Source organism: Chlorocebus sabaeus, chromosome 3 (genome assembly GCF_047675955.1).
Source record: "Chlorocebus sabaeus isolate Y175 chromosome 3, mChlSab1.0.hap1, whole genome shotgun sequence".
Lineage (NCBI taxonomy): Eukaryota > Metazoa > Chordata > Mammalia > Primates > Cercopithecidae > Chlorocebus > Chlorocebus sabaeus.
Window position 1 is genome coordinate 10,105,212 of NC_132906.1, and position 61,957 is coordinate 10,167,168.

At 41.4% G+C, this 61,957-nt stretch overlaps 1 protein-coding gene across 3 annotated transcripts; it reads right to left on the reverse strand.

The window, feature by feature from the left end:
* Nucleotides 1-13,748: 13,748 nt before the first annotated feature.
* HSPH1 (heat shock protein family H (Hsp110) member 1) lies at nucleotides 13,749-40,450 on the reverse strand. Of its 3 annotated transcripts, none has more exons than XM_073013200.1 (18): nucleotides 40,323-40,450; nucleotides 37,162-37,219; nucleotides 32,975-33,115; nucleotides 32,072-32,194; nucleotides 29,995-30,094; nucleotides 28,751-28,884; nucleotides 28,091-28,335; nucleotides 27,093-27,321; nucleotides 25,528-25,634; nucleotides 25,138-25,271; nucleotides 22,705-22,910; nucleotides 20,954-21,085; nucleotides 18,285-18,422; nucleotides 17,303-17,428; nucleotides 16,113-16,220; nucleotides 15,893-16,012; nucleotides 15,525-15,686; nucleotides 13,749-14,646 (listed from the first exon to the last, which is right to left on the reverse strand). In XM_073013200.1, the coding sequence occupies exons 1-18, from the start codon at nucleotides 40,433-40,435 to the stop codon at nucleotides 14,440-14,442; spliced, it is 2,583 nt and encodes an 860-aa protein (XP_072869301.1). In that variant the 5' UTR covers nucleotides 40,436-40,450; the 3' UTR covers nucleotides 13,749-14,439. The 3 variants fall into 3 exon arrangements, with proteins under 3 accessions (XP_072869301.1, XP_007958255.1, XP_007958256.1); XM_007960064.3 differs by lacking the exon at nucleotides 40,323-40,450 and adding an exon at nucleotides 39,825-40,245; XM_007960065.3 differs by lacking the exons at nucleotides 20,954-21,085; nucleotides 40,323-40,450 and adding an exon at nucleotides 39,825-40,245.
* Between the last annotated feature and the right edge of the window lie 21,507 nt (nucleotides 40,451-61,957).

The window sequence follows — 61,957 nt, forward strand, 5'->3', positions numbered from 1 at the left end:
AAGAGCTTAGATGTATTTGCATTTATTCCTAATAACATCTTTGGGACTAGATACTGTTAGCATCTCATTTTACCAACCAGGAAACTGAGGCTCCCGGAAGTTAAGTGACTCACCAATGGTTAACAATTAAATGACCCAGGAGATTCTAGAGCCCGTGCTCTTAACTACCAGACTCCAAAGTGGAGGGAAATCGGCTCTGGGAATAAAATTAGGAGGCCAGTTGCCCTCTTCTTTCCAAGGAGGGTCCCAGAGCAGCCACTTTAAAGCTGTAAGCGAGTAACCTCAGAAAGAACAATAGTGTGGCTGCCAGTTCCCAAGCACGTCCTGTGCTGATCTCTTCACCAACATCGTGGAATCCTCACCGCAGCCTAGAAAGGGAACATCCGATTTCACAGATGAGAAAGCTGGTCCTCAGAGAGATGAAGGTTTTGCCCAAAGTCACACAAACGAAAAAATTCACAATTCAAACCTTTGTTCCCAAACACTGAGCTGTGAACCTCCACCTATAATTCAAACCCATCACTTTGCAAATGGAGACCACAAGGGGCAGAGAGCCCCTAACTGCAAAGCTAGACAGTCTCTTGGCCCCTCCTCCAGTCCAACACTTTCCAGTACCCGCTCCATGCTGTCTGGTCTGTCCATGACCAGTACGCCTCCTGGAGCAGGGCAAGGGGACCCCTGCCCTGGCCATGCCCCTATCTAACCACACCTCCTTCTCCAGGTCATGGAACCAGGAAATCCCATGCCCAGATGGCCCCAAGTCCATGTTCAGAGTCTGCACAGCCTCCTCCCACATCCATCAATCCCAAGAAGAGCCACATAGTCCCAAGCCCAGAGAAGTGGTTAAGGGGCCAGGGTTTGTTGGGGTGCCAGACCTATATTGGACATGTTAGCTGGGGTGGGGATATCCATTCATATGCACATGCTCTCTTTTCCTCTCCCTACTTTTCTTCTTTCATTCCCTCCTTTCCTTCCTTCCTTCCTTCTTTCCTTCCTTCCTTCCTTCCTCCCTTCTTTTCCTCCTCCTTCCCTTCTTTCCTCCTTTCTCTCCTCCCTTCCCTCCTCCCTTCCTTTCTCCTTCCTGACCTGGATTTGAATTCAGAGTTTTCTCTTTTCCAAGCTCCAGAGGCGTAGAGGAGACCAGGTCCTAGCTCTGCCATGTTTGCTGATGGGTCTGGACAGCTTTCTTTCTCCCTTGAGCCTTTATTTCCTCAGCTGTTAGTGGGGGGCATTTCACACCCCCACAGTTTTTGCCCCTCTGTTGCTGAGCCTTTGAGCCTCCTAAACAATCAGTCTCACTAGTCCAGACTCCTTGTTCCACCCTGCTTTTTATAAATCTTTCAATGGTGGATTTCTGTCTCTCCTCAGTGAAGTGTTCCTTTTTCATCCTTGATTTTGGACTGCAGCATTTTGAGTTCAATCTTGGGGTCATGGCCTGTCTACTCAGTACTATTTTAAGTTGAGAGCTCTGTGTTGATGCTGTTTCTCTGAGAGCAGTATTCCCTCCATTAACTAATCCCTTGAGGAAATAATACCATTATATGAAGCCAACAGTGTTCAAAACAAAACCCACCTCTATAAATCATGCCAAGCAGGTTTCCAGATACCTCCAGGTGCAGCTTCCCATTGGTCCGACCTGGATGGAAGAAAATGGAGCCAAGTAGTGACACATCTGACATTTTCCTGACCCAGCTCCTCTTTCTGCCCCCTTCCCACTCCCTCCTGCCTCCGCAGCCAGCATCCTGCTTTCCCATCTCCCTCGGGTCCATCACAGCAGGGGCAGGGACAAGTGTAACCAGTACCCTCGGTTCCCTGTGTTAAAGTGGGGGCATGTCAGGTAGGGGAGTGGTTCCTGAAGAAATGAGTTTGGGAAATGCTGGATTAAAGACAGTTCAATGGGTCTGTTAACCTCAGTACTTTTCTGAGCTCTTAATATTTTCAAGCACCTGGTAAATCCCCAGGAAAGGAACAGTTTCCCAAACTTACTTGACCAAGGAGCCCCTTATTCAAGCTACATTTTTTGGGATGAGTGTTCCAAGCAATATCCTTTGAGAAATGCTGTCTGAACTGCAACTCATCGGCGTTAAGGCACTCCTCCGTTCAACCTCTTATACATTGTTTTCTGTTTAATCGTCAATTTCTTTTGCTTTGACTTTGCTGAAGAGCTTCCACATCTCATCTTTCAATTCTCCCTCCCAACAATCCTGTGAGACAAATGCTATTCCTCAGAATTTACAGATGAAGAAACTGGAGCTCAAAGGAGTCTCCTTGTCCCAGGTCTCACCTCCAGGAAGCCCAGAACCTGGCTGGGCAAATGTGATGACTCCTGGTGAAAACATAAGGAAATCAAGGCACAGAGAGGTACCCTGTTCCAGTTTGCAAGCAAGCCAGGGATCAATGTTTCTGGCTTCCTGGATCTGTCGTCTTTCACTCTCCATAAAGAAAAGCATGAGGCTTTTCAGCCAGCAGGCAGGGAGGATGGGACTGGGATGTTGTCGGAAGAGGGGATCAGATGGGATTCAGCATGCTGATGGCTGGCATTGGAGCTAGGGTCCTGGCAGAGTCTGAATCTGCCCTGCCATTACCCTCTTCTCCTGGTGAGATCCCAGAGGAAGACATGCAATGAGGAACAGTGGAAATATGGAACCAAGGCACAATTTTATTGTGAGCTGGGATGCCTGGTAGTCCCCCAAAGCTGGAGGTTATCTTGGGCTCAGAGCCTGGGCAGGGTCTTTCCCTCCTCCTTACCCAAATCTACAAGAGGCCGAAGACCCTGGTATAAGAGACCCCACACACTGGTAAATGAAGTGTAGTCAGGATCCTGGTCTCTAATCAGTGGTACTCGAGGAATGGAGCTGCCTTCTCTCCTGTCTACATCAACTCAAAGTAGCACCACTTGGCCAACTCTCAGGCAAACGTTTGTTTGCTTTTCTAGGATGCTTTGGTAAAAGTAGGGGTCCATCAAGGAGGGACCATGCTTCTCACGCCCTACTAACAGCTGAGGAAATAAAGGCTCAGGGGAGAAAGAAAGATGTCCAGATCCATCGGCAAGCATGGCAGAGCTGCGATCTGGTCTCCTCTTGGCTCCAGTACTCAGAGGAGCCTGGCTACAGCTCCTAGAAGCTTGGTCAGGTCCTTCTGTTATCAGGACAGGGGCTAGGATCATTCTTCTCGACCCTGGAGGTCACTCTGTCTCATCTTAACCATGACTACTCCCCCTCACTCAGACCTTCTTCCATCTCCTGTTCCTCATCCCATTCCTCCTTTTAGGAGCTAAGGTTAAGCCTGGGCCTGCCTTCCCCTTGCCATCAGTCCCAAGATCCCAAAGACTCTATTTTGTGGCTTAGATGCTAGTCTGAAATAATTTGGCCGGTTTGACATATTGCACCTTCCCCTGCCTCTCATCCTGAAGCACACCCTTCTGTCTCCCTTTTCACTTCTGCCCTTGGTGGAGATTCTCATTAAAAGCTGTCATTTTTGTGCACCTTTTATTATCAACAGAGGTGTGATTGAAGGATTACAAATTTGATCGCTGGTTGGATGTTCCTGGACAATGACAAAGCAAGCACATCTTGTCCAGGAGATTCCTCTCTGGTGAAACACAGGAAAACTTTGCAAGAAAGATTTAGGCAATATTTTTTCTCATCCACTTGGGAGCTCCATAGCATGCTGAGTAACGGCCACCCAAAGATCCAAGTTCTAGTCTCTGGAGCCCGTGAATGTGACCTCATTTGGAAAGGGGTTTTGCAGACGTGATTAAGTTTAGGATCGTGGGGTGGGGAGATTACCCTGGATTTCCTGGGTGGGCCCTAAATGTCATAAGTGTCCTTACAAGACAGAGGCAAAAGAAGGTAACAGAAATACAAGAAATACATATAGAAAAGTAATGGAAAGAAGAAATAAGGAGATGTGGCTGCAAGCCAAGCAATGCAGGGCAGCACCAGAAGCCGGAAGGCAAGGACGGATTCTCCTCTAGAGTCCTGCTGACACCTTGGCTTCAGACATCTGGCCTCCAGAACTGAGAGAGAATAAATTTTCGTTGTTTCAAGCCACTTGGCCTGTGGTCATTAGTTATGGCAGCCCTAGAAAGCTGATACAGACACTAAGGCTTCTGGAATGGGACACAGTTTTCTCAGGCATGTGGAATCTGGCCAGTGCTTATCCATCAATTATTTCTTTTGCTCACATTTCTTTAGTTCACATTTCGCTTATGTGTCAGGCTCTGTGCTAAGCTCTGGGGACACGAATAGGACTAGGAACCTATTCCTGTCCTCAAGGAACACACAGTCTAGCATCAGAGTTACAAACAGATTATAAAGTAATGCTTTAAATACAAAAGGAGAGACACAAAGAAATCTCCATGGAGGGGTTGGCGACCAACTGGAACATTGTCAGGAGGTCTGGCCAGCGATTCCTGGGGAGGGGGAGGCCTGAGCAGAGGGAAGATGGATAAGTGAAGGCTGGCGGAGGGTGGGGTTGGGTGGTATGTGTGGTGCGGTGTGCCTGTGTGTGTGTGTGTACATATGCATTGGGTATGTATGGTGCAGTGTGTATGTGTTAGAGAGTGTATGCACATGTATGTACACCTGAGGGTGGGAGGTTGGGTGGGTTTGTGCAGGGCTGCCATGGCCAGGGATATAGGATTTGGGGTGCACAGTATCCCTTGGGGGTAACTCCTTCCTCCTTGAAGCCATAGTCCTGCTCCAACATCACCATGTCTGAGGAAGGGCTGATTACCATTTTTAGGGACACTTTTCAACCAGTGCAGGACCTCCCCACAACCACAGAGGATAGTTTCAGACTGAGGACTGCTCTTCCTTGGTTGCCAAAACTCGCTGTGATGCCCCCACCTCTCTTCCTAAAAACAAGAGGTTTATGAGCTTGTGTAGGAAAGATGCACTGTGTTAGCAATCTGAGCTCTGCACATGTCACTCCTGGGTAGGTCTCATTGACCTTAGAGCCCCTGGCCTGCAGACCTGCTTTCATGGGCCAGGGGGAGCCCCCAGACCAGTGTGTGCCCTCCAGTCCCCACTGCCATGAAACAAACAGAGTCTGCCATGGATGGCAGTCTACATTGGGCCACTGTAGACTCCTATTTCCAAGCCTATTATCTCAAAAAGTTGTTGTGTCAGGGAATTTTTTAGCTTCTGTGAGGAATGGTTTTATAGTTCATTATTGGCTAAAACTCTGAGGAGCATGGGAAGGGGGAGGCTGAGTGAGTGGCTGCAGTTGAGATCTCCCAGAGACTCCTGATACGGTTTGGCTGTGTCCCCACCCAAATCTCATCTTGAATTGTAGCTCCCATAATTCCCACATCATGAGAGGGACCTGGTGGGAGGTCATTGAATCATGGGGGCAGATCTTTCCCATGCTGTTGTCATGATAGTGAATAAGTCTCATGAGATCTGATGGTTTTATAAATGGGAGTTCCCCTGCACAAGCTCTCTCTTGCCTTCTGCCCTGTAAGACATGCTCTGCTCCTCCTTTGCCTTCCACCATGGTTGTGAGGGCTCCCCAGCCACATGGAACTCTGAGTCTGTTACACCTCTTTTTATTTATAAATTAACTCAGTCACGGGTATGTCTTTATTGGCAGCATAAGAACAGACTAATCCAGGTCCCAAGTAGAAAATGGGAAGAGGGGAATGCGCCAGCACTGGGTGAGACCAGATGGACAGAAGGGAGGATCCAGGACACCCCGTGGGTTCTTTCCATTTTGACAGTGGCTGAAACAGGTGCCTCTGACTTCCAGGCTCTGTTGATTCAGTGGGACCAAAGCCAAGCATATGAAGACCATGGTAAAGTTGAACAAGGAGAGAACCATCTTCCTCTGACCCCAGAGCATTCACCACCCAAACTCCACCCCAGACTCTAGTGGAATGCATTTATTGTTCCAGTTTCCCACTCAATTTTCTAATTTTACACCGGGAAGAGCATTCTCCAAATGCAATGTCCTTTGCTTCCGCACACTCATTCAGCTGCAACTGCTCTCTGAAATCGCCAGGGAACTCTGCGCTTCAGTCTAGTGCACATTTTGGTCTTCATCTCCTTTGGCCACTTTGTAGCACTCGTCCCTCTCCATCGCTTCCTCCTTTCTCTCCCTTGGCTTCTGTGACCTCTACCACCTGTTTCCTTCCAGCCCTCTCACCACTGTTTCCTCAGATGCTCTTCTGCCCTGATTCTTAACATAGGCCTCCTGAGCGTTTCTGTTTCGAACCTCAGTTCTTTGACAAATCCTGACTGAGTAAATGCAAACCCTGTGCTAGGCACTTGGGCTATTAAACAATGAATAGAACTGAGCCTCTTCCCTCTCACATGTGTAGATGAGGCTGAAAGCTCAGTAGAGGAGGGTGCATGTGACTCGGGCGCATGGGGGGCACACACAGGACGAACAGTCCTTCACTTGGGCTGCGTGCACAGCTGGCTTGTGTGTCCGCACCCAGAGCCTGGCTGTCCACTCCAACTGCAGTCTGTATTTCAGCTCCGCTCTCTACCGAGTTCCACACCCGGGAGCCTCTGCTCACTGGCTGGCTGTTGGCTCTGCAGACACCTCAAATTCAACATGTGTCGAGGTAAACCTAGCTCTCCCTCACCTTCTTCTCTGGCTGGCTGGCTGCGTGTTCTCCTTCAAGGAAGGACGCCATTTTTCACCTTGAAAAGAGAGAGACCAAAGTCAGAGAGACCTGGGAGTCAGCCTGGACTCCCCACTCCCTCTCCCTGTATTCAGAACCACACAGTACCAGGGCAGGAGGAGCCATGCACAACATAGATGAGGACAACAGGGTCTGGGGGTTGGAGGATGAGCTTTCTAGGCAAACTGTGAGGGCCAAAGAGCCCTGCTCAGAGCAACAGCTTGGTGAATTGCTTGGGCTACTAGGCATGATTCCCAGTGGTGGGAAAGGAGTCATGAGTCCCCACATCCGTCCTTGGGAGCTGGGAGGTTCTCAGCATCTTGGGCCACCCTCACTTTGTGCAACCTCAGGGTCAGCTGGTTACACATGAGGTCGTAGTGCCTATGGACTCAGCACTGAAGAACCACTTCCTGGCCAGTCTCCTCTGTGCCACAATGGGAGAATGCATGTGCCCTAGGATGCAGGGGAGAACGAGAAAAACTAGGTTACGTGCCGGGCAGACGTGCAACTGGGTCTACCCAGCATCCTCCATTCTCCTGGAAGCAGCATCCCACTTGTTTTGATAAATGTTCTTCCCTCTACCTACTCATGGTTAGAATGGCAGTAGTCGTGTTCTTGCAGAGCTCACTCTGGGCACAGTTTCATCCCCAGGAGGGACGGAAGTTTCCCCCTGGGACTTCTTGCCCCTGGGAGGTGTGTTAGTGGTGTCTGCTGGGGACTGCTGTTGCAGCTGTGCTTCCCAACCTCCCCTAGAAGCAAGTTATCAGCAAGGATAGTGGAGAGGAGTCCCAGTGTTCCAAAAGCCCGGCTGCCCTGAGTTATGCACAGACTGGTTAGTTAATGCTTTCTTTCATTACCTGCCATCCTTCTGCTTATAAATCCCCTTTGAACCAAAGTACTTTTAGGTGGGTTTCGGACATTTTACAACTGAATGGCCTGACAAGTACGGTGAAGGCAATGCCCCTTCTCAGAGGACCAGGACTAACACCTGTAGGGAGGAACTCCAGATGGGCAGGCAGGCAGTCATGGGGAGTATAACCAGAACACATCGGCTGTGTGTGGAAAATACATCACCCCACCTGTGTGCAGGACACAGAGTATATGTGCCATAAACACATGAAAGCCATAGCAACTGTAGAGTCAATACCTGCTATTCTAGATTCTATTCTTGTGGCTGTGAAGCAGTGGGAATCGTTTATTCCCAGACTTGTATCGCCCGATCATGGAGGAACAGTTATGACTCTGATCACTAGACCACTCCAGTAGTTTTTATTAAGGTTAGGTCAACAAATACATTCAAGATAATTTATGGCAGCCTTTTGGTTGGTGGGCCACATTTAATAATGCTTTTTGATATAAGTGGTTACAAGTAACGCCTAAAAACAACTATTAAAGAAACATCATCTAATTCCTCTAATAAAGTCATCCTTTGGGCAACATGCTTATGTATAGTAGCTATAAAATCTCCAAAATTCTCAAACAAAATTTGTATCATTTTAAAAGTGTTGGGCTGACCATGGCTACCAACCGAAGTATATAATCTTTGTATCCTGGATCCAAAAATACAGTTGTAAAGGACATTTTTGATGCACCGTTGGACCTGGTAATACGATTGTGTCAATGAGATTTCTCGGGTTTGATGATGGCCTGTGTTTCAGGAGAAGGTCCCTGTCCCAAGAAGGAACATGGTGAGAAGTGTCACAGTAATCAGTCACATGTTCACTGTGCTATTATTCTTTCAACTTTTCTAAATCAAAAGGTGGGAGCATTTTTTTTTTAAAATGCTGGTCTGGTATTTGTCATTGTTAGAAGGGAAAGAGGTATTATTAAAAGACTTGAGATATTTTATTAGGAAACCGAACAGCTTACACACTCTGGCAATAGTTTGTGTCTCTGGGACTGGGAAAATGCTGTCCTCTGCTTATGGACTGTAAAGTCTCAATTCTCCAGAGACACTTTTGGCACCCTTCGGCTTTTGAACATCGCCAAACGCTCAGACACCGGCAGTCAAGATGAGCCACAGGCACCTCAGCAATCATAAATAGACTCCTGAGTTTCCACTAAACCCACAGCAGCCACTTGGTTCACCAAGCAGGAAGCAAGCCCTGCTCTGACTGCCTGGCAACGTCTATTTAAAAAGCCACACTTTCACAGAAAACACGAATTGGGGAACTAAAACATCAGCGTGTGTGTACGCAGCGGGCGCAAGGAGAAGTAAAAAGTGAATGCTGACACCGGAGAAGACAGCTGACACTGAAGAGGTAAATGAGGGAGCACCTCCCCAGCCAACATAACTTGTGGAACTTCCTGGGTGCCCACTCGGTGCCAAGATCACTCAACACATCAATGTGCACAAATTCCTTTAATCTTCAACAACCACCTTGTGGAGGTAGAAACTGAGTTTACAGAGGAAACCAGCTGGGGAGGTTAATGCCAAGGCCATGTGGATTGTGGAAAGTGCAGCCAGAATGTAAACCCAAGTCCGTTTGACTTAAAAGCCAAACAACCACTTAATATACTTTCCAGTGCTCCTTCCCTGCTCAGCTGGGCCAGTACTGAGTGCAAGAAGTGGTTATTTCCCAATTATTCATGCTTTTCTGTATGTTATTAATAATAAAAGTCAGAAGCAACTAAAAGGAACACATTGATAGGAAACCCCTAGGATGGTGTGTGTGTCCGTGTAGAGGATGTTGGCAGGTGAGGGGTGGTGGTGATGCAGGGAAGAAGCCCCTGAAAGCACCAGTCCAATAGTAGAGAATTACAGCGAGATACTCAACTGCCTTCATTCACTTGGCTGCAGAGCTCATTCTCAGTAGGACTCAAGGCTTCAGTGATTAATGCCGAAGCCAGCTAAACATGTACAAAAACCTATGGAAAGGTGCAGAAGTCATTTTGCATCAATCCCGAAATTCCTCCTGTGAGAAGCGGGAGAGGTATAAGGAAGTTTAGTATATGTTAAGTGATACTTGAACATCTATAGCCAATGTGAAAAGGCTAATTACAGAAAAAATGTAAATGGATGAGCCTATCATCCGTTTATCTACAGAATAGATCATCAGAGCTTAGAAAAGGAAACTTCAAATTCTTAACACTGAGACATCAGTTATCAAACAGGCCACCCCACATACAGTCAACAGCCCTGTGGTTGTACCTTGCACTCACCTGGGAAGCTTTTAAAATCCTGATGCCCAGGTCCCATCCCAGACCAATTAAATCAATCTCTGAGGGTATGTGTCAGTATTTTGTACAATTAGCCCCTGAGAAATTCTAATATGCAACCAGGGTTAAGAGTCAGTTTCTAGTCCAATGCTCAATGAAAAGGTATGCTTTGGGTGTTTTTGTTTTCTTTTTTTAATGAATAATTGCAATTGTCTAAGCCAGTCTCTCTCAAACATTCTGGGACACAATCTTCAGTAAGCCTGTACCTAATTTATGCCTAACAGATAAAGGCATCAAGAAACAATCCTTGGCTGGGTGCGGTGGCTTATGCCTGTAATCCCAGCACTTTGGGAGTCCAAGGCAGGAGGATCACTTGAGGTCAGGAGTTTGAGACCAGCCTGGCCAACATGATGAAACCCTGTCTCTATTAAAAATACATAAATTAGCCAGACGTGGTGGTGCGCACCTGTGATCCCAGCTACTCAGGAGGCTGAGGCAGAATCGCTTGAACCTGGGAGGTGGAGATTGCAGTGAGACGGATTGTGCTATTGCACTCCAGCCGAGGCAGCAAGAGCAAGACTCCGTCTCAAAAAAAACCAAAAACCAAAAAACAGAAACCCCAATCCTCACCTTAACTCCTTATGATGCATTGGTATTTTGTTTCATTAAATTTTCTTTTTTTAAAAAAAATTTTTTTAATACTGGTCTTGATCGGCTTTACAAAACACTGGACTAAGAATCTGCATTTTGTAAAGAAAAGCTTCAGTGTTTGATATAATTATACATGGGTTTAGAAAACCGGATATAGCCTGGTGAAAAAACAGCAAATCTTAACGTGGTTGAATTTTATGGCTAATTTCAGAGAAGAGATTTTGAGTCCTCCCACGGAGTTTTCAATGATGATACAAGTGCATTTTCACAGTGCTGGTCAACTTTCATCCTTGGCTATGTGCATGCCGACTTTGATCACTCCACCGGACAGAACATGGGCTTTAGAGTTAGATCTAAGTTCTAATCAACATATATTTTAGCTTCGTCAGAGTGTCACCCCATTTTCCCACCAGGAATTCGGGGAAACAATGCCTTTCTGAGAAGATCATTATGAAGCCTGAGTGAAGACACCTGGCACAGGGCCGGATTGCTGAAAGATACTCAGAAGGGGCCAGTTTACTTCCTTCTCTTCGATTATTTTGAAGTTCAAAGTCACTTTCCCTGTAACTGAAGGACAAGGGACATGGTTGGTTGTCACAACTGAGGTAGAGAGATGCTACTGGCATCTGATGGGTAGAGGCTAGGGATGCTGTTAAACATCCCACAAGGCAGAGGACAGCCCCCACAATTGATTAGCCAGCCCCAAATGTTAATGTGCCAAACCAGCACCAGAGGAATCCACCACGGCAGAGACTGGCCCAATCAAGGTTATATAGATTTGGATGAGGAAACGGGGATTCACAGAAATTGGGTTACCTAAAAACCACAGCACTTGAGGGGCCAGCATGAACTCTTCAACATGAAACAAAATCCTTTCCAACCCCAAAAGATCTTCTTTCCACTACACCATACTGCCTGCCACCTGCCCTAAAGCAGTATAAGAACTGTGAAGAGGCCCATGCTATGCAGTTCTAAGAAAACCAAACCACAGGTGACTGTTAGCCTAGAGCTTTCAAGTATGCCCCTGTTCTTATGTCATTTCCGAATCACATGCTAATACGGACTCAAAGATAACTGTTTCGACTGGTTGTCTTTTAGGAAGTCTCTAAGGCTAACAGCCTGGACCACTACAAGAAAACCACAGCACACATGCCAGAGCAAACAGGGGAACACTTCTCATCATTCTGCCCACTTAGAAGAGCTTAACCATACCAAAATTACTCAGAACTTGGAGAAAGTCAACCTCTCTGCAAATATTTGTAAAGACTCCATCTTCCCAGAAAAGCTGCTATCATTGTTTGGTGCTATGAAAACGTATGATAGATGGCAAGACATATTACTCCACAGCAATCAAACACCACAGGCAAAATAGAAGTCTGGATATAAATTGACAAGTGGTAATAATGTAGAAAAAAAGAATCTTGAATGCTGCTTACAAAACCAAGTCATTAATCACAGTAGCTGAAGATTTTGGCTCTTCAGAAACTAACTTCCAATAGGCTATTTTGTAGAGGCAGGTTACACTAGTCAAATTAATTGCACTATTCTTTTTGATGAATAATCAAAGATAATAATCAAGCAAACGTTGGAGATTTTACCCAAGAAAAGTAAATCATCGCTCAGACATAACCAATATTCATGACAAAGGAAACTCAAAATTCAACTGCTATTAAAAATGGACATTGTTTAGAAATATTGTCACAAAGTGGCAATTTAAAGTGAAATGTAAAATTTAATCCTGAAACAGCATTTATTCAAACTGGTGCGTATCTTTGAGACCCTAGATGATTACTAGGTATATATCACAACTGTTTGAGCCAATGATATTAATATGTATTATAATCAACATGACAATACTTTTGCCCGCATCCAAAAACGCAGCTCACTGATTTAGGCCAGACTGATGCTCCCTCCCATCATCAGGTTCTATTTTAGGACAGGAGGAAAAACGTGTTTTCCCATAGTTTTTAAAAATCTTTTTTAGTGGACTTCCTAATTGTACACAGAACACAAACCTATCTTCACTTCTCAATGTGTAAATGTGTATCTACTAAGTATACATTAATGTGCATTAAAGACATTCAGAAAACATAAAAACCACAAAGAAACAGATTAACTGCATAAAAATTTAAAGTTGCTAAATGGTAAAGCAGCTAGAAATTATAAAGTAGGGAAATGTTGAATAGCTGACACAGCTATAAGCTGATCCTTAGTAAGAACATTTTACATTCCAATATTACAAATGAGTACAATATGCAATTCATGAAAAATAAGCTGATTCTGAGATGCTGAAAGCACCTATCAGACGTACAAATGACAAGCTACCTGGTCTAGATGGAATGAAGTGTTATCTTTAAAATTTGAGTTAATTTAATAACTTACATCATGACCCAGGAAGCATCAGAGCTGAGGAAATACACCTCAGCAGTCAAGTGTTATTAAACCTCATAGTTTGAAGGTATTACTCCATGTGATATGTGGAGCAGAGTAGCTAAATAGTACTTATAATAAATTGGCTATAGATTTAAGATTAATCCTTTGTGGAAGAGGGAAAGTTGGCCCTCATCAAGAACATAAATGGCTGGGCATGGTGGCTCACGCATGTAATCCCAGCACTTTGGGAGGCTGAGGCAGACAGATCGCTTGAACCCAGGAGTTCAACACTAACTTGGGCAACATAGCGAAACCCCATCTCTACCGAAAAAAAAATCTACTGTTGCACCCTAGTGAGCAGCTGGTTACTTGTCACCTATCCTAAGTGCATGTGTCTTCTCCCCTACCTCCGACACTACTTCAATTTTGTGCTTACAAAATAACCAGATAGATTCATTGCAGCATTATTTAGAACAGCAAAAATGAGACTAAACACTTAAATCTACCAATAGCAAGATTGGTATTTTTAAGTATGTCTTTATAATGAACTCACTACATGTATGCAGTTACAACACCTGACTTTACTGATTTCCCTGGTATAGAGTTTTAAAAATAGCCTACAGCACTGTAACATAGACACCCAGAAAGATACACCCCCATCATTAGGGGGAAAAGGCTCCAACGATGTATAACAAAGTGTTAACAATTTTTTTTCTGGGTGGCGAGATTTTAAGTTTTATTCACTTTACAGTATTTTTTAAATGCTTTAATGTAATAGACATATGCTATTTTTCTGTCAGGAGAAAAACATTTTCACTTAGAAAAGAGATAACAGAAGCAGTAAAAAAGAAAAACTGGACACTAACTTCATTTCTGCTAGAATAATTCATATTCTCCCCCATCTCATTTTTTAAATTAGTGACAAAATCAACAGTTTAGAAATGACAACATAAGATGAACTTTATTTTAAAGCTCATAGAAGTGTTCACAATCAGTTACAACAGGATTGACATTTCTTCCATTCCACACTTTCACATGACAATATACTGTATAGTGAGAGATAAATTTTAAGGTTTTTGTTCTGCATGCTGCTAACACATTTGACTAGCTTTTGTTTTACTCATTGATCTTTAATATCAAAGCAAAAAGTCATTTTCTATTGGACAGAAATGGTTTTAGAAAGCCCTTATGAAGTCAGACTTAGTCTTGTTTATAAACATCCACACCCACACACATGCTGAATGGAGAGCAAAATGCAAGAAAACTACCTTGGCAGGAACAAATGCTTAAAGATTTTAATCACAGCCCTCTTGAACAAGCAGTACAGTTTTTTTCTCCAAAAGACAAAAGTCAGTTTCATCCTCAGTGATGCAAATGGTGAGACTGCACAGAAAGCTTAGTATGAATTCACAATTCCACAGGAATCTGAAAGTTACCAAGGCAATTTTCCCTTTTAGGATCATAAAGACTACAGACTTAAGCTTTTTGTCTTTTTCCATATAATACACAAAATTTCTAAACATCCTTAAAAAAGAAAATATAAATAGTTTCAGTATGTTATGTAGAGTCACATACTATGGCAAAAATATTTTATTAATTGAAGGAATAAGCCAATTTAATGTTATCTAGTCCAAGTCCATATTAACAGAATTTTTCTCATTAGGGTAACATTCACCATTCTGATGTGGAGGTTCAGCACCAAAATTGTTTTTGTCTTCTAAATCTTCTTCCTTTTTATCAATATTTGGGCCATTTGGAGTTCTTTCCAGCTTGGGTGATTCAATTTTTGGTTTCGGTTGTGTTACAACGGGTTCACATGTGTTGTTCAATTCCTATAAGAAAATAGTTATCAGATTAACTCAGATCCATCCAGTTCATTTTCAACTGCTTTTCCACATACCTGACCCACTATTTTTCTACCAACTCCAATTATACATCAAATAATTACATTTTCTCAAAAAATTACACTTGCCCCAAACCACAGTTTACAGTCTGGCCAAAAGAGAGTATTAATATTCTTCCATGATGTGTTAGGACTATGTACTTACATATATTACTTCCTTCAATCCTCACAACAGTGTTAAAAGACAGAAATTATAATCCCCACTTCATGGAAGACAATGGTTCAAAGAGGTTAAGTAACTTCAGGAAAACTAGTGAGGAAAGAGCTAGAATTCAAGTTTATAGCTTGAAACTGACAGTGCTTAAAAGGGTCACTTTTCCTTGACCTTCACTGTGTTTGAACATTATTCCAGAAGAACACTTTTCCCAGTTTCCTTCCAGCCTCACACACAAGACCTAGAATTTCCTAAGCCCTTTTTCCTTAGTTTGTTCCCCTAGAGCACTTAACATCTCTGATAGACGACCAGACTTGTTTACTGTCGGTCTCCCTCCCATTACAAGATGAGTTCCACAGGGTCAGAGACTACACTTTGCACACTTAATTGTTTAATCCTGAGAACAAGGACTGGCACATGACAGGCTCAACAAATACACTTGTTGAAATGAATGAATAAATGGAGAAGTGGAAAATTTAACAAACTTATGAGGTCTTCTGTATTTTGTGACAGAATAATAAACTAAGAAAAGCTGGTCTCAGTCAGGATGAGGTAAAAAATGTATAGGAAAAATGGCTATGTTGAAGGTTCAAATGACTGCAACTTGAGTCTGTAAGCGAACCCAGCAGTAAACATGAGACAGTAACACTCACCTTGATTTTTATTTTAATTTCCTGAGCACGTACAACTGGATCCTGATCAAGACTCTTTTTAGCCTGAGCATTCATGACATTATTCATCCATTCCATCACTTCATTGACAGACTTCTCAACTTTTTTCATTTCAGACTCATCGATATGGTTGTATTTCTCATCCTGAACAGAAATAACATGGTCATTCTGTAGAATTTATTGAACAATAACATTTCATTTGACCCAACTTTCCAGGAAGTTCAAATCTACCTCTAACCTCAAATACCAAAATTTCAAAGTTAAGACTATTCATGATGATTCCCAGCTTAAATGTTAGCTTATTAAAATCTAGGTTAACTTCTTCCCTATGTACAAAAAGACTGACTCACCTTATTTCTGAAGTCAGCTGCTATCTTGGCATAGTGCTGCAGCCTCTGTCCTAGTTCTTCAAACATTTTTGGCCGTTCTTCAGCTTCCTGAAACCGAACTTTAACAGGAGTGCCAATTTTCTAAAATAAAGTGTAATAAATTAATAGTTATCATAATTTTATTTTAAAGTCTATAGTTTAAAACACAAGTACCACCTTTCAGGGGGAGAAAACGACCTACCATTAATTCTTCCAACTTGTCAACATATGCTTGTTTAGCTTGGTCCTCCCCTTCTTCATACAGCCAGTCTTCAGTTTCTGTGAGGAGTCTCAAAAAATTTTGATGATCCTTAACACAAAATATGACAATATTAGTGGCACTCATACTTCAGAATTTTTCACAACAAAACAAAGGGGCATTCTCAGAGGTATTCTCACACTAGGTAGCTAATCGTATCTAGGAAGGCACTCTGATTTGGCTTCTCTGCCTTGTTACATAGAGACATCAAAAATGGCTCTCATTGACTTAAAATATTTATCTTAGAAGCCCAATCTGTACAATGAAATGTGGTTTAGAGAAGAGCAATTATTTTCTTACTTTCCAAAAAAAAACCTGGGTCTTAGTAATTTTTTGTTGACTTACACAACTATCAAATACTGAAGGGGAAGCTATACAAGTTGCCAATCACTGAACACATGAAAAAATCATTCCTAACCAGTTCATGTATGGTATGAACTTCTACTCTAGCCCTGGGAGGTCCTGCCTGATTCAGTCATCTCGACTTTAGAGTCCCCACCATAAGAAATTCAGAGAATGTCAGGACAGAGCTAAAACTGAAGTATGTTACAAGGTAGCACAGAGGCCTTAGAACTATTAATAAAACAGACTCCAAATTTCACTTTAAATGACACTTAACTAAATTCTACATTTTTATCCAGTCAGTTTCTTTTTTCTAAGTCCTATCTTTCATAGTTATGCTTCTGGGATTTTCTCAGAGCCATACCAACTGGGAGTCAAGAAAAGGGATAAGGGGAATAACGGGGCTTAGTAAGCCCTGGGAATGACACGTTATGAGATGAAACAATGACAGGAAAGCTACCAAGGCAGCAGTGTCACTTCATTTGGGGTCTCTAAAAGCAAAGATTTTTCTCATATTTATCCTAGACCCTAAGACAGTAATACCATGGACTCTACATAAATATTTGACAGGTTCTCTCTTCTAGATGGTAAAAATGAAGAGTTTTAGGGGTAGGCTAGTACAAAATAAAACTGCTCATCACCAATGAGCCTCTATCTCCATTACTTTTGTTTTCTGTTTCCAAAAAGTTCAAGTCATCTAACTGAGTAAAGGCTTAAGCCTCAACTGTCAATTTTGATATTAAACACTTTATATGAGACTACCTGAACAAAAACAGAGCTCTAAAACATACCTGCTCACATATAAATTTTTCATATGGTCCACACAGCTTGTCTCTGAACTCATACACATATTCCTCAACTGCATTTTTAGCATCGTTCCTTTCTTTTTCCAATTTATCTTGCATTATCATCTTACCCTGTCAGGAAACAGGAAAGGTTAATTCCGGTCTTCTAGTTAACTCAAACTAAATTGTAAACGTGTAGACTCTGGGGTTTTAAAAACCATGATACAAAACAAACTAGTGTTAACACAGTTCCAATTTACACCTCGTCAAACTCTTCCTACAAACCCAAAAGACATTTCCGTTTTAAATACTCAGGCTGAACTTTGATTTTTTTAACATTGTAACAGATTACACAGACTTCATATTTAATGCTAAAAAAAAAAAAAAAAAAAAAACAAGCTACCGCTTAAATGTAATTTTGTTTTCTTGTATATAAATGGTTGTCCATATTCGGATTAATACTGGCCAATGTATAACAGCCACACCACTTTGCCACATTTTAAAATCAAAGATAAATCCATGGACTACAGTTTATTGTTAAATAAACTCCTAAATACAACGTTCCCACCTCAGTATGGAAAAACCAAATCTCAATTATTTCACATATTATTCTAGAATTTCAGACTACTAAAAAACACAATGTATTTTAATAGAAATATTTAGTGTGCCATGAAATTCCAACTGTACTGTGCTCTGTTATGATTTACTGCCATCCAATTTCTTCACAAGAACTCAGCCAATCATGTTATATCAAGCATAATTATCTATGGCATAGATCTCTCTAATATGAATACAAAAAAAATTTCAACAAACTTGTTAAAAAAAATTAAACTGCAAAATTCATTAGTTTTGGCTTCATCCTATCCCTAAAACTATATAAAACTTGGGATGAGAAAGAATTATGGCCATTTATCTACTAGAAATATAGGTAACAGGGCCAAGAAACTAAACATATTTCAAAATAAAAATATTTAATTGAAGTACTTACCTCTGTCTCAATATACATGTTAAGAAGGTCTTTCCCTAACTGCCAGACCAAGTTGGCTTCAATAGGCAGCTCGACATTCACCACCTTTATTTTGGGCTTTTTAGCTTCTGGAGGCTGGTCAACTTTTTTTTCATTTGCCTTAGAAAGGGGAATAAAAAAAAGGAAAAAATTTTAACCCACTTGGAAAAACACAAAAAAGATGATCTCATACTTACTGATGACTTGGGCAAAAATAAAATCTCTAAAAATCATAAAGTTGGAAGGGTCTACAGAATCACCTAGTTCCCACTATTTTAAATCAGGGCTGCTATTAAATATGCCATACCTTCCTTCGCGAATTCACCGGGATAGTTTTCTCTTTTCGTATTGAACAATCTCTCCTGCTAAAGCTTTTCTTCACAAGTCTTTACTTTCTAACCCCTTTAAATATTCTTGTAAATCCCATGAGTCAAAAAGTGAAAATTGCTAAATTATTCTTATCTTTACAGATTCTAGAACCTGTCACCTAAGGATAAGCTTCAACCAATGCAAAACAGGTTAGGATCATCTTAATTCCTATAATATTGTAGGCCCTATATGCTACTATGCCTGCTTCAATTACAACTAGCACTATACTGATGAGTGCCTTTTAAAATTTCCTTATGGACTTGGAGTAAATATCTCTCTCTCTACCCCATACACACACACACACACACACACACACACATACACACACATTATTCTTACTATCCACCTTTGAATTGTATCATTTCTCATAAGCAACTTTGCACGGTAAAAAGAGATAACAGTCTTAAAGTAGCAAATGGACTGATGTGACACATGCCAATGATTTATGTAGTTTTTTCAAAATATGTAAATACAGGGCTAAAGAAGTAAGTATCTCCTGTGGCCTTCAATTTTCCAAGCCTTTGCTATGCATTTCCATTTCTGCAGGTTCCTACTAATATAAATGACAAAGAACACAACTGAGCAGACTCAGTTCTATGACAGATCACATGACAACCACAGGGTTTAAACATGTATCCTGTAGGTAGGATGGTAAAATGGGAAGAGACTAGCCCATGAGGCACAATAATCATAGCCACAGATAATTCTGAGGAGTTATAATGGATTAAAAATCTTAGGCACTTTATCGAAGAAAGTGGGTCTAGAAAGTTCAATGACTTGCCTAAAATTAAAGAGATGGAACTAGATCCCATGTTTCAGAGACTGATCTCAGTGTTCCTTAGAAATCACCTATCAAGTGCTATAAGCTGTATCACTATGGATGAACTAGGCAGGCAGCCTGCAGTCCTCCACACATCATTTTCCTTCTAATGCACACAACCCTTCAATACATTATGCATGCTCTGAGGGCATGAGCCACAGGAAAGAAAAATGAATCCAATCAAACATACACCTAGGAAGACAAGAGCAACAGATGCTAGGAAACAAATGGATAACAGTACATGTATGGAAGTTAAATCAAGACAAGACAACCTGATAGTACCCAATTAAACCAACTACTGACAAAACCAGCATCACAAAATGGCATTTCAACACGGAATGGATGAGGAACCCTCTTCAAAGGGGTAATAATGCTCCAAAAGGCTTCAGACTAGTGGTCACACCTACAACTAAGGAGCATGAGATCCTACCCAACGTCATGTTCTAGACAGGTACTAAGACTCTCAGCAAGAGCTGATGTGTATGCTCATCCCAAGTCAAGGGGTGTGCTGTTGAAACTAAGCAGCTATTTTTCCAAATAACCACCATCATCATACAACTTAACAGCAGAAAACAGAGAGCAGCTTTCAGAAATCAGAGTCAGGACCCATAGCTCACACTGGAGCCCCCAGGATCAATGAGGGTACGGAAAAATTAAAAACTGGAAACTTTTACATAGTATAAAAACCTATCCTGACCCAATGAAAGATTCTGTAATTTGCCTGAGGGTAAAAAAACTCTACCCTCAGAATGTAAGAGAAGCCAAACAACCAAGAGCAGGCTAATTATTTACATGTAACTTGTACAGAAAATAATAAAGTTCTACAAAACATACGGTGATTCACAGTTAACAACAGAAATTTTTCAATATCCATCTGACCATGACTCTTAAAGGTCTGATTACTGTCATTTTCCAAGGGACACAACACCACTATTTAAGTTAGCTTCCAATACCTACTGTGGAAGCAGGACAAAAAAATAATTACCTTGAAATGCAATCTGGTTATTACCAGACCACCATAATTAATTTACTTAAATTTGACCGATGGCTTGAGAGGAGAAAGAAGTTTACTAGACTCCTATAGCCCATGTATTTATCAACTGATTAGTTCAAGTGAAAACTAATCATGTAGCCCTGGGAAATATCAAGTTCTGCCTTTGGTATTAGAAGATACCTCTGCTCTTTGAAAGACAACAAACAGTATACATTGGTCTCTTGTTACTTCGAGTGGCAGTTAATCAAGAGAAGCTTTTAGGTTTAAAGCAGGATATTCAATTCCCTTAATTGAACTTAAATACCTCTAACTGGTTTTAGTTGAGAAATACATAGAAAATCAACAGAAAAAAATCCTACACAGAATGAAATTATTTGGTGCTTGCTCTTGAAACTGCAATTTAATGATATCATTAATGATTACATGTTGCAACATTGTCTAATGGAATGAACTAGAAGAGTCACTCACTTTGTCAGCATCTGGGATTTTGTTTTCTTCTGAGGTAAGTTCAGGTGAAGGGGGAGACTGTGAGGTTTGTTGAGCATCAGTTTGTACCTGGGGCTGTGTTCCAGCTTCACTGTTGTCTTGCTGGACATTTTTCTGAAATGAAAGCCCAGGCACAAAGGATGTAGAAAGCAGGTGTACTTGTATAAATTTTTAAAGTTATAGGGCACCAAAGACAGTACACTCAATTTCTGAAATCTTAACAGGTGGGGAGAAAAGGTACTGAATAAAAACAAAATGAACACAAAGTACTTGAAAACTTCTGTAGATATTCTAAACCTGTAAAAAATTCTTTGAATGACAGCAGTTAATATGGTTAAATAACACAAGTAAGCATTTAATTGATGTGGTAAGAATCAAGAACTCTCCCTTAGGAAGCTCATCTAAGCTTGTACAGATATTAATTCTCTAAGGCACTGGAAATAGATTACTCCAGGCCTCTTTCCTAGAAACAAGCTTCCAAACCTATTTTACCAGCAGCCATCATGGATCTCAACATATCTCCATTTTCAATATACTAAACAGTTACATAAAATGGGAAATTATCAGTTATTTCGGAATTCATCACTTCAGTTTATAGATACCCAAGACTCACTCTGTCCCCAATTTTTGTGATCCAGCTATATCCAGTAAAGAATAAATGTTACATATTAACAACCCTAATTAAAAATTTGGTAAAGAAAAAGAAGAATGAACCCTAAGAGTTTCCTAATTTTCTTTTTTAGTAGCCCTCAATCCCTAATAAATTAGTGCTTGCTTGATCTTTACCCATCTTTGGAAGAGGGTGGAAATATTCTAGGTTAACTACTTTCTGCTCACACTGAACTCTTCTCATATTTTTCTTCTCTTAGCTTCAAGATTCTAAGATAGACACTGAAGTATTTAGAAACGAGGCATTCCTGATATCCAAAAGGTACTAAAGAGATTGAGAAAGTATACGGCACTCATCATTTAACCAACTACTGTACATTAGAATTTTTCTAGATGAGAATAAAACTAAGGTTCAGAATGTTTATGTTCCTTAGATGGTCTAGAAAGGTAACACAGTAATCACTAGATAATGCACTTTCTCACATCTTTACTAAAACACCACACTGCCTCCCTCTTAAGCTATTTCTAATTATTCCCTAGAAATAAACTGTAATTACTGTAATACTTTAGCTTCCTGAAATTCTTCTGTTGACCACACAGAACTAGCACTCATGCCAATGATAACAACTCTTACTATACGCTACACAGACACTTCTCGTCCTTCCTCCCACAATACAGAAAACCATGTAAAAACAAAAACAAGTTCTAAAATATCAAAGCCAATTTTGTCATACAATTTTAAGAACTTTAATATTTGGTAGCTATTTCAAACAGTTTTTGTAGCAGTCTGTTTTTTAAGTTTCTTAAACGTCAGTCAACATTTGACTTCTCAATGTGTGGTCTACATCTTCAAAAAACCAAAAAAATCCCAACTCAGTGAAGTATCACCTACTCTGTCATATACTAGTTACTTCAAATTAAGTTACACAGAATTTAGTCACAATTCACCAAATTTCAAGCTGTATATTACCACTAACTGGCAAGTGCTATTATCATTACCTAAAATTCTGATCAAAATTATTTATGAAGGAAAACATTCATTTTAACCCTTCCCTACCCACTTCTCCTATCGCTTACAACTAAGTCAACTCTACTCAAACACAAGGGTTTATCCACAAACTTACATCAGTGTCTGTGTTTTCTGGTGGTCTCTGATTCAGACACTCCATGTCAGCTTCAGAAGACATTTCATTCTCCTCAGTTGGGACTTTCTCCACCATAGATGCCGTAGAGATGGTGAAAATGCCATGGGTGTTGACACGCACTTTGACTTTTACCCTAGATTTTTCTCCATCTTTCTGTGCAGAAACATTCTGAACTACAAAGCGGCCTACAACAACAACAACAACAACAACAATCACAGAATCACAATTTTAGAATTAAATCTAAATCTCTGTAAAGGAGGCCAGGTAAGGTGGTTCATGCCTGTAATCCCAGCACTTTGGGAGACCCACTTTGGTGGGTCACTTGAGCCCAAGAGTTTGAGACCAGCCTGGGCAAGATAGTGAGATCCGTGTCTACTAAAAAAAAAATAAAATAAAAAATAAAAAAATTAATAATAAATTAGCCGAGCTCAGTGGCATGCACCTGTAGTCCCAGCTACTCAGGAGTCTGAGGCAGGAGGACCCCTTGAGCCCAAGACTTCAAGGTGGCATTGAGCTGTGATCACATCACTGCACTTCAGCCTGGTGACAAAGTGAGAACTTGTCTCTTAATAAATCAGTAAAAATCTATCTGTGTAAAGGAGACAGATAAGAAATATACAAAGGCTAAAAAAATAACACCTGCGAACTACTGCTGTTTTAAAATTTTCTACCCAGTCTTTACCAAATTGAAGTCCTCTAATATATAACTATGACCTCTTAAAATGTATATACTTGAAATTAATCTTAGTATGCCATAAAAGCTTTCAAAGATAAGGGCACCCTTATAACTATTTTATTTAACACTAGGCAAACACTGAGTGTAAGATACTGATAACAAGCAGTTCTTGCCTCCTTCTACCCTACTTCTCCAGATGGGTGAGCACAAACTAGACATGAAAATCTGTTTGAAAGCATAAGGAAAATGATAGCAAGCACATGCTGAATTTTAATCCTATAACCTTTTAAAGAATACCATTCTTTTGGTTGAATACCATTCTTTTGGTTAAATAATCAAAACATTTGAGCTGTTTTAAATAAGGGAGGTGAGCCAAAATCTGTATGAAAGTCTGAAATTATTATGTATAATACAATGGGGTTCCAGAACATTACTAATGGTTAAAAGTGTAGACTTTAATCCAGACTATCTGGGCTTGAATCCTGGCTGTGTGACCTGTTACAAAAGTTACCTAACTTTTCTATGCTTCTGAGGATTGAGTACAGTGAGCACTTACTACAGAAGCAAGTGCTAGGTTTAAGTTATAGCCACAAATAAGTACTTTTACTCTAGAGACCACTGAGTCAAAAGTAAGTACTCTGAACCTGTTATGTGCGAAGCTCTAAATGAGATTTAACTGCCTAGTACTTAAAGTGCTGTCTATATAAACACACAGAGCTGCAGATTTAATTACAATGTCACTGAAAGATGAAAGAATATACCTTAATTGTCAAATCAGTAGTTGAGGAAATATTTGCCAAAACATCCATCTATCTAAAGAAACAGCATTTATTCTGGAAAGTGGGATGTAAGATGGCTCAAGTATGTGTGACGTTTTCAGTTTCAATCAAACATGAAAAATTAGATGCCATGCCAAAAAGGTGGGATTTTATCTTCCACACAGAATTAATGCACAGATTCCAATTTATCAAAATCTTGTAAGTCTACATGCAATATTCTTTTCCTAACAATAAATTCATGAAAACTGTTTTAAAAACAATACACCACAACTCTGGGTCAGAACATTTTAGCCTTTAAAGTAGTAAGAAAGAAAACACAATTGATCAGGTTCGACTCCTTCAAACAATTTATTTATGAAAAGGTGTGAGGCAAGGGTGTGTCCTGAAAAGACCTAGCAACAGTGGCAAATTTCAGCCATGGTCTGGGAAAGAGACTTACTATGGGTAAAAGTAGATGGATGGTGTCAAGTGTCCCCCCAAAATATATACCCAAAAAAACTTATCTTTAGAAAAGATAACACAAAGGTACACTTGAGAAGTGGATTCACAATGGTCGCTGACTCAGGTTTTAAACTAGAAGTAACAGACTGCAAGTAACACTTAGCCTAGAGAAAAACTTAGTATTAAAAGCAGGGATAACCCTTTACATACAGACTGTATCAGAATAGTGAAAATACTAAAGTGTTCATATATACATATATATACACACATACACTTTCAAGTAACGGCAAAACTCCAAGTAACAGCAGAACTACCAAGTCATTCTATCTCTAGACCAGATGACTCAATAAAATGAAGTTATTTCTCCATCACCATTATTCTAAACGGAAAATGTCTTCACACAGAATTATGCTCCCCTCAACATCGCTAAGAAAAAGAAAACTTTTAAAGTTTGTACAATGAATGAGAAGCTAAGTCTTTAACTAAAGAGTAAAACACACACAACGAACTGCTTACCTATTTTTGCTTCTGGATATGGAACTCCTTGGGGATCAGAATAGAAAGCTTCTAGCTCAAAAGGCCCCCTTCTCAGGAAGGTGAGAACTTTGGAGAAAGGAGCAGCATGGTTTCGACTAAACACTTCATGAACACTGGAGAGAAAAGAAAAAGGCATTCAGCAGATGAAGTACTTAAATATGCCTACTATGCTATACAAACAGAAAAGAGACTTTCTAAAATCTTTATCAATTCTATCTCATCATTTACAATACCAAAATGAGAGAAATATTTTGGTAGATTTGGTTGTTGAAAGATTCCAGGTAAATTAATGACTCCCCACTAGAGAAGTCATCTGTTAATTTTTCTTCTTTACATTAGAGTATCTGAATGCTATTTTCTGCTACATACCCTTCAGTATCTTCTGAATCGTGGTTCCAGACCAGAGATATTGGAAAAGGAACTGCATCTGTGACGGAAAATTCTCTAACTTTAAATGCCGGGGAAAGGATTGCACACTTAAAAAAAAATAAAATTATCATGAGCACATGAACACTTCCCAGTCATCTTTTAATATAAAACTGAATTCTAATGGATGGACAGGGTTTTGTTTTTTTTTAAAAAAACTCACATTGCAAAATCGTTTCCAGTGTATTTCATCTAAACAAAGAATTTATTTTACCATCTAAATACTATGCCAATTACTAGGTACAAAGACAAATAATATATCTTAAGATAATGACAGTTAATCAACAACAGGTTTCATGGGGATTAGGAAAACAGACTGGTCTTTCTAGAAATGCCTTGCTGACAGCAATTTCAAGATCACTTTTGAATACGTACACATACATACATGAACAGCTCTGTCTACACTGCTTTCCAAATGTCTGAGAAACCCCCAAAAGGGCCATAATGTTCACATTTTCAAATAATTTTGTAAATGAAGAAAGCAATGGTAAATTCAAATTTGGGAAAGGCAACACCCAACAGATAGGTGGACAAATCCCTATTTAGACAGGACATATAAAAATAGCTAAACAGATGATCAAGCTGAATAGACCAAAAAAAAATCATCATTTAGTATAGGATCCTTCAAAAGAGAGGCCAAAATTAGCTCTACTTCTGAAGAAAATATAAACTTCCAACATTTGAAGGAATCAGAGTTAATTAAAGGAGGCATATTCCATTATGAACAAAAAAGCGAAAACAAAAACCCCATAGAACAGGATGGATAATACAATGGATTATCATTAATAATTAGTATCTACCTATTCTTCCTTTCGTAAGTATACAAAGGCAGTCAGTCTAAATACCTTTGTTTACAGAATCCTGTTTTATATTTTAAAAACTGCTAACTAGCTTAAAACTCAAATATGTCAACTTGAAACTTTATTTAAAACTATTTAGATCTTTTTTGACTGTAATATCCTAAATATAAAGTAGTATTTTCTTTTTTACCAAATAACTTCCAGATTTGGTGTTTTTCACCAAACTTACTTCACAATTCTGGGCTGCCTTTTTATCTGATAGGCAGATTAAAAGTCAATTTGGGGATAAGAGAAGGTTATCTATTTTCTAATACCATTTGTTAATACTCCTAACACCCTGAAAACTTGCCCCAAATCAATTCCTTATTATATCAGATTAGATTCTAATTCCCTGTGTGCTTTGTAAGTAACAACTGCCACCACCACACAGTTTATTAGTGTTTTCAGCTGTGTTTTCTGTGATACCCTCAGAATCATACCTGTTTTTGATTCTCAACTTGAGAAACACCAGCTTGGTAGTTCTTTTAATTGAAATTTACTGGATCTTTTAGATTTCAGTGGCCTTATCTCCCTACAGCTTTACGGGTTTGTTTAAAATGTCCTTCTGCTACCTAGACACAGGTCTCTGTTTATTATCCTACCATGATGACATACACTGGAAACTGTTTAATGACTGTACACCAAGCAAAAGCAGAGTTGAGAAAGTACCTGTAATGCACATCCTCTGGCTACTGCTTCATCTGCATTGAGTGTTGTGCTAATATCTTTTCCAAAGAATTTGGCAATTCTTTCTTTCACAGCTGGAATTCGTGTAGCACCTCCAACTATCTCAACTGCACTCACATCTTCTACTTTGAGATGAGTTTGTTCCATCAATGAATAAAGGGGTACTTCTATCTTTTGCAGAAGTTCAGCACAGAGTTCTTCAAATTGTGACCTTAGCAAATAAAAACTTGTTTTTAGAAAGGTTAAGACCAATATCCTGTCCTACTTTTGATAACCCAATGAATTGCATTATTGTCCCCCTCAGACACCCTGGATCCCACATGGGCCAAGTTTAGCTGTACTGTAGTTTACAGCTCTTTTGTCTTTGATAAATATACCAAACAGGTGCAGAAAGATAATGACGAAGACAATCAGTTCTCCTGTTATTACTCAAATAAATCATTTTATATTGCTTATGACCACCATTTTACTTCTAAAATTTTTTCCCCAGAGACAGTCTTGCTGAGTGCAGTGGCACAATCATAGCTCACTGAAGCCTCAAACTCCTGGGCTCAAGGGATCCTCCCACCTCAGCCTCCTGAAAAGTTGTGACCACAGGCAGGTACCAACAGGTCCAACCCTTCTAAATGTTTTGATCTGATTCTCATTACTTTCAATGGTTATTTCCAGTCCCTGCACAGTATCTCTGTGAAACCAGTATTCAATTACTGGCCCAGAAATACTAAAAAGTGAGAATACCAAGAAGACTTGAGGGTAGTACTTAGACCCATGAGAGTACTTAGCAAAGGTATTTTTAAAAGCCCTCTTCACATAAGTGCCCCTAGAGCTAGTGGTGATAAAAACAACAGTATCTCCAGCCACAGGCATGTAACGTACAATTCTGAAATGTAGGCCAAGACTCACGACACCCACTAGAACTGACACCTGGGCTAGTTTCAAAAAAAGTTCCATCTAATTAATCTGTAGAATTCAAGACACACCTGTTCATCTTTCCAGAAACATCTTTGTCATTCATAAAGCATTCGATATTCAGTGGAAGGTCTGTGCTGTTAGAGCTCATTAGCTTTTTCAGTTTTTCACACTCCTGATACAGACGAAGGAGTGCTCGTATTTTGGACTTTGCATCCAACTTGTACTTAGTTTTAAATTCTGCACAAAAATATTCCACTAACTTTTCATCGAAGTTTTTTCCTCCTAAGAAAGGATCAAAAGCTGTTCCCAGTACCTAATTTGGTCGAAACAACAAATAGTCTGGTTATTTTCAATCACATTTGTAACTAGTATCTTAAATATTACTACTCAAACAATTAAAGACTAAGAGACTCAAGACTATATTTAAATTGTAACATGAAATCCAAATCAGTCAGGAATAAATCTCTAAGATATTTTTGCCTTTAAATGACTACATTGAAAATAACTGCAAAAGCCTTTTCTTTCCGAAACAAGAACATTTAAGAGTATGCTAAGACAATTACATCATCTTTATGGAGATCAACCTTAGCAACCGTTTCTTGTTAACATCTTTACCTAAAATAAAACTCTTCATTACCAAGAAGAAAAAGCCTAGTAAAGAGGCTCAGTGGCTTAAAGTCACAACACTTAATGTGTTTTGGACACTAAGTTCCAATGTATGACTTTACCTTCAATTTTCCCTTGTTGAAAGCACAGGCAGACACTTGAAAAGCTGAATGTCCCATATCAACAAAAACCACTATCCGAGGTTTCTCATCCAGGCTTGGGAGATCCTGCTTATAAATTCCGTAATTCAAAGCAACTAAAAAAAATAAGTATGTTTCAATTCCTCAGTTCACATTTTCTTAGGAATCTCACTGTTACATAAAATCACACATGCAGGAAGCTTGACTATTAACTTCAAACAATTAAAGGTGAACACATTACATTCCTTTTATACCTGACTTCACACTGATTTTCTTGGAATTATTACTCTCTTTCTGATTTCAGAACAATGCTCTATCACTTTTCAATATATGGGGATGTGCTAGACAAAACATATATGGCGTGAATACAGTGAAACATAACCACGTATCACACAGAGTATCAGACTCATTATGCAATACTTACATTTCAACCACAACCTGCTAGGACACTGCTTATCCAAAAAAATTAAGAATTTAATACACAACTACAGCAACTGCAGTTCCTACCAATTTTCTTTTAGATCTGAGGTAAACAGCTGATCAACCCTAAAGTCTGTTTTTCTTCTGAACTTTAAAACAACTGTATTTCTAAACATGTATACCTAAGAACATATTTTTAACAATATTTAACAGTTTTCCAAATACCTAACAAATATGTGAGTAAAACTTTTCAGCATAAAAACTGACTTTTTTCCTTAAGTGATTTTTTGTTCATCTGTAATCATAATAAACTAATGAAAGCTCAAGGAAGAGATGCTGTGATCACCACTGTATATCCACAATACCTGGCGTAACACATTCAGATAGTTAGAGGCTTAAAGCAATATTTGATAAGTGATCACCTATCTACAGTTCAGTAGATAAATTTTTTTTTAACACTAAACCATTTACTTGTAAGCCAAGGTAGTTTTAAAGCCCAGAATTTTAAGCTTGTGGGAAAACTTGTTTCCTAACTATAAATGCATTGTAAGGAAACAAAGTTAAATCCAACCTACATTTTCAAAGGAAGAAAAAACACGAAAGAATTCTCTAATGAAAGCAGATTCATAAGTTTGATAAAGTACCAATTTCTCATTAACCATAAGCATTGTAAAAGGTAGATTTTTTTCAAATCTGATTCGATTTTTTAATAGGCTGTGTTTCTGTACCTATACGAAAGTAATAGCACTGAACGTCCATAATTCTGATAGTATATTCACTTCTACACGACAAGTGCTTTTCCTTACCAGCTGTCATGTCATTCATAAGTCTTAAACAGTTTAGGCCAACAATCTGTGCAGCATCTAATACAGATCGCCTCTCAGCATCTGTAAAGAAGGAAGGGACCTACAAACAAACAAACAATTCTGAATTATTTAGAACACAAAATAAACTTAGAAATTCCTCACAAACCATTTATTTTATTTTATTTTATTTTTTGAGACGGAGTCTCGCTCTGTCGCCCAGGCTGGAGTGCGGTAGCGCGATCTCCACTCACTGCAAGCTCCGCCTCCCGGGTTCACGCCATTCTCCCGCCTCAGCCTCCCATGTGGCTGGGACTACAGGCGCCCGCCACCGCGCCCAGCTAATTTTTGTATTTTTGGTAGAGACAGGTTTCACTGTGTTAGTCAGGATGGTCTCGATCTCCTGACCTCGTGATCCGCCCATCTCGGCCTCCCAAAGTGCTGGGATTACAGGCGTGAGCCACCGCGCCCGGCCACAAACCACTTATAAATTCACAACAGTCCAGCTAAGTAGGTGTCTCACCAAGTCACAAAACAGAAATAGGGCTTTAGTTTCCTGCAAGCTCCTTAACCTTCAGAAACAGTAACTACTTTTGAAAAGACTGTCCCAAAATTACAGGATCAAAATAGTCTTTATTATAACCAAGTTTAAGCTGAAATAAAAATTAATCAGGAGTTTCATAAGACATATTAAAAGTTACATAAATCTAAGAGAAAACTTGAAATTAAAGCGGATCAAATCTGCTTCCAAACTAATCATAAGTTTCTACTGGCATTAGGAAATTATAACACTAGGTCAACATTTAATGTTTAATACAATTAAACTATAGGCAAAAACTACAGGAACTTAAAGAGCTAATTCTAACATATGCCAGCCACCACCCTTTCAGTTCTGCTGTTCACTGAGGTACTCCTTAATTCAGTCAACATGTTAAGATTACAAAATCACTTTTTGGCAAAGCCTCTTGATTCTCCTAAGAGTAAAAACAGCTCAAGGGCTGAAGTTTCTTACAGCATTGACTTGTGCCATTCTAGTTGTAATTCTTTTTGACTGCCTTCTAGTGCAGCACTTCAGGATACTACTATTCAGGAAAAAAAGTATCTAACACATTCATAGAATCATTTCAGTGCCAAGTACCTAAGTTTAGTACAGTGATTTTTCCAAGTTGTCCAAAATATTTGTAGATACTTGAGAAAGACATGCGCAAGAGCAAAGGTAGATCTCTGCTCACCTTTCAAATCAGAACACTTCTTCCATCAGCTTCTCAGTTCACCAGGGGAAAAAAATTGTGGCAAAAAAAAGGAAGGGAGAGTGGGGAGGGAGAAGCCACTGACTTATAACTTAATTCTTTAATTTTGTCAGAGATTAAAACAATTCCCATCTTGCAAGGACAACAGGAGAAATGTTAGCCCTTCTGCCTCATTCATTCATAAAAGCTTCTTGCTGACTGATCTCAGTTGGCCACATTGCTCATACTATAGTGCAAAGACCATGCTGTATTTAAGTCCAAAAGCATACCCCACAACATACCAAGAAGTGACCCAAGACATCTGGGTGAGCAGAATTTACCTTTTTGGTGTCCAAAAAAAAAGATGACTTTTGTTCATTTCAAGTACCCCTTGATAGTCTAACTAGTAAATGTCCACTGAAGGTAACAGGCTTGCTAGTGCTAAAAATTTAGCTTTCGTCACTACTGGTAGGCTACATTTTAAAACTCCTAATGCACTCATTTCTCAATGAAGGGTAGAATTCTTTCACCTGTAAAAAGCTCCTGTGTTAAATGTACAAGCCTGATAGTGCAGCAACTAACTGTATTAGAATACTCCCAAATGGAACCAGTCAAAATCTGTATTTTCAAAAAGCTTCACATGAGATTTTGATTTCCAGTCAAGAACCTTTGCAGCTTCTGGCTAAAAATACCACTTAAATCTACTTTGTAATGCTCTGGAACACATGTTAATACAGTCCAGTAGAACATGATCTCTAGTAAAAGAACAGCTTTCACACATTTGATACTCAAAAGTAATACAAAGAATACCAAATGAAATAACACACACTGCCTTGCGGAATTACACTTACTGAAATAACACAATCTGTTACTGGCTTCTTGAGGCTGTTTTCAGCAGTTTCCTTCAGCTTAGTCAACAACATGGCTGTTATCTGCTCCACACTAAACAGATGTTCTTCACCCATGTACATCACCTATATTGAAGGGACAAGATGTTTTAAACATTGTAGTACTTGAAGCTACATGCCAGTATTTAACTTCCAAATATTAGCACACATTCCCTTCCATAAAATCTTTATTGTTGTAGTGGTTTTGGAAAGAAGGAAGAAAAGGAGGAGAAAGGGAAGGGGAAAGAGAGAAGGGGGAGAGAAAGGAAAAGAGAAAAAAAAAAAGGAAGAACTTCTACCTAAAGATGAAGGGGAGGGGAAGAAAGCTAGGGCAGATATACCCCACCCAAAGTCTTAGTCAAAACATTAAAGAAGGTAGTAAATTTCCACTCTAACTGAAGAGATGAATCACTGGGATAAATATTATTGTGTGTTGATCACAAGACAGGAATACCTCTGCAAGTTTAAAAAAAGATTCCTGGTGTTATTACACTATTGCTCTCCCCACAATTGCAAATGGGCTGTCTCAGAACAGACTTTTATTTGATACATGAACACAATGTCGACTTTTTTTCCAACATCAAATAAACCTCAATTTTATAATTGCCAAAAAGTCAGAAGAAACACAAATTAAGTTATAGCATATATACTACCATTTGAATAATTTTCAAAGACAATTTAGCATCTATCTACGATACTTTAAAAAGAGCTGAATAAAAAACAAAAAGACCACCTGGTGTAATTAAGAAATTTGAGTAATAACTCAAATAAGTTCGTCTTTTTAAGTACTAGTAAGTCAGTATTTTTCTCTATGGATGGATGAAGGAGTCTCCTATCAAGGAATCTAAGATTGCTCAATTATATTACCTTTATTCCAACTCCACCATTTTTCAATGGAACCAAATCGTAACTTAAGTTTTCCTTCTCCTTTTGAATGAAGGGGTCATTGAACGCTCGGCCATGAAATCTTTTGAAGTTAGACACCGTATTGTTTGCATGAGTGATTTGCTGCAAAGAGAGGTTTGAGATTTTAATTTTTTTTCTCTAATTTCACCACCTACCAGTACTTTCAGTAATTTTATTTAGTCACTTTACAATTCGAACCAACCCTATGAGTACACATAAGCTGCCCTGAGGCCCATCAGCTTCACTGAATTTCCCATCTATGAACAGATTTTATTTATACTTTTTTCTTCTCCTATAGAAAATGCCAGAAGGTAAGCAGCAAGACAGAACAAGAGGCAAAATAGTGTGACTACAGACTTTAAAGCAGATTTCAAAATCTGCAAGATAAAAAGACAGTGAAACTATCACTAAAGGCTCTGAACACACAAGAATTTTATCACTTGTTTCATTCCTTTTTTCCCCCACTAAACTTGGGAAGTTTTATACCCAATGAATGAACAGATATAGTAGCACTATAGTCAAATTATAATTTTGTTTAAAAAAGTTAATTTTTATAGCTGAGCATGGCAGCACATGCCTGTAATCCCAGCTAACTGGGAGGCTGAGGCAGGAGAATCGCTTGAACCTGGGAGGCAGAAGTTGCAGTGAGTCAAGATAGCACCATTGCACTCTAGCGTGGGCAACAAGAGTGAAACTCAGTCTCAAAAAAAAAAAAGTTGATTTTTATAGTCTAATAAATTGCTAAGTGGCCAGGATAAACATTCTGTGCCAGAAAATACATGGATCGCTATTTTCCTAGCAACAGCATGAAATGCTAGTTATTTACACCAAAAAGTAGGAGACTGAAGAGTAATTCAAAAAGTTTCTAAGTGACCCAATGTTTTCAACAGCATGTGCATATTGTGAAGACTTAAGAGCCATAGTTTTTATAAACAAGACACTGAACTGCTATCTTACACAACTGGTGCACATGTTTGTTAAACTGCTGTAAGAGATGGTGTTTTTTTAATCCGTAGTTTTGGTTAAATATTTTAGGTAAACTCTAGATCGAAAAGCCCCACTTCAGAGCACATTTCATTCAAACGTACCTCATTTGAAACAAGAAATAACTGTAAGATTGAAAACTAAGAATTCTGAAATTATTAGCTTAAAATTACCAAAACAGTCTACTATTTACTTTTTCTCTTACCTAGTTCTTTGAATAAAAGAAGAATACAGTTAGCTTGGCAGTACTAATTTTCAAACAACATAGAATTCAAGCAAGTTTAGGTCTTAAAATTCCTTATGCATCTAAAACTGAGATGTAGTCTACTGGTCAAATGTGAGTCTCAACAGATCCTTCTCACATAACCACAAAGATGCAACAGAATTTTAGGTCTAGGCTATCAATATCCTCAATGGGCACATTTAGAGGATTGTTACAACTGAAGTCCCACTATCCTTTTGAACACATCATTTTGAGTGTGCCTATTTCTCCTTTCTTTTTTCACCCCTTTTTGTTATATCGCTCTTCCAATGTAAAAAGGAAATACAGTTAAATCCAACCTACATATTCAAAGGATTGGAAAACATGAAAGAATTTTCTAATGAAAGCAGATTCATAAGTTTGATAAAGTGCCAATTTCTTATTACAACATAAGCATTTTAAGAGACAGATTTTTGTTTTCAAACCTGACCTAATTTTTTAATAGGTCAGTACTAAATACATTCTGTAACATATAATACAGTACTAAGATACAGTCCAAAATTTTCTTTTCTAGCAATATTATTTTCTGTATTTAGAAAAATGACTTCTATTTCAAAGAGCCTCCCAAAGAGCATTTCATATATCTTTTACTGCTTCTCTCCACCAAGACGTCTGCCTAGATCAGTGCTGTTCAATAGAATTATATGTCCGCATAAAGGGGAGCTACCTACATAAAATTTTCTAGCAGCCACACTAAAAACTAGTAAGAGATTGGATTAATTTCAATTAACTTAGGGCAATATATTTTAAAAATTATCACTTCAATAAGTAGTCAATAAAAAAAATTGATGAGATACCATAATTTACTTTTCAATTTGATTAAAAAGTAAAAAATCTCGTGTGTATTTTATACTTCACATTTTGATTCAGACAAGCCACATTTCAAATACTCAATACAGTACATGGCTACTGTATTTTTTAAACAGCACAGGTCAGGACAAAAATTTCTCCCAGTCCTGAAAACTGGCTAGCATATATAGAAAGCTGAAACTGGATCCCTTCCTTACACCTGATACAAAAATCAATTCAAGATGGATTAAAGACTTAAATGTTAGACCTAAAACCATAAAAACCCTAGAAGAAAACCTAGGCAATACCATTCAGGTCATAGGCATGGGCGAGGACTTCATGACTAAAACACCAAAAGCAATGGCAACAAAAGCCAAAATTGACAAATGGGATCTAAGTAAACTACAGAGCTTCTGCACAGCAAAAGAAACTATCATCAGAGCGAACAGGCAACCTACAGAATGGGAGAAAATGTTTGCAATCTACCCATCTGACAAAGGGCTAATATCCAGAATCCACAGAGAACTTAAACAAATTTACAAGAAAAAATCAAACAACTCCATCAAAAAGTGGGCAAAGGATATAAATAGACACGCAAAAGATATTTATGCAGCCAACAGACACATGAAAAAATGCTCATCATCACTGGCCATCAGAGAAATGCAAATCAAAACCACAATCAGATACCATCTCACACCAGTTAGAATGGTAATCATTAAAAAGTCAGGAAACAACAGGTGCTGGAGAGGATGTGGAGAAACAGGAATGCTTTTACACTGTTGGTGGGACTGTAAACTAGTTCAACTACCATGGAAGACAGTGTGGGTGTGGCAATTCCTCAAGGATCTAGAACTAGAAATACCATTTGACCCAGCCATCCCATTACTGGGCATATACCCAAAGGATTATAAATCATGCTGCTATAAAGACACATGCATACTTAACATTTATTGTGGCACTATTCACAATAGCAAAGACTTGGAACCAACCCAAATGTCCATCAATGATAGACTGGATTAAGAAAATGCGGCACATCTACACCATGGAATACTATGCAGCCATAAAAAAGGATGAGTTCATGTCCTTTGTAGGGACATGGATGAAGCTGGAAACCATCATGCTGAGCAAACTATCACAAGGACAGAAAACCAAACACCGCATGTTCTCACTCAAAGGTGGGAAGTGAACAATGAGAACACTTGGACACAGGGTGGGGAACATCACACACTGGGCCTGTTGTGGGTGGGGGGAGGGGGGAGGGATAGCATTAGGAGATATACCTTGTGTAAATGACAAGTTAACCGGTGCAGCACACCAACATGGCACATGTATACATATGTAACAAACCTGCACGTTGTGCACATGTACCCTAGAATTTAAAGTAAAAAAAAAAAAAAAAAAATTTTCCCAGTCCTACCTTAATTACTGAGTAACCTGAAAAGGCTTTTAAACACATAACTTCTTAGAAGTTCCTTCTATAAAAGGAATCTCTTAAATGAGTATCATGAGAAAATTCACACGAACTTAAAATGTCTTATTTATAATTTCTAAAAAATTTGATAAATGAAAGGCAGCAAAAAGTTACTAAAAGTTAAGGTTAGCAGGCTGGGCGGTGGCTCACACCTGGAATCCCAGCACTTTGGGAGGCTGAGGCAGACGGATCACCAGCTCAGGAGTTCCAGACCAGTCTCACCAATATGGTGAAACCCCATCTCCACAAAAAATACAAAAATTAGCTGGACGTGGTGGCACGCGCCTGTAATTCCAGCTACTCAGGAGGCTGAAGCAGGAGAATCGCTTGAACCCGGGAGGTGGAGGTTGCAGTGAGCCGAGATAGCGCCACTGCACTCTAGCCTGGGCAACAGAGCGAGACTCCATCTCAAAAAAAAAAAAAAGTGAAGGTTGGTAGATTAGAAAGTTAAAGTCGATCTTAATAAAACAAGAGAAAGGGAACAGAAGGAAAAAGTATCATCATCTGAAGGTTCATAATTACATTTTTAAAAGTCAAAAATACGTAAGCTTAAGCACACTTTACCCTCTTCTATGTCTCCTGAGATTTTCCTTTTAAAAACTCCCCCTTAAAAAGTGATCCGAATTCTTTCAAGGAACATACCTGATTTTTGGCTGCAACTCCAATTGTTCTATTTTTTGATCCAAATGATATGACTGACCTAGAAAAAAATATATTTCAAAAATGTTAAAAAGCATAAATGTTGATATCTTAAACTGACAAGGGAAAAATCCTAATATAAATGTCCTACCCATGAGGGGGTAGGGAACAAACACAGCACAATTTTAAAGTCTACAGCTTTCATCAGATACTCAAAGGGGGCTTCCACTTAACTGCTGCTCTGAGAATCCAACCTAGGCGGCAGTTCTACCACCCCAAAAACGTCTACTCATGGCTCAGGAATCCTCCAGGTTCCCAGTTATTATGAACTGAACATTAACTGTGAAAATGTTTTAAATACGTAAATGGTATTATTAACTTGACCCTACACACATGACTAACAAAAAATAGGATGTGACTCTACCTTTCAGTCACCAACTCTGTACACATCTAAATGTAATTATTATACCGACTTTTGTTCTGATATATCAGCTGCTTCTTTAGAAATCAAAAGTTTTTATGCTAACACAAACAAATGAACCCAAGTTACACCTCTGAAGTTTCAAGAGCACAGAGGTTCCCATCTGGGAGATTCTACCGGAGAAAGAAAAAAAGGATGCACAACAAGTACCACTGCAAAACAATATAAATGTCGAGGAAAAGGAGTAACTAATCAGTTACATCAAATCTGCTTTGAAGAGATAGAAGGTGACTTGTAACCGCTAGACAACCTTCTCAGCCACCATGGAAATGCAACCGCGCAGTAACCAGAGCAGAGACAAGCTCAAAAGTCTTGTGAGGAGACAGTAAGTGAATCAGGTTTTCGATTAAAGAAGTTATCTAATTCTGGATTACTAATCCAAATATAATCTAATTTTGGGTGAGTTACTCCTACCTGCTTAGGTAGGAGTAACGGTAAATGAGATGAGCAGAACGGGAAAATACTGAGGGCATTAAGTACCACCTTACAGTTTAAATTTGCTGTAATAGAAACATCCTCGAACTACATTATCTGAGCAAGTGTTAAAAAGAACAGCAGCCTAAATGCCAGAGAAGTGTCCAAGCAGAAGCTAGACAAGAAACCGTCCAAAATCAAGAGCATCATTGTAAGTTCAGAATAACTATAGACTTGCAGAATGGATCTACTCATTTTCCTAGGGGAGAATCAAATTAATTGTACTAAATAGCAATTAGTAGCTGATGCAATAGTGTCAACCATAGTTACAGTTTAACAAACATATTAAGGGCAACTCCAATATTGCCCTCAGTTCACATTTTTCAGGACCGTACTTTTTGTCTTTGGTTTCACATAGTAGTCACTGTATAGCACAATTTTTTTTTTCCTACTCTCCTCTGAAAAGCTTTTTCTTTTATTGGATCAACCAGAACAAAGTATAAACTGCACCTAAGCATGAAAGCCTGAAATACTCTTTTCTTTCTTACCAAACTCCAATTGAAAAACCTTAACACAACCAAAAAACAAACTTGTATCTGCAGCGGTAGACGTGCAGGTTGCTCGAAACAGTCTTGCTAACGTTACTAATACTGCCAAATATTTTTGCCTCAGATTTTCCACTCAACTTTCATAAACGTTCTCAGCACCCAAATAATTGTATTAGCCCAGTCATTCTGTCTTTGGATTCAATGTTTTCACTTTGCACTTTTCATCCTGGGCTTGGGACATTTGAAAAAAATTACTAGGTACAGTAATTGCCTTGAGATGGAAGCATTTGTTTTCATCAGTGCACATGCAGATATGTTTGTATATGTCCTCGTCCGAAAATATCCCTTCACGAAACTTGCTTTTTAAAATGTTGCCCTTTGCCCACCCTAGGCTCCTACAGAATATTTAGTTCAGTGACGACATCCATTCTCTTGTGGCGTTCTAGCCCAGAAATATGCAATTTTTATTCTTTTACATACACTGTGCAAAATTAATTTTAAAAATACGGTTTACAATTCCTCACGAATGGCAAAGAGCAAAAACGAGGACGTTTACATATTTCGACAATGATCCCGGGCATTAAGGCCAACAAGGTTAGCAACGGAGAGACTGGGTAAAAAGAGGTGGGCTGATCTTTCATAGGACTGCTTCCGTGGTCGCTAACAACAGTTCGCCTGCTCACTGGACAAGCAGCGACACAAGCTCTGGAAGCTTCCAATTCATTTCGAGATTCACAATGCGGAAGAAAAAGCCCGGCAGCCCGGCTCCGCGGTGCGCAAAGATATGCGCGGAGGGAGGAGGACAAGCTGGAGGCGGCTCAGCCAGCTCAGAGAGGCCGGGTGCGGATATGGGGGCGGCCGCGAAAGGCGCAGGCTGCAGCCTGCCAAGACAAGGGAGCGTAGTCGCGGGCTTTGCCGCAGCCCGACCCCCAGGAGGTTTTGAAATCCCCCAGTAGGAGGCCCGCACAAAGTGACGACCCGGTGTCTCGACTCTGGGACTCCTCTCGCCCCCGTGAATCCCTGAGACAATCCCTTCTCCAATTCGTGGTGGCAAGACCCCATCCCTCCTCTGGCCGGGTCGCTGGTCCCTAGTTCCATGGACGGATGCGCCGCTGCCCAAACGCCTCCGTTTGCCGCGGAGATCGGTGTAGCCAACCAGCTTGGGGTTCCCACACTAAGAGCCCAGAACCTCCTCCCATCCACCCTCGCAGGCTCCCACTTACGGGGTGCACCGATCGCTGAACTCATTGGCGATGGTCTCGATGCCCCCGGCCCGGGCCACCGCGATGTAGCAGCTCTGCGATCCCACGTCCAACCCCACCACCGACATGGCCGGCTCGCGGTCCGCCTCCGCCTCGGGTCTGGGTCTGCGTCCTCCGGCCGCCTCCTTGTTCCTCCTGCCGCCGCTTTCTGCCCGGCCGCGTTCCGCTCCGGCCCGCGGGGTCTGGCCGCTCCTCTGACACTCAGAAGGACACACGGACAGCCGGCCTGTCAGGCGCCTCCTACTCCCAGATGACAGTCGCGGTTGGCAGACAAGAAGCCCCGGGAGAAAGCCGGGCTCAGTCTCCGCGGGTCGCTCCGCACCTCCGGTTGCCTGCCTCTGCCGCAGCTCGCACACCGTCGCCGGGGCTGAACTACCGACCCAAAAGGGGAGGTCCCACTTCCTCAGCCTTATGTATCGCACTGATCAGAACTTTCCAGAATCTGCGGCATTTACTCACCGGCGCCTCCACCGGCCCCTCCACGTGCCACTTCCGCTTCCTTCTTCTCGAGCCTTCTGGAAAGATTCTACCCAATGGGCGGCCGGTCCCCCGAGAACGGCGGCCGTTGCCATGGCAGCGACAGGGCCGCTCCCGTGCCATTGGCTCCAGCCTGCCTCCGCCCACTCCCGCCCTAGCCGGAGGCATTTTGCTGCCCTAATAAAACAGGCAACGAAGAATGACTCCAAAACTCGGAATAATCACAATTTGCTACTGGGAGGTGGTACCCGACCCTTAACTCTAAAGGGAGGCTGAACGGGCAGAGAGAGACCCCAGTTTTGCAGAGACCCCAGACACCAGGATGGTGGGGAGGCCGGCCAGCTGTCCGGAGAGCATGTTGGGAATCGTAGTCCGGCCGGGAGAAGTGTGCGCCTTGCATGCTGGGATGTGTAGTCCTTGTCGCAGTGCTTGCTGGGACCCGGCTTTGTCTTCTGGGACTCGCGGGAGAGGCTGGGCTGGGTTCTGTCTGGCGCCTTTGCGCGGGTTCCCTGGCAATAAGCGTCATTTTGTTCGTTTGTTTTGTATTCACTTCTATTATTGTCTGGATTACCCGGACAACTGGTGCGTTACGACTTAGGAGAAGGAACACCAGTTTAAACCGCTTATAATAAAAGCAAAAGGGTTTTGTTAAGTGTTCTTGTATTCATCAGCTAGCAGGATGATCTTTTGTGGAGTAAAATGTCAGGTTTTTGTTTTTTTGTTTTTTAAGAAAGCGATTTTTAGTTGTGACGTCATTTGGCAGGCTGTTCACAGTATCACTTTCTGCTTTTTTTTTTTTTTTTAACACATCTGATTTAAGCCGACGCTGTTCTACCCTGCCACTCCTAGTCATAAATTGGTGCTGTAAGTTTTGCTTCTTGTTTGATGTGAAGCGGTTTCTTTTTCTTTCCCTCAAAAGCGATGTCCCCGTTAACGTTTGTTCAGTGAAGAGACAGGGTAAGAAAAGGTGGAACTGTGTTGCTGATAACTATCAGGTCTTTTATACCCTTTTGTGTCTTTTTAAGTTTGCTTCTGATCCCTGAGTTTACCTTATGTCAGGCACGTGGAAGTATAAGCACAGTTCAAGTGTGGATAAGCGTGTAATTGAATAAGGAGTTGTAACCTAAAGTTAGAAAAATCTAACTCATAAAGAGTGTGAGAATTCCTCCTTGTCCATCAAAACAAATAGGTTAAGTCAGAGGCAGGTTTACAAAGGGCCAGGTTTATGTTACATGTAAATTGTATGTGCTTTTGCTAGTTTTCCTGCCACTTAGGTGGCTTACTTAACATGGTTCAGTTAACTCACCTTTAAAATGGGAGCGATAACAGTTATCCCAGGGTTGTGTTCTTAAATTTGGACATACAGTTAGCTGTAACTATAAGTTATTTTTGTTATGCATCCCAAAAACTTGATTTCTGTCCCCACTCCCCGCCCACCAACTTTTTCTTACGTATCAAAACCTTGTAATAAAATCCATGGAGACATAGCAATTTTGAAGAGAAAGAACCTTTGAGATTATTTGGTCTGCTTCCCACATTTTAACTGCTGTACGAAGAGGAGACATGAACAGTTCTCAGTCTTTGGAGCCAGACAGATTTGGGTCAGGTTCAAATCCTTGGCGCTCTACTAAGATGTTTTATATAAAGTACAACTTGTAAGGGCACGAGGCCTCCTGGAATCAGACTTCATGGGCTTGAATCCTATCTATTCTTATTTGTGAGCTGCGTGACCTTGCGATAATTACTAAGCCTTTCTATATTCCACTTCATAGTGTTTCTGTAATGATGGAAACTGTATATAAAGCACTGAACAGATAGCATTAGTAATATTACCTATGTACTGTCTGTAATCTTTGCCAAATTCCTCTTTGCCCTCTGTTTCCTCGACTGTAAAATGGAAGTAATACCTATTTTTGCTAGGATTTTGGAAGGATTCAATATGAATAAAACATAGGGTATGTTGGTATCTAATAAATTGTAGTAATAGAAGTAATATCATCCAGTGAAAATACATACTTTAATCTCGTACTGTTGTGGATGCTTTGTATAGTCATGTTGTAGCCCCCTTTTATTTAATCAATTCACCTTAATTATTTAGCACAACAGGTAAGTGATAAGAGGTTGTAAAATCTACCATATTTATTATCTAATTGAAATTCTTAGCTGGGCCAGGTATGATGGCTCACATCTGTAATCCCAACACTTTGGGAGGCTGAGGCAGGAGGATCCCATGAGTCCAGGAGTTAGAGGCTGCAGTGAACTATGATCACTCCACTGCACTGTAGCCTGGGCAACAGAGCAAGAGCCCGTCTCTAAAAATAAAAAATAATAATAATTCCTAGCTAGGTGCAGTGGCTCCTGCCTCTAGTACCAGCCACGTGGGAGGCTGAGGCATGTGGGTTGCTTCAGCCCAAAAGTTGAAGTCCTGCCGACGCAATATAGCAAGACTACTAAAAAAAATGTGGCCGGGCGCGGTGGCTCATGCCTGTAATCTCAGCACTTTGGGAGCCCGAGGCAGGCGGATCACAAGGTCAAGAGATCGAGACCATCCTGGCTAGGATAGTGAAACCCTGTCTCTACTAAAAAAATACAAAAAAATTAGCTGAGTGTGGTGGTGGGCGCCTGTAGTCCCAGCTACTCCAGACGCTGGGGCAGGAGAATGGCGTGAACCCGGGCGTTGGAGCTTGCAGTGAGCCGAGATCACACCACTCTACTCCAGCCTGGGCGACAGAGCAAGACTCCATCTCAAAATAAATAAATTAATTAATTAATTAATTCACTTTTATCACTATTTTATTTATGTTTACTTTATATATTTTTATTACACATAGAATTTATCACACTTTCTATTGTAATGTCAAAAATTTTTAAATGAGACTTGGACCAAATAATGACAATCCCTACAAATCCTTGTTACGTAATTATGAGTCCAATTAGGTTTCATTCCATATTTGTTTTAGAGAATACCAAAGACGTCAAAATTGGAAGCAGAAACAGACCGCTTCCAAAGAACAATAAAACAAAAATGCAAAATTAAGAAAAGCCTAAACAAAAATGCCATTCAAAGTAATAATATGCAGTAGATATAAAAAACTATGCCAGGCTTCCTTAAAAGGAGGAAGAGATGGGCAAAGGAGGGGATATGCAGATAGAGTAATATACATGAAAGGGCATATGACCTTGAATTTCTGGTATTAACCAGTATGGTGGTCTTCTCTATAACCAGCATAATTCCAGGGGCTGGAGGGTTACAGAAGTAGTATAAAACTTGTTCTAAATCAAGATGTGTTTTGTCGCTTCTCTACAATGCTAGAGCATCATCGTGAATACTCAATTATCTGAAATCTTGTCCGTTTGAACCTTTTTCCGTATTTGCTTACCAAAAGATTTTTGTTTTTTTCTTATATATTAACCTGAAAATTTATCCTTTAAACCTTAATTGGTTCTGCTAAAACCTATTTTGGCCTTATTTTAAGTTATATTAGAATGATCATCTAAAAATAGAAATGCAGGGGGAAATAATGCAGGGAGCAGAGACTTATAAAAAGGTACACCTAGAAGTAAGGTAAGTATGTTTTGTCTGCTAGGACATAGAAAAGGATATGGATAAGATATGTAAAATGTTGTTTTTTTAATCTAAGAAGGATCATCATATTTTGTAATAAATGTGGCAGACAAAAACTCAAATGTGTAGGAAAATGTTCATGTCTGTCCCCTAAACTAACTGTGAGCCACTTTCCCATTGGAACACCGTGCTCAGGCACACTGGCCCCCTACCCCACATAAACACAAGGTGTTCTTTTATTCCCCTGACTAGAAAATTATTCCTCAGGCTCCTGGCTAGGCCAGTTCCTCATCCTTCAAGGCCTATTGAAATCCTCACCACCTGTAGAGAAGGTTTCTGAATGCCCACCCAGTAAGCACATTACCCTTCCCCAAAGTATACCCAGTTTTTGTTCAGTTAAGGAGAAGCTGGTGCCAGCCCGAGCGCCCAGGGTGGTCACTGTTTGGCTTAGGCCAATCAGCACATCCTGTTCCCCCGGCCACCGTCATTGGTTCAGGGATGGTTAGGTGACCTAGGCAGCCCAATCAGGGTGACTCTCAGGACTGTGGTTTAGAATGCCTGGATATCGGGGTATTTCTCTGCCCCTTTTTACCCCTTTCCTTCTACTCCCTCCATCTTCTTCCTCCAGGTGCTGTTGTGTGAGGTGATGAGGCCCAGAACCATGACAACAACCTTAAACTATCGTCCTGAAAAGGAAATGACACATAGAGGTGGATAGAACTAAGAACATTAAGTTGGAGCCTAGGGCTAAGTCAGTCTTGAGAACCCCACTCTACCTCTAGATTTAAGTTATGCCAGCCATACATTTCCTCACCACTTAAGACAACTTGAATTGGGGTTTCTGTTACTTGCTACCCAAAGCAAGTAACCTCCTCAGGAAGGTCTTTCATGACCATATTACCTAAAGCACATCCTGGTTCACTCTCTATTGTCATCCACTGATTTCCTTCACAACATGTACCACACTCTATACTACAACATATAGGTGCAGTGATCTTGGTGCGTGTGTGGGGGCGGGCGTGGGTGTGTGACTTCCTTCTTTGAATTGTCTGACTCAGAGGGCAGTGACTGTTCTTCTTCTTTATAGTGCATTATAGATGCTCAATCAATATTTGTTGAATAGTTGAATGAAAAAACAAACTTATTGGGAAAAGCTTTTCTCTAATGCAGAGTTTCTCGGCCTTGGCACCGTTGACATTTTTTGCTGGATAGTCGTTATCAATTAACTGCATCCGTGACCACATACCCCTAGATGCCAGCAGCAGTGTCCTGCTCTTCCTCTTGCCCCCGCCCCCCACCTCACCCCTGGCCCAATTGCAACAACCGAAAATGTCTCCAGACAGTGCCGAATGTCACCAATGAACAAAATTGTCCCTGGTTAAGAGCTGTAGCTTTGATTTAAGCCTAATACCAAAAGGGCAGAGTTTCAGAATGTGTTTGAAAGAAAATAGAGCACTATCTGATTTCTGAGCCACAGAGGCTAAGAGATGGGAGAACAGTAACCCAGATCTGAATGAGTCAGACAACAACCTGTATTAGATTACAAGAGGAGGGACACATCTCTCATTTGGCTGCAAGACATGCCTGCTGTTGTACAAATGCGCACTGCCTGTTCCAAAAAGGTAATCTTGAACTGTGGTTGAAAGTAGTTTTGTGATTATCAATTATTTCCTTCAGAAAGGTACATATAATTCACTGTTTTCCTTTGCCTTGGTTTTTTTTGTTGTTGTTTGTTTCCCGAGACAAAGGCTTGTTCTATCACCCAGGCTGAAGTGCAGTGGGGCAATCTCAGCTCACTGCAACCTCCGCCTCCCGGGTTCAAGCGATTCTCCTGCCTCAGCCTCCTGAATAACTGGGATTACAGGCACCTGCCACAGCGCCTGGCTAATTTTTGTATTTTTAGTAGAAACGGGGGTTTTACCCTACATAATATTCTGATTTTCCACTCTGAAAACTAAATTTATATACCAGAAATAGATTCCTCTTTTCTTCTTTCCTTTGTTTCTTCAGGCACTTGTGAAAAGCAGAAAAGGAAGAGTTAGTATCCTGTGTCTTTTGTATTCCAAATTATGATGAGGTCAATTCAAAGTCCTTGTACATGAAGATGCGTCATTTCAGTACAGACTCTTTGGGTTTGCTGTGTTGAAAAAAAAGCACCTTCATTTTGGTGGGAAAATAACTAAAAATTGTTGGTGTATATTTTTGTGGGTCAAAGAGATTCTGAAACCAGGATGTGTCTGAACTCTTGAGGCGTATTTTTACAGATGCCCTCATTGGGTAGCTCGTTAAGCTGTTGGAACCAAGGGTGCATTCAGTTCCCCTAAACTAACTAATAATCCACTAGGGAGGGTGGGAGTGGTAGAATGAAAAATATTTTGGGTACCTGTTTTTATTGAGCAAGTCAGACTGTTCTTACCTCATTTGTACCAAGTGAAATGAAATTCCTCCTTCCATACACTTCAGAAGAACTGACCATCTGATTGCAAAGTTACATCTTGGCAAGGATATATATAACCACTTGTTCAGTGGTGGATGACTAGAATAATGTGGAAAGGAGGGACATAACTCAAAGCCATACAAATTAAAGTTGCTTTATTTGATTCCTTGACATCAGTGGGAAAACAGCAAAAAGGGTATTTCTTGCCTATTCTGAACGATGAGGCACTCATGATTCTACATGCCATTCAGCTGCTTTCCACACCAGCAAACAGGAGGTTAAAATACATTGAGAGGAAGGAGCAAAGCATTGGATAAGGTATTTATAACTGAGACTTCCTAGAAAAAAAATTCAGTTACTCTTAGAAAGCTAATATTGCTGACCAACAACACTGAAACTAGCTTTTTAAATTCTGAAATGTAAGTTAGACCCAAAGAGTCTGTACTGAAATGACTCATCTTTATGTACAGGACTTTGAATTGACTTCATCATAATTTGGAATAGAAAAGAAACGGGATACTAACTCTTCCTTCCTTTCCTTCTTTTCACATGTGCCTGAAGAAACAGTTACAATTCTGTTTTTCCCAAGGAAGTGTGTAATTTGTTACTTTCATTAAAGAAGCACACTCTCCATAAATGTGTTAGTCCACCTTATTTCCTGCTTACAAAAGTTTCTTAGCCTTTCACCATTTAACAACTCTTTTTATATTTTGACAATATAAATGTTTTCCCCTTTGTCTCTGAAAAGAGGAAACAGGATCAGCCCAAGACGAAAAGGCAGGAGAGTGTCTTGAGCTCCTTGTCCCTGCCATGTCTCCAGCCTCTGTCTTTCCCAGGCCCAGGCAGATACCCCACCAGCTGGTGCCTCCCAACTCCCAAAGCTCCTTTCGCCTGGGTTCTGCGATGCCATCAATGCTTACACATCTCTCTGCCCAGTGCCCTCCACCGAGCCAGGTGTGTAGCCAGCCCTCACGCCGTTTGCTGCTATTAAATGCCAGCACCCCACCCTACCCAACTCTTGTGGCTCCGCCTACTGCCAGCACTGCTACCTCATCAAACAGGTGCTCCCAATCATTCCCAGTCATATGAAAAAACCAAGTCATATAGATTTACGTTTCCACTCCCAGAATGGAGATATTTTTATTAAATAAGTTCCACCTAAATAAAACCAATTTCCCTGGTTGGTTATATTAAAGGCTGCATAGGAAGACATCCAAGGGGCAGGCTGGGCGCGGTGGCTCATGCCTGTAATCCCAGCACTTTGGGAGGCCAAGGCAAGCAGATCATGAGGTCAAGAGATCGAGACCCTTCTGGCCAACACGGTGAAACCCCGTCTCTACTAAAAATACAAAAATTTGCTGGGCATGGTGGCACACGCCTGTAATCCCAGCTACTGAGGAAGCTGAGGCAGGAGAATCGCTTGAACCCAGGAGGCGGAGGTTGCAGTAAACCGAGATCTTGCCACTGCACTCCAGCCTGGCAACAGAGCAAGACTCTGTCTCAAAAAAGAAAAAAAGAAAAAAGGAAGCTATCCAAGGGGCATATGGCTCTGTAGGACTCTCCCTTATATTACCGTGGTCAGACTGGCTGGGTGCATTAGAATCTTTATGGCTCCCTTCCAACAGCTCCCCACTGCCCCCGCCGCCCCCCAACTCCATTCCTCTTGAGAAGAAAGGGGAGTACTGCTCTGCGCTCCCTGCTCTGCTCAGCTGCCTCTGATTTCTGTCTGAGTTGTTCAAACTTTAGGGCTTGTTTATTGATTCTCCCAGGGGCTGTGAGCTCCCGAACACTGTCCTTTCTCTTTTTATTTATAGGCCTTTGTTGAATGAATCAAAAATTGCTCCTTTCCTTTTCCTTCGTTTCTTCCTGTCTTCCTTTCTCTCTTTGTCATTTATTAATCATTTACTGTTGGTTGTGTCTCCTAAATGCCCCAGAATGAAAATCCCTGACCTACCTCTGCCAAGGTTCATTTTTTATTTTTTATTTTTTATTTTTTGAGACGGAGTCTCGTTCCGTCGCTCAGTGATGCGATCTCAGCTCACTGCAACCTCCACCTCCCGGGTTCAAGCGATTCTCCTGCCTCAGCCTCCCGAGTAACTGGGACTACAGGCGCATGCCACCATGCCTGGCTAATTTTTTGTATTTTTAGTAGAGATGGGGTTTCACCGTGTTAGCCAGGATGGTCTCGATCTCCTGACCTTGTGATCCACCCGCCTCGGCCTCCCGAAGTGGTGATTTACAGGCGTGAGCCACCATGCCCAGCCCTCTGCCAAGGTTCTTAAGCCATACATGCATGTTCTCTTCCTATCTGATTACTTTTTGACCTGCCATGGCTAAGAGGCCTAACCAGCAAGTGGGAGCCGGGCCTTCGTACATCACTAGCTGCAAGAATGTGAAGAAAGTGTCCGTCCCTGTCTGCTAGAACAAACAACAAACCGTTCCTCCTTTTCCCCACCTGGGACCTGCACTGGCCTTTCTGGGCTTTCCAGTGGGAAGGACAACTCATTAGGAGGAGGAAATCCACTCTAGACTATCGCCTTTGGTGGCAGAGATGAATAAAAAAAGTTTTGCTTCTCCTCTGGAGTAATGGAAGCTCGACCCTTACTACTGTGACCTACGGCATGTCCTTGAGGGTCACATTTGTCTTTGAATAGACCCAGAACTCTTCCCTGGGGGCAGGGTACCATTGTCTGTTGTTGCGTGTAAGGAGATGTGAAGGTGTTTGGCAGGGATGGTGAGTGGGGACTATAACATTGAGGAACCCTGGGCTGTTCCCAAAGTGAGGCAGGAGAATAGAGTCTGGAGGCAGGGAACCTAAGGCGGATTTACGTTGACTTCCTAGAACTAAATCAAAAGGAAAACCCCAACTTTGCAAGCCCCTCCCTCCTCTTCCTGCATGACAGACAGAAAATTGAAAGTACCTCTGATTGGTTGCTTTCCACAACCAATCAGATGTTTGCATAGGAATGCAACTTTGTAACTTTGCTTCAGCCTCTGATTGTGGACCACTACTTCATTTGCATGGGGTGTACACCATGGCCAATGGGAAACCACTAGAATGTATTTAAGCTCCAGAAAATTCTGGAACTGGGGCCTTGAGCCCCTATGCGAAGGCCCACTCCCACCATGTGGAGTGTACTTTTATTTTCAACAGATCTCTGTTTTGGTGCTTCATTCTTTCCTTGTTTTGTTTGTGCATTTTGTCCAATTCTTTGTTCAAGATTTCAAAAACCTAGACACCCTCCACCAGTAACAAAAGGAAGAATCCAAGGACCTTATTGGCTTTTTTGAATAAGGTCCTTGGATTCTTATTAATATGGAGCAGTAGGTCCCCATGATATTAATTAGGATAAAATAAAACCAACATGGCCAAACCTTTATGCTTTTAAATGTCCTTATAGATTACATAATGAAAATACCTATTAGCTTTTGACTTGAAATGTTTTATTCTAGTAAGTCACCTTCACACTTTCCTCATACAGAGTGATCTGGATGAACTCCTACAATGTGGCAGCCCTTTGCTTGCCTTCAGGAAACTGAAAGGGAGCCAACTCTCAGAACTGCAGCAAGGCTAAGGGCCTGGGCAGCTGTACTGTGCATTTGGTATTATAGTAATAGTAACAAGACAACCCTCTAAAGACTGTGTCTGGAGTGAGTCAGAGCTGGGTACAAATCCTGGCATCTGCAACCTCTCTTGGGCAAACTGCCTAACTCCTCTAAAATCTTACCGGTAAGATGTGGATAAGAAATTCTACCTTGGCCAGGCGTGGTGGCTCACGCCTGTAATACCAGCACTTTGGGAGGCCGAGGCAGGTGGATCACCTGAGGTCAGGAGTTCAAGACCAGCCTGACCAACATGGCAAAACCCCGTCTCTACTAAAAATACAAAAATTAGCAGGGGGTGGTGGCGGGCACCTGTAATCCCAGCTACTGGGGAGGCTGAGGCAGGAGAATCGCTTGAACCTGGGAGGTGGAGGTTGCGGTGGGCCGAGATCACGCCACTGTACTCCAGCCCAGGCAACAAGAGTGAGACTCCATCTCAAAAAAAGAAAAAAAAGAAAAGAAATTCTGCCTCATTGTGGTATTGTGGGGACCAGTAAATGAAGTAATATCACCTAAGCCAGATGTCTTCCATAAAAAGGTCACACATAATTGACAGCTAGGGTTATTATTGCTTTGATTACTAATGCTTGGTTACCTAAGACACTTCCAAGTAACTTCATTCCCTTCATAACCCTTTCCCAGGATTATGAGAGAGAACAGCAAAACTGTTTCCTTATCCTTATCTTTCATATTGTGCTGTTCGTATCGCATGACTGCTTATATAATTGAAAAAACTACATATATCTGTGTGAATATCTTTGCAGATAATTCTAAATGAGAGAATCAGATTTTAGAGGGGAGGTCAAAATACCTCCATTCCATTGTGAAAAATTCATAACAATATTCTGAATACCACGGATTTAAAATCTATCACTGTCCTGGAAAGGTTAACTTTCTTTTCTTTACCTTTATTTCTATGACATTGTTCTTTTGGCCCTGTCTCCAGTGTTACTTTATAACACGTTATATTTCTGCTCAGTGGATTGCTACAGTGATGTTGGTACATGTTCTAAAGGGATATATAGTATCATGCACTAAATGGACTAGTCCATGCACCTTTGTTCAGCACTGGAAATTTCCCAAGTCTATTCATTCATCCATTCATGCAACAAGTATCTGTGGAATTCCTCCCATGAAAAGCCATCATGTGAAAGTGTTACAGTTGATTGAAAGGAGCTGTAGGGGAAGCCAAGCGCTCAGGGGTCAGAGAGGGCTGTATTCAAGTCTCACCTCTCTCACTTTAACTGTGTGACTCTGGGAAAAAGCTTAAGCTCTCCGAACTTCATCATTTTCATCTTCAAAATGTGGATCTTCCAGCATTCATTTAACAACCATGTCGCCTTTGTGCTAGGTACATCTCCCTGTCATTTATTTATGCTCTTGTTAAATTCTCACTACAGTTCTCTAAGGCATCTAGACAGTAGTTCCTCAACAGATGCTATTTTATCGACCCCGTACTTTTAGTGAACATATTAATTCAACAAACTTTGCGTGTCTGCTATGGGCCATACCCTGAGCCAGGAGACACATGGCTTTAAGAAAAAAAGAGTTAAAAACTGTGGCTCAAACTTATCGGTCTGGTTGAGGACACACCCATAAACATAATTATGCAATGGAATCGTTATAATGACAGCTCTGTGCACAGAAAATCGTTGGACACAGAAGTGGGACACGTAGCTCACCTGGGCCAAGGGTGTGGGAACGGGGAATAAGGTGGGTGACGCCTGAGCTGAAGTGAGTAGGATGGAGGAAGAGGACTCCGTTTCTCTGCTAGAGTATGCAAATACAGAGGAGATGAACAGATACGTATGCAGAGCAGGTTAGCAATTCTGAAGTTCAAGGGTCAAAATAAGGAATGAGCAACAATGATGTAATAGGTGAGCCCAGCTCAGAGAGGCACATACTACAGATGTGTTTCCAGCTTGTCTCTGAGTACTAAAAGATTGTTAAGTGTTCCAGGGACCTTTTTGCAGTAGCAGTGGCTCCCCAGGAATTCATCTTGACAAAATAAAACCAATATGGCCACACCTTCATGTTCTTAAATAGGTTCTTACAAATCACATCATGAAAACGGCTATCGACTTGTAATTTTTTTCTCATTAGTCAGTTCTTCCTCAGACAGAATAATCTGGATGAGCCTAATTCCTCTGGCTAGGACTTTTAAAATCATGTTGGCATTTGGGCTGGTTCCTGTAGCTGGTTAGCACAACCCTCTAATAATATCAAGATGGTGCTTTGTGTGCCTGACTGCTTCTAGAAGAGGGTGACCCACTGCCCCCTAACTCGGACCACTCACTGTACCACTGACTCAAACCACTCACTGTACCACTGACTCAAACCCAATTCAATGGCTACCTAAAGCAGGACCAGGGATGAGATTTGACCGACTGCAGACCCAGAACCACCACAGCTAGAAAAGCAGTATAACCATGAAAAAGAAATTTCTGCCAAAACATTTGTGGGCTAAGATTACACACAAGTACGTTTGAGACTAGAGGAGTCGAAACATAAATAAACTGTGGAAAGGAGCATGCTAACGCAGAATGGGACTCCTAGAAATGTGAATTTATTCTCTTTGCCACCCAGGGGAGCCAGAGACTCATGAAAATCTTACACAAGCTGTCAAAGTTAGAGCCAGGGCAGGGAAAAACAGTATATTAGTTTGGATTTTTGCAGTTGCAGGCAACAACAACAAAAAAAATCAGCCAACCAACAAAACAAAACAAAAATAGGAATTTACTGATCCACATAATTTGGAAGTTTTAGGGGGTATCTAGTTTAGGCTCAGCCATATCCAGCAGCTCAAGTGACAGCCTCAGGACTTTCTCTCTGCCCATCTCTCAGCTAAACTCTGCTCTGCTCTGCTTCCCTTCTCAGATGGGCCTTCCTTATACAGGGGCAGAGGCAGACCTTGCAGCTCCAGGGTAACATAGTTCTTACTGTAAGAAAGTCACAGAGATACAACCAGTAATTAGACTGGTAGTAGAGGCAGGTATTATGACCCAAACCCTTGCTTGATCAAACGGGGAGGAAACGTGAAGGGGAAGGAGAATTGGCCTCAGCAGACTGGGAGCCGCAGAGGCGGTAGGTGGGGACACAGGCAACGTGAGAACAGAACACAGCGCTTTCAATAATTTCTTCCCTTTCTTCAGCAGAGCCTAAGCCACCAAATCTCTGACAAGTCAGTCCTGGTGAATGGGGCACAATTTTTGTTCTATTAGAAGTGCAAGTTGGCCGGGCCCGATGGCTCACACCTGTAATCCCAGCACTTTGGGAGGCCGAGGGGGCGGATCACGAGGTCAGGAGATCGAGACCATCCTGGCTAACACGGTGAAACCCCATCTCTACTATAAATACCCCAAAAAAAAAAAAAAAAAAAAAATTAGCCGGACGTGGTGGCGGACGCCTGTGGTCCCAGCTGCTCTGGAGGCTGAGGCAGGAGAATGGCGTGAGCCCGGGAGGCGGAGCTTGCAGTGAGCCGAGATCGCGCCACTGCATTCACTCCAGCCTGGGCGACAGAGCGAGACTCCGTCTCAAAAAAAGAAAAAAAAAATTTGTGGGGATGGGAGGGGGTGAGGCTTCAGGATTCTGGGTGGGACAGTCCTCATGTCTGATCTCATACAGAGCAGATCACTAACCTGCCTCTGGTGAAGTGGCCCTGGAGGGGTCTGAAAGCTGCCTTAGGTGATGAATCCAGCCCTAAGAGACTCTCCTATCCTCTGGGGCCTTCGGCCTTCAGTTGCTCAATCTCCCTGGTAATTGAGACCAAGCTGCTAAATGTTGTCAAAGGGCTGCGCTGAGACCAGTAGAGGGTGAGCAGGCCACAGAGATGAATCTGGAGGCCAGTTGGGGCAGAGAAGATGACTGACTGGATGAAATGAGGATTAACTGCATTTAGAGTGTGTTTGACCATAAACTGTGAACTAGAGGTCTCTGGAAAGGGTTTGTAATAAGAAAAGTTGGCATTACAGTTTCTCCTTGAATTGAGGACAGTGTTCAGGAGTACACTAGGCAGTGGAAAATGAGATAACATCCGGAGCTGATGTGACCTGGAGGCAGATGAAAGCTGAAGCCAGAGGAACCGAGGCCTCCCTGTTGGAAATGTAATCCATTTGTGAGTTGACTCTAGTTACTCTAGGAGCATGGCCCAAGCCCAACAGTAATTGGTTTTATGCCACTTGCATTTCTAAGCATTCTTTTTATTTTACCTAAAACTTTTAAAAGACGGTATTTTGTTTTAGTTGTGCTGCAAAGAGAAAAGTTGGGGGCAGGTTTTTTGTGAGCTGTGTTGGGATTGATGGTATTTAGAAGGTGCCAAACGTCCCCAGGTCCTGTCCTGCCACAGCCACCCCCTCGAGTTTCTATAGAAAACCAGGTCAGGCAGAAAAAAATCTCTACTTCTGGGAGGCTTTTGCCTCAAACTCCAGTGTAGAAATCTGGTGTGGTGGCAGAGGGCTAGCAGTAGACCAGAGGGGCCTCCTGGCCTTTCCCGCCGCTGGATCCACACACATTTACCATGCTCTGATATTCATTTCTTCAACAGGCATTCACCGAGTGTCCACTAAGTGCCAGGCACTGTTCTAAGCACTGAATATTTGGCAGTAAATAGCAGACAAAATCTCTGCCTTTTTGAAGCTTTCTGATAAGAGTATTTGAAGCTTTCTGATAAGAGTATTTGTCTGATAAGGGTATTTGTCCCCTCCAAAACTCATGTTGAAATTTAGGCCAGGCGCGGTGGCTCACGCCTGTAAGCACTTTGAGAGGCCGAGGCAGGAGGATCACGAGGTCAGGAGATCGAGACCATCCTGGCTAACACGGTGAAACCCCGTCTCTACTAAAAATACAAAAAATTAGCCGGGCGTGGTGGTGGGCGCCTGTAGTCCCAGCTATTCAGGAGGCTGAGGCAGGAGAATGGTGTGAACCCGGGAGGCGGAGCTTGCAGTGAGCCGAGATCGCGCCACGATCCCAGTGTTGGAGGTAGGGACTGGTGGGAGGTGTTTGGGTCATGGGGTAATCCTTCATGAATGGCTTGGTAATGAGTGAAGTCTCCCGAGAGAACTGATAGTTAAAAAGCATGTGGCACCCCTCCCCTCTCTTGCTTCTTTCCTCTCAACATATGATGCTGACTCCCCTTCCCCTTCTGCCATGACTGGAAGCCTCCTGAGGCCCTTACCAGAAACAGATGCTTAGTGCCATGCTTCTTGTACAGCCTGCAGGTCCATAAGCCTAATAAACCTCTTTTCTTTATAAATTACCCAGCCTCAGGTATTCCTCTGTAACAACACAAATTGACTAAGACACGAATGTTCTGACAGAGGGAGATGAACAAAACAAAACAAAACAAAAAAATCGCTGTGGTAAGCACCAGTAAGGACTAAAGCAGAGTGGCCGGGCGCGGTGGCTCACGCCTGTAATCCCAGCACTTGGGGAAGCCGAGGCGGGTGAATCACGAGGTCAGGAGATTGAGACCATCCTGGCTAACACGGTGAAACCCCGTCTCTACTAAAAATACAAAAAATTAGCCAGGTGTAGTGGCGGGTGCCTGTAGTCCCAGTTACCTGGGAGGCTGAGGCAGGAGAATGGCCTGAACCCAGGAGGCGGAGCTTGCAGTAAGCCGAGATCGCACCACTGCACTCCAGCCTGAGTGACAGAGCGAGAATTCGTCTCAAAAAATAAAAATTAAAAAATTAAAAAAATAAAACACAAAAAACAAACTAAAGCAGAGTAAGGGGGCAGGTGGTACAGGGAATGGTATGTGTGTGCATGTGTGCGTGCATATGTGTGTGTGTGTGCACTCCTACTTTAAAGGAGGTAGTAACCAATGAGCAGAAGCCTGAAAAGAGTGAAGGAGTGACGTGCGGATAACCTGGGGAGAGGGATTCTAAGCAGAAGGGAAACATGCAGAAGGCCTCGGGTCGAAGCGTGGTTGGCATGTTCTTTGAGTAGCGAGGAGGCCTGTATGCCCTGAATGGAGAGGCAAAGGCAGGTGTGATAGGAGAGGGGGTCACAGAGGGCAGCTGGGGTCATCTAAAACCACCTAAGTCCCTGTAAGACAGAGCAAATCTTTTATTTGCCTCTGAGGGAAATGCAAAGCCATTGGAAAGTTTTGAGTAGAGGAATGATGTGATATTCATGATTCTCCAAGGCTCACTCTGGGTACTGCATGAAGTCCAGAGCAGTGCTGCCCAACAGAAATATAATGTAAGCCACAAATGCAAGTTGTGTGTGTCATTTTAAAAGTTCCTAGTAGCCACGTGAAAAAGTAAAAAGAAATGGATGAAAATAATTTTAATATATTTGACTTAACCTAATATATCTAAATTATTAACAGTTCAACATATAATCAATATAAAATTATTGAGAGAGAGAGATATATATATTTTTTTGTTGTTGTTGTTGTTGTTTTTGAGACGAGAGTATCGCTCTGTCTCCCAGGCTGCAGTGCAGTGGCGCCATCTCAGCTCACTGCAACCTCTGCCTCCTGGGTTCAAGCAATTCTCCTGTTTCAGCCTTCCAAGTAGCTGTGATTACAGGTGCCCACCACCATCCATCCCTGGCTAATTTTGTTTGTGTTTTTGGTGGAGATAGGGTTTCACCATGTTGGCCAGGCTGGTCTCAAACTCCTGACCTCAGGTGATCCACCTGCCTCGACCAAAGTACTGGGATTACAGGAGTGAGCCACCGCACCCAGCCTATATTTTGTGTTAACATACAGAATCTTTGGAATCTGGTGTGCACGTTACTCTTACTGCACATCTCAATCCAGAATCATCACATTTCAAGGGCTTAATTCCCCAACTCTGCTTGTTACCAAATGGTACTATAGTACAGGTTCAGACTATGGGGGGCCGGGTGAACACGGGGTCCCCAGAAAAGATGCTCTTCACTGGTCCAGATGACAGACAATGACGAGGCTAAGGGCAAAAGAACTCCAAGGGTGAGCAATTCATTAAAAAACAGCTTCTCCTAAGGTGTAAGGTACAACTTGCTGACTCTCACCCCTGCTCCCTGCAGGGAGATGAAAGAGCCCGACTGGGAACAGCTCTGGGCATACCTGTGATGTCCTTTGGTCACTAGAAGGTGAATAGAAACGTGCTGTGTTACCTCTTGGTGAAAGTCTTTAAGGCAGTGTGCAATTATGTTCTCTTTACCTGCCTTGGGTCCACCATGTTTTCGATGGTGCAGGCAGAGGCCTGTGTCTCTGAGAAGCCAAGGTCCTGACTGCCTGAGATGAACATGTCCTGTGAGCAAAAAGTAAGCCTCTTTTCCAAAGATTTATTTGACAATGAAGCATAACCTAACTCAAAACACTTGCATGGTTGCATTTCTTCATTTTCAGGTCTCTTCTGTGTCTCACTTTCTGAAGTTGTTGGGGTCAACGTAGAAGATAAGAATGCAACAGCACTCATTAGATTGTAATGCTATTTATCCATATGCAGTGGCGTGCTTGTGGTGACCTTTTCTATGAAAGGATGAACACCCCCTTGCTGTTGAATTCACATGTGGCCATGCAACTTACTATGGCCAATGAAATGGAGCAAAAATGATATGTAATTTGCTGTGTTTTCCCCCTCCCCCATAGCAACTTTTAAAGTCTCAGGAAGAGGCTGCTATGTCATCCTGGGTCCTAAGAGTCAAGGTGACATGAGCAGAACTACACCTGGCCCTTGATGGTGATGTAGGGTAAGAGAGAAACACATCCTTATTATGTAAGCCTCTGAGAGGATGGGCGTCATTTGTCACTACAACCTGGTATGTAACACAACATCAAACCCACAAAATTAAGGAAACCCAAGTAAATGACAGAACTGAATTTCCATGTGATGAGCATTCTCACAGAAGTGAGGCCTGCTGGTCTGATTGGTTAGGTTTAAGACCTTCCTGGGCCTGTGCTCTGCTACTTGTCCTAAAGATCAGGACTAACAGGTGATATGTCCTGTTTGACTTCCGGCCTCCACAGGGCCTTGCTCCGAGGCAGTGCATCATTCCTGTTTACTTGACTACCTGGATAGGTGGACTCTCTTTGCATGCAGACCCAGCCATGTAAGATTTAGAAGGGAAGGAATAAAGAGCAAGATACTTCACTCAAGCCTCCTGACCTCCACCATATTGATTCAGCTTAACTATTCATCTGGCAATAGGGCCTACCTAGTTATTGATCAAGCAGTATTTGGCTACTGTTCCTTGGTTGTGTGACACTTAGGAATAAACCCCCCCGAGGGAAGATTGAATGAGTCGTCTGATTACCCCAAACCCTAGTGCAAACCTGGACTCCTGTAACTAGACACAGTCTACAGCCAATGTCCTTATCAGTCTCCCAAACGAAAGCAGCATTCCAAACAGACAGCGTGTGTATTCGCCCATGTTATTGTTACAGAGTAGCCCTTAGCAGAAATTTAATGTTGTCTTGAGGGACAAGTGAACAGGGAATAAAATAAAGAATAAGTACTCAGTTAAGACGCTTTAGAGACCTATTTCAAATTACTCTTTTTTCAAATTAAAAAAATAAAAGAGGTTATGCTTTGGGGATTAATTTTAGGAACGCTGAGTAATGAAGCTATAGAGCACAGGGCAGAGCCAAGACACATCCACCCAGCTTCGTCCCCACCAAGCAGTCACATGGTGAGCAAGCGAATACGGCTGTCCTCATTGGACTCACACGCCTAATTATTAACACATTAATACATTGTTGCCTACGTAGCTCTGCTATCAGCAATACAACTTAAACAACTGGGCAGAAAGCTGTGGAGGACCATAATATAAGAGTGTTTTTAAATGATTCTATTTTCTCCAAGTACTTCACAGTCCGATAATTCTCATAAGAAAAAGCACTGAGGCTTGAAAGTCCAGACTGAATAGAATTTTCAGAAATGGGAATTGTGACTGTATAAAGTATATTCCTATTGGGTTTTTTTTTTTTTTTTTTTTCTCCTCTCTCTCTCTCTCTCTCTAAGACCTGCATGAATAACTGGGTTTTTGGCTTGTTTGGGGGAATACTTTCACATTTGCAAATTAATGACCCAGTCCTAGCTGAGATGGTAATATCCAAATACTTCATTTAATAAACAAACCCATGTCTGGATTTTTAAAATAGCCGTAGACTATGGATTGCATTGTCATTCATTTGTGCTCTAAGGCATCAATCCGTGACTGACTGAAGAGGCAACCAAACTGAACACACGTGTCAGGACTGTTTAAATGAAGGAAAGGAATTCACTTGACTTTTAAACCGCAGTTATTCAGATAAGCCAGTCAAAACACCAACTTCTGCAATCTGTCACTACTAAGAAAATGATGAGAACTCAAAACTATCTATTTTAAAAAACTATTTCTAAGGGCCAGGCAAGGCGGTTCACATCTGTAATCCCAGCATTTTGGGAGGCTGAGGTGAGTGGATCATCTGAGCTCAGAGGTTTGAGACCAGCCTGGCCAACATAGTGAAACCCCGTTCTACTAAAAATACAAAAATTAGCTGGGCATGATGTTGCACATCTGTACTCCCAGCTACTCGGGAGGCTGAGGCTGGAGAATCACTTGAACCTGGGAGGCGGAGGTTACCGTGAGCCGAGATTGCCTAGGCAACAGAGGGAGGCTCCACCTCAAAAACAAACAAGCAAACAAACAAACGAAAAACTATTTCTAATGTTATATAAGTTAATTTAGCAGGTATTTCAGCACTGTAAGTACCTGACTTTCTTTGTGTCAGGTACTGTGCAGGTGCAATGACAAACTGGACAAGGTATCACAACAGAATTATAATAAAATGTGATTGATGCTATGAATGTGGTAGAAATATGGATGAAGTGTGTGCACCCTGGGCTGGGGGTGGTGGTGGAGACAACACAATCTATTGAGATATGGGAAGAAAAAACTATGAAAACTTGCCTTAACATTTTTTATCTCGTCCTTTAATTTGTTCTAAGTTTGTGTGTTTTAATATACATGATTGGTACTATGTGTGGCAGCAGCACACACACAATTTATAACTAGATATAGGCAGATATGGTGCACAGCTACCTGTGTAGGGAGCTCTGATAAAAGTGAACAGAAACAGGGACACAGTCATTTGATCCAAGGTGTGGAGGACTCAGGATGACATTCCTGAATAAGCGATATTCCACCTGAATCTTACAGGGGACCTTGTGATTCTCCAGGCAGAACAATTGCCAGGGGTGGGTATACTAGTTATAAGAAAAACATTGCGGCCAGGCACGGCGGCTCACGCCTGTAATCTCAGCACTTTGGGAGACCGTGGAGGGCAGATCACAAGGTCAGGAGTTTGAAGCCAACCTGGCCAACACAGTGAAAACCTGTCTCTACTGAAAAAATACAAAAATTAACTGGGCATGGTGGCGTGCGCCTGTAATCCCAGCTACTCAGGAGGCAGGCCGAGGCAGGAGAATTGCTTGAACCTGGGAGGCGGAGGTTGCAGTGAGCCGAGATGGTGCCACTGCACTCCAGCCTAGGCCACAGAGTAAGACTCCGTCTCAAAAAAAAAAAAAAAACAAAAAAACAAAAAGAAGGAAACCACTGCAGTGTTTTCTTATATGGTTGAAAGAACAAAAGACTTTCACAAAATGTGGTGTGGCCCAGAAGAGTCCTCATGCCCCTTGGGGCAAGTGAGGGAAGAGAGAGGCAGAACCGATGGTAGAAAGGTTGAGCCCAGAGTGTGAAGAGCTTAGGGTGCTAAGTTCAAGACTCAGGTTTACCCTATCAAGTGAAGGAGAAGAGTAGGGGGAAAGAGAAGGACATGGTGGTTTTCTGGATAATCAGATCTTTCCACGGCCCCATTGGACAAATCTGTGGGATTTCTTCTTAGTTATGATGCTAAGAGTGGGCCTGCCTCTGTTGGAGGAAGAAGGAAGAAGAATCAAAAAACTCCTTAGCATACAAAATGTAGCCCTGAGAATGAGAAGCCCTCATATTTTTAACAATTGGTCCATAATGAGTCCTCCTGCGGTCTATAACCAAATCCATATTGTTGGTTAGCACAGTGTTGATCTCAGACATAGGGTCAGATAAGCGTTATCTTTGGATTCACTCTCTTTTCTACTCCTAGTGATATTTTATACTGATTACTAGACCCCTGCCTAAAATCACAAATATCCAAATCATGCAACCAAATGCCTTCTTGGACAACCTGCAGTACTTGACATTGTTGACAGTCTTTCCATACTATTTGTGGGTCTTGGTTGCAAGCAACAGAAATAACTGTGGCTGACTTAGGGAGAAAAGGAAGAGAAGAATATTAGGTGGCTCAAGTAATGTAGGGGAACGGGGTGGACATGGTGGACGGGCAGGGAATCAGTCAAGGAGGCTAGGAAGCCAAGAGTAAGTCCCAAAATCATGCCGAAGATGGATCCAGGGAATCTGCTGCCAGCTCTGGATGCTGCTGCCTACACTGTGGGAAGCACCAACGCTACCTGCAGCTGTCACTGCTGCCACCATTCACTGTCATATATCCTGCAGCATCCCTCAATTCTTACGCAGAGCCTGTGGCACAGGTGCTGATGGGCAGAGTCCAGGTTGTACCCCTGCACCCTAGCTGCAAGGGAGGCTGGGAAAGTAATCAGGCTTTACCTAATAGATGAGAAATTCCCCAAACATAGCAAAGGGGCTCAGATGCTGGAGAGTCAAAAAGAAAGCTAAATGTTCACTTTCTGTCCCTTTCTGAAGCACGTCTGTGTTGTTTCCATCACACAGGCTAGTGTGGTTCCCTCCTACCTCTCTGCTTTGCTACTAGCTTCTCTTCCTCATGACAATGGCCCTTGTGATACCATAGAAAGATGTTTGGTCTTTGTCCCTGGTTCCTAGCACAGAACTGCTAAAACCCTTGAAACTTCAAGTGATAGAGGTGACAAGAGCTTCTTTTGTTCTAATGGTCTCAGTGGGCTCCTAGATAGCCTCAGGATGAGGGCTGGTTGCCAAAAAGACCACACCTTGATTAGAAGCTTGGAAGTTCCAGCCCCACCCCCAACAAACCTCTCGGGGGACAGGAGGGGCTGCTAAAGA

Bases quoted from the DNA above. Each gene is read 5' to 3' on its own strand.
- HSPH1 (XM_073013200.1), bottom strand. From the start codon at position 40,435: ATGGCAACGGCCGCCGTTCTCGGGGGACCGGCCGCCCATTGGGTAGAA. The intron at 22,911-25,137 runs GTAAGCAGTTCG...TTGTTGTTGTAG, and splicing joins ATATCCAGAAGCAAAAATAG to GCCGCTTTGTAGTTCAGAAT. The intron at 16,013-16,112 runs GTAGGTCGTTTT...ACTTTATTTTAG, and splicing joins ACAAGTTGGAAGAATTAATG to AAAATTGGCACTCCTGTTAA.